General features: G+C 34.5%; 3 protein-coding genes, 1 non-coding gene and 2 pseudogenes across 16 annotated transcripts; 3 read left to right on the top strand and 3 right to left on the bottom strand.

Annotated features, from left to right (window-relative positions):
• The window catches only part of LOC146905330 (F-box/kelch-repeat protein At3g23880-like), a 1,364-nt pseudogene extending 1,159 nt beyond the window's left edge, over positions 1–205 (bottom strand).
• Positions 206–15,109: 14,904 nt separating this feature from the next.
• Positions 15,110–15,216, bottom strand: LOC146905329 (small nucleolar RNA R71). The gene has a single exon (XR_015020895.1). It is a non-coding gene; the product is annotated as a small nucleolar RNA R71 (small nucleolar RNA).
• A 16,867-nt stretch (positions 15,217–32,083) lies between these two features.
• ABCI11 (non-intrinsic ABC protein 14) lies at positions 32,084–43,663 on the top strand. Of its 8 annotated transcripts, none has more exons than XR_015017704.1 (11): positions 32,084–32,316; positions 32,876–32,955; positions 33,857–33,908; positions 34,022–34,155; positions 34,766–34,880; positions 34,989–35,075; positions 35,233–35,281; positions 36,320–36,404; positions 37,553–37,673; positions 40,085–40,868; positions 43,495–43,663. XR_015017704.1 is itself a non-coding variant. In XM_085723327.1 (10 exons), the coding sequence occupies exons 1-9, from the start codon at positions 32,161–32,163 to the stop codon at positions 37,629–37,631; spliced, it is 837 nt and encodes a 278-aa protein (XP_085579453.1). In that variant the 5' UTR covers positions 32,084–32,160; the 3' UTR covers positions 37,632–37,673; positions 43,495–43,663. The 8 variants fall into 8 exon arrangements, 6 of the variants coding, with proteins under 6 accessions (XP_085579453.1, XP_085579452.1, XP_085579451.1 ...); XR_015017703.1 differs by lacking the exon at positions 43,495–43,663 and adding an exon at positions 41,811–42,220 and having other exon boundaries at positions 39,990–40,868; XM_085723327.1 differs by lacking the exon at positions 40,085–40,868.
• On the bottom strand, positions 38,594–43,499 carry LOC146905328 (protein LAZY 1-like). Of its 6 annotated transcripts, none has more exons than XM_085723320.1 (5): positions 43,275–43,499; positions 41,629–41,695; positions 40,059–40,798; positions 39,155–39,362; positions 38,594–38,907 (listed from the first exon to the last, which is right to left on the bottom strand). In XM_085723320.1, exons 1-5 carry the CDS (start codon positions 43,290–43,292, stop codon positions 38,888–38,890), a joined length of 1,053 nt encoding a protein of 350 aa, XP_085579446.1. In that variant the 5' UTR covers positions 43,293–43,499; the 3' UTR covers positions 38,594–38,887. The 6 variants fall into 6 exon arrangements, with proteins under 6 accessions (XP_085579446.1, XP_085579445.1, XP_085579447.1 ...); XM_085723319.1 differs by lacking the exon at positions 43,275–43,499 and adding an exon at positions 42,281–42,460; XM_085723321.1 differs by lacking the exon at positions 43,275–43,499 and adding an exon at positions 41,775–41,907.
• A 5,053-nt stretch (positions 43,664–48,716) lies between the features above and the next one.
• LOC146905326 (uncharacterized) lies at positions 48,717–50,138 on the top strand. Its single transcript, XM_085728514.1, has one exon. The coding sequence runs from the start codon at positions 48,717–48,719 to the stop codon at positions 50,136–50,138; it is 1,422 nt and encodes a 473-aa protein (XP_085584640.1).
• Positions 50,139–57,997: 7,859 nt separating this feature from the next.
• On the top strand, positions 57,998–58,185 carry LOC146905325 (uncharacterized; annotated as a pseudogene).
• Positions 58,186–72,089: the final 13,904 nt, after the last annotated feature.

Genomic DNA, 72,089 nt, shown 5'->3' with positions numbered 1-72,089 from the left:
AGTCCCTGATGGAGACTGAGTTCTTCTTCTTTGGATTGCTTTCTTTTGCATGGTGTTGGGGGCGGTTGTTTGGATATGTTCTTGTTTATGGTTGGATATTTTTTTGGTTCTGAGTGCTTTTGATACTTGTAGTTGTTCTCTCGTTGTATATATCCACCAACGGAATCCTTAATTTTCAATCATATTGTTATGAAAATAAGTAAATAGAGATCTTTCAAAATAAAAAAAAAATAAATAGTGATAGTGATTTTTTTTTTTGGTCGAATTATAGAGATAGTGATAGAGAGAAGAGAGAATAGGGTTTCATTGATTTGTATCTCAATGTTACAAATGAACTCTATTTATAGGGAAATAGAGTAGTTAGTATGGCCCATTAACCCATTTGCTATTTCGACATCCATTGTTAATATTTATAACACATATCTTTATCTTGATTATTTTTTATTTTTCTTTTTTATTTGAAGGATACTATCTTGATTATTAATATTTATACGTTATTTATATTCTATATTCTCCGATTATAAAATTTAATAACTACTGAAATATACAATCTTATCTTATTTTAATTATCTAACGCGTAATCAAACTTATATTTTTTGTATTTTTTGTTTCAATTTTTTCCTACAATTTCTCTTTTTAAAAACCATCAATTAAAACAAAATAAAACAAATTCAGCCAATATAAACAAATTTGCCCTCAATCAAAACAAATTTTCCTATAATAAGTCACCTTACAAACAAATTTTCTTGTAACTCACTTTTCACTTCTAAATATCGAGTCAAAAACAATATTCAATATCAACCAGAATTTTTCCTCTAATTATTAAACTTGATTGACATGGCATTTTTTGATGATTTGACACCTCAATATTTTTTACTCTTTTGAGTCTTTTTCTAACAGAAAAATCTTTTCAGAGGGAGAGAAAACAACCGGTCAAAAAAAAATGAGATTATTTTATAACAAAAAAACCTTTTTTATTTAGTTTTTTAAGGAAAAAAAATCACATTTAAGAGTATTGAAATTGTTAAAGAAAACTAAACAAACCCTTATTCCTTAAAGGGAGTAAATTCCTTCTCAAACCCTAGTCGTCACACCTTTCGTCGTCTTCTTCTTCTTGTCATAGGGGTGATTTAGGGTCAATTTTGACCCAAAAATCACCCCTCCGAGATGTTTTTCCTTCTATCCTAATGGAATAAGTGCTTTCACATATTTTCTGTTTTCTTTCGTTTGTTTTTGTGATTTCGTCTCTGTTTGTTTTGATTTCCCGTCTTTGTTCGGTGTGTTTTTGATTTCCCATCTTAGTGTGGTGTTTATTTGATTCAGGTTGAAAGATTAGCTTTGAGCAAGTGCAGATCCGATCAATGACAATGACTTTGGCGTCGTCAACGTTGCAGATCCGGAGACATAAGTATTCTAGAGACTTGAATATAGTCATATTAGTCATATTTGTAGGCATAAGTACTTTGCCGTTTTATGCTATTAACATGGATGCTGTGAGTTTGTTCACAGATTCATCCTTTTTGTTTTTAGCGAATTTGGATTTGTATTGTATCGATGTATTCTAACAATTTGAATGAATGAATATCGTTTATTTTTGTCAAAAAAAAAGTATTGAAATTGTTTGTTACGACTTTTGAAAAAAAATCTTAAAACAACTTCAAATGAGAAGTTATTATCAGTAGTTTATCAAAAATTAGATTTTTTTAAAGGAGAGAGAAAATATGGGTCAAAATATTGAACTAATTTTATAACGGAAAAAATATTTTTTATATAGTTGCATCCAACCAAACTAAATTATTTTTTAAACAAAAAAAGGTATTTTTGTTACGGTAAACAAACATATAATAGATTCTGATTTTTATAAATTTACTAAAAAAAAATAATCTATAAATTATTCAATGTCAAAATCACTTTTATTTTAATCTATAAATTATTCAATGTCAAAATAATCTAATAAAAAATCATTTTTATTACGATAAACAAACATAAAATAGATTCACATTTTTTATAAAATCAATAAAAAAAATAATCAACTATATAAAACTGTAACAAATCACATGTATTTTAAACTGTAACAAATAGCTCTATGAGGCCTTTTATTCTAACTTTTTTAAGAAACAAAATCTCTTTTTTACCTCTAGTCACTTTTAAAAAAAAAATCGCTTTAAAAAGTATTGTATTCATTTGTTATAATTTTGAAAGAAAAAAAATCAGCATCTACTTTAAAGAGTAGATTATATAGGCCATGCAATTACTGATTAGATTATATAGTCCATGTAATCACTCAATTTCTAAGGGATTACGCGGGATAAGTGCAATGTAATAACCTATTAATATGCTGGTTATCTCACCCCAAAACTTGAACATTGCTCGTCCTCGAGTTATGTAGCTCAAGTATTCATCCAAAAGTTCCAAATCCCTAGCTCTTCATAGTTGTCATGCATTTGGTCTTTCTTGAGTAGGTTTAACCTCGGCTATAGTTACTCTAGTAAACTGTAGTCATCCCCCTAACAACATAACCTAGATTATAGGGTTGGGCAAAAACGAGTCGATCCGAATTAACCCGAGTAACCCGATACAATTTTAAGCATTCGGTTCGGGTTAATTCGGGTTACGGGTTGATCGGGTAGACATTGCGGGTTACAGTGGGTCTATTCGGTTCGGTTTGGTTCATGATTTTGAACCCGTCGGAACCCGTACTAACCCGAATAACCCGATTTAACATTATCAATATTATTCCTATTATTATTATTATTATTATTATTATATATAAGCTTCCAGACTTGGAAATTTCACTGGACCGGCCCATTTTTTAACCCAGCCCAAACCCATTTCAGTCATTCATCCATCCATCCATATATATATATATATATAGTCTTAACCCTAATTTCATCTTCTGCTTCAACTCTTCAGACCAAGAGCGCCGTTTCTCACTTCAGGTAAAAGTTGAAAATTTTGTATTTACCACTTCATCTTCTGGCTTCAACCCTAATTTCATCCATATATAGAGACTTAATCCATCCATATATATAGTATCTACCCATCTCACTTGGTTTCTATTCTCAATCTTGTTTAATCTAAAGCTCTCGCTAGATTCTCATTACATTTTTTTTTCCTTATGATTCAGGCAAATCTGAGGTTTGGAAGCTTTGTTCCTGATCTAGAAGGTAATAGTAATAGATTAATAGTAATTTATTGATTTTGTGGTTGTTTTTGTTTTATTTTTTCTTCTTAGAAGCTTCCCTTAGAATGTCGATTAAAAATTTTGTTTTTGTAATTTATTGATTTCTGTTCTTTCTTTGAATGTCGATTAAATTTTTTGTTCCTAATCCAAAATATAAGCTTCCCTTAGAAGCTTTTTTCTTTGTTCATAAAAGATTTGTTGGTTTTAAAAAGGTTAAGTTTTGATCTATTATGTTGGTTTTAAAAAGGGTTAAGTTTTATTACTAAGGCCACTTTCTTTCCCTGTTAAAACTTACAATTTCAATCTATGTATATTCACTAATTTTTGTTCTTTTTAGGTATTTGGTTGTTACAAGAACTAGGAGGTAAGAGTAGTCCCAAAGCAAGTAGATATGGAGCAAGTGAATGGTAATGGTGATGTTACCTTAAACTTTGTTGTTAGTGTTGGCAGTTTATATTTTTAAGGTGTATGATTTTTTAATGTATGTAGTTATAAAAATTAATTTGAAATTTCTACAATTTATAACAGTTAATCAACCTACTGAACCTGGTGTTCAACCTCCAACTGGTTCTAATGCTGCTCTTCCCCCCACTAATAAGAAGAAGAGGAAAAAAAGTGTTAATGGTAATAGAAAACGGTCAAGGGTTTGGGAGCACTTTAACCCAATTCCTGATAGTGTACCCGAGACTGCTGCATGTAAGTATTGTCTGTTATACCCTAATTTTGGACCTAAAAATACTTGTTCAAAATTTCCTTTCATCTTTAATACTTGTCTATTATTCTTGAACATTTGCCAATTCGTTATTATTTACACTGACATTTCACTCTGCTTCATCTCTCAATTTAGTTTTAAAAATCATTTCAACTGTGTATGTGTCCATGTTTTCTTGCATTTCAAGTCATTCAAAATATTCTTCTTTTCTTGCATTTCAAGTCATTTGAATTTGTCTCTGATCAATTGCATTTATCTCTGCATATTATTACAATGTTATTTGCAAAATTCATGAAAAAGGGCATTTTAGTCATTTCCTATGTTAAAATTTCTTTCAATCTTTGAAAATTGTTTGAGTCTTTTCAAATGAGTTGAGTAAGTCCTTATTTCAATTCCATGACAAAATCCATTTCAAAAATTGTAGTTGAAGTCATTTTGAGTCAGTTTAGCCCCTAGGGGCATTTTAGTCATTTCATATGTCAAGGCCCTATTTAATTTCTAAAAATTGTTTCTGAGTCTTTTCAATTGGCTTGCATAAACTTTTGCTTAAATTTCTTGTTAAAAAATCATTTTAAAATTGCATCTGAGTCATTTTGAGTCGTTTTGGTCCCCAGGGGCATTTTTGTCATTTCACACAAAATTTTGGCAGAGAGAGGTTACTTTAAAGTACCTCATTTAGGTAATTGGTTCGTTTTAGTCCATTTTGTTGTTTTTAATCGTTTCACTTTACGTTATTTTCCATTTATCAATTTTAATTCAATTTTATTTTAAAATTTTTACTTTAGTCCTAAAAACTTCTAAAAATTGCATTTTAGTCCTTCAACTTCTAACATTTGCATTTTAGTCCTTTTGTTATTTTTCTTTTTAGTCTTTTAATTTTTAATAATTGCAGTCCAGTCCTTGTATTTTTTCCTCTTTGCAGAAAGGGCCCACAGGTCAAAGCAGTTGGAGTTGGTCAAAGTTTGTTACATTTACAGTCCACGTGGCAGCTCATTATTGGTCCAACTATCACATGTGTCAACTATAAAGCCCAGTCATCACAGTCAAAGAAAGGGGATCCATTCATTTTCTGCCAACTCACACAAACACACTTCACTTTCTCTCTCTCCACAAAAACAGATCAAAGGCCACAAAATCTGAAGAACACGATGAAGAACTTCATCATCTTCAAACCCTAACCGAATCAAATCATCACAGGATCCTTCAATCCTCACCAAATCCAACATCACAGAACCATCACAATCATCAAAATTAGTTCAATTTCACAAGAAAACAAAAAATTCACAAAAATCACGTATAAACCCTAATTTTCCAGGATCAACAATTCAAGACGAATTCGTGAAATTCATCACGGTTCTCAGCAATCCATTGCTGGATTCTCAACACTGAACCGTTGCTTCGCAATTCCAGTGCGAATTCATCACCTACGGGGACGAATTCAAACACGATCACGAAGACTTGATCGTACGAAGAGAAGAAGAGAGAACGAAGTGAACCTTGAACCGGTGAAAAGAAACACGAAGAACATCAAGTGCTTCTCAGATTCAAAAGTTTTCTCTGGATCTTTAGTTCGCGTCTCCGAAACTTCAAAGAGGTAATTTCTCAAAACTCACTGTTATTTTCCCAGTTCTCAACCAATATGTGTAGTGTTCATCATCAAACCAGTGTAGATCGAACAAGATCCGAAGAAAACTTTTGAAAAAAACATTAAAACCGTAAGTTTCTTTTCTAGATCTACACCGATCCAAAGGTCCTTTTAGAAATCTAGTTTCAGAATCACATAGAGGAGAGAAAGAGCTTTAAGATGATGTAATTAGGTTTAGCATCGGAGTGGTTTGGAACTCCGACGCGGCGACGCCACCGTTGGCCACCACGTCGGAGAAAGGAAGAAGATGATCGGAGAAGATGAGTCTGTTGCAGACTCTCTCTCTCTCTAGGTTTCCATTAGAGAGAGAAATAGAGATTGAAAATGAACCAAAACCGGTTCAAGGCCTTATATAGGCCAATGAACCGGTTCAACCCATGCCTGCCCCACCAACCCGATCCAGTGGCCACCTGAGGCCCAACTGCCTTGCTTGCATGGCTTTCTGCTGTGCACACCCCCTTTTCTGCATATTCTTGGTAGTTGCTTGCTAGTTACACCCCCTGCCTGGCTCAAAACTATTGCAAAAATTCCATAAAATTTTTCAGATGTTCTTGTTTTTTTCCTTGACCTTTTTGTGTTATCTTTATGGGTTAAAATTTGAGGAAAATATATGTAGTATTTTTTTGTTATTTTGTTAAAATTTGTGAATTTCTTGTATTTTTGAGTCTAAAAATCCTTTAAAAATTCCTAAAAATTTTCTATATGTTCTTGATCATTTTCTTGATATTTTTGTGATGTTGCTATGTGCTAAATCTTGATTAAAAAATGTGTGGTATTTTCTTGTTAATTGTTTACTATTTTTGTTAAAAATTGTGAAGTTTTATATGTTCTTGTGTCTAAAAATTCTTTAAAAATTCTAAAAATTTTCATACACATTTCTTGATAGTTTTGTGGTGTTTTTGTGATGATTTTTGCATATTAAAATTTGGGAATAATAATGTGATGATTTTCTTGCTATTTTGTGAGGTTTTGTATTGAAAATTTGTGAAAATTTGCTTGATTATAGTTCCAATGTCTTGATAAATGTTTGAAACCTATACCATATGATTTTGTGAGGTTTTGGCTACTGTTTGTATGTGTTTCTTGCTGCATGTGAATATGTGTGATTAGTTTCTTGTTTTACAAGTCATGTGAATATGTGTTTGTGAAATTAGGTGCCAAATATGCCTAGAAATGTATCATGATCCTTGGTTTGGGTGGATTCTCATAATTCTCATATTGTTGATTATGATGAAAGTCTTTGAATGTTGTCATGGTATGAGAATTATAAATCACACATTTGACTTGTTATCATGATGATTTTTAGGCATATTTTGCTAAGAGTTTAATCACCTTTTTTGCAAGTTTTTACTACTTAGCTTAATGTTCCTTTTGCTTATAATTTTCATGCCATTATACCTTGCCCTACTAACCATTTCATTTCATGTTTCATATACCATGAGCATTCCACACTTCATCCCCTCCTTCATCTTATTTCTTGCACTTTAAATTTTATCAAGAGTTAGAATGTAACACTTAGGAATTTTGTATTTTACTTCATGCAATTTTAAATTCTTGCAAGACCATAGAATGTATCTAGGCCAATGATGTAAAGGACAATGGACTCTAATGATGTACACCGACACAAGCACCGACACATGCACACACATCACATAGATATTGCTAGATGTATGGCTAGGATATGCATGTTTAGATGTATGTTTAGGATTGAATGTTTTAGATGTATGTTTAGGATTTACATTTAGAAAAAATCAATTTTCCAAAAAAAACTTGAACAACATCACTCAAATCATTTTCACAATAAACCTTGGGATCCAAAATCCCATTGTATTTTCTCTTTTATTTTCTTAATCAAATTTTAATGAAAATTAATCATACTTGACTTTTTTTCCAAAAATAACTAATTCAACCTCACAATTTCACAATCTTATGCCCTTGAGGCCTCTCTCTCTCATTCTTCAAACTCCAATTTTCAAACTTAAAATCAACCAACAAAAACAAAAAATATTTTTGGAAGAGAACTACGGTGGATTTGATCCCTTAAACGGGTACGTAGGCAAGGAATCAAAATTCCTTCCATTCAAATAAAATAAAAATTCAAACGCTTTCTTCTGCCTCCAATTCTTCACTTAGTAAACTCTTAGGTGTAAATATCATTTTTCAAATAGCATTTAAAAATAAAGCGCGTGCGTAGAAAGTAAAGATGGTTCCTATAGGATACTATAGTCGTTATGGGTGCCTAACACCTTCCCGTAGCGAAAACAACTCCCGGACCTCGATTCTCAAGGGTTTTGCTTATTTTTTCCCTTCCCAAGAAAAAATGAGATATCAAAGGTTAAAAAGGTTCAAACTTAATCAATGTTTGACACCCGAAAACCAAGATAAAACATTGTCATCAAATTTACATGTGTAACTCTGTGACCCATGGCATAACTAACCTAAAAAAAGTTGCGAAAAAATAAAAAATTAGAAAGATAAAAAATCTAACTTAAAAATAAAGGACAAAAATAATCTAAGTATATACAAAATAAATTAATTGAATCGTCTTGTTGAAATATTGATGACTAAGTCAAATCTTCTCCACATGGATTGTTGTTTCAACTGGGCAACTAGTTAAACTTATAAAGTCAGTAAATAAAAGCAATAAAATGGGGGAAGTTTGCAAGTTTGATTAGATTGCACAAATTAGTTCAGTCGATTGAGGAAAATTTAAGGGTTTTTAGTGGCGATTAAGATTATTTGAATCCCATCTATTTTCTGGTTGGATTAATGCAAGAAATTATCCCTTATGAAATCAAGGTTCTTTTAAGTGGTTAGTTCCATGAGATCTAACATCCCTCCATATGTGAAGTAGCTCTTCTATCACCCTAAAGGTCATACATGCAATACAGGATATAGGGTTATCAAGCCTATAGAGATCAGTCAGATAGTTAATTATAGTGGGGAGTTACTCTCTCATAGGTAATTGAAACATAACCATAGTAGAGATTTCTAAATTGTCATCTAAAGGAAACATTTTTACTTACGAGTCTTAAAATTTCATCACACACACTTACTTGTACCTAGAAGATTAAATTGATAGGCATAACTCAATCTTACTAAGGGGAAATAATAAAGTTCATATGCAATGTTTCAAAATTATACCACCTCTGCAACTTATTACTATGTTTAATCACATTCATAAGTATGTCACACTCCTTAAGATTTGTGAAAGAATTAGGCATTTTACATATAAAAATTAAACATATCTCAACACTGAATTAATTCGATCCAACAAAGAAATATAGTTTCATCTTAGAACCTTAATAAATAGGTGTTTGGTTATGCATGGTAACTAAAGACAAATTTCAAAAGAAATAATACATATTCTAAGAACAAAGGTTGAGGAGAGACTCCTCGGTTGATGCTCCTAGAGTTTGCTTTCCTCTTAAACCTCCAAGTTTTGAATGACAATTCGTGAATGAAATCTCTTGTATTTATAGGTGTTATCAGTTGGGTTTAGGTTGAAAAACTGAACTTTTTCCCCAAACTTGCATGGAAAATATAGCATTTACCGATTTTTCCCTAGAACCGCATGTGCCCCCACACTAGAAGGCCCGTGCCCCACGCGTAAAATAGAGATTGTGTTCTTTGTTTTGCACACCCGAGGCGCATGGGGGCACACTGTGGGAATCTGGCTTCAGCTCCCAATGTGTTTTTGCCTTTTTTTATTTGTCTTTTCGAGTACTTTCTTCTTACGAATTAGGCTTGGGAAAGAATTCCTGTAATATCCCGCCTGTCAGTATCGGTATATTACCCGTTGATCTTGCCAGAGGAATTAAATTCATGGAAAGTAAGTTAAGGGATAATATTTTATGAGATGTCAGCTTTATACGGAAAAGTATCAGTGTCAGATTTAATACGTTTAAGGCAAGGGCAATTTGGTAATTGCATGTGAAATAGATATTTATGTGGGTTTGGTCCCAAAATATCTTATTATCCCTATCCTTTTCTCTCTCTAAGTTGGGAAGCAACTCTCTCTTCCTTCTCTCTACTCTCCATCGCCCTTCTCTCTTCTTCACCACCAATCTTCCCAAGTTTTTCCCTTCTCTTCCATGATGAGATTTCACCTTACACTCTCATGTTATCACAAGTTTGTGCAAGCTAGCTTTAGGTTGAATCACTTCTTTTCTCTCATGAAGTTCATCCCATCTTTCCTTCTTGAAAGAAGAATTCTTTCAAGATTGTTTATGAGTGAACCAACAAGGATTGTTAACAACTTAGCAAGCAAGAACAATTATGGCTTTGGTTTTGAAGCTTTGAGGTTATTTTGGAGTTAGGGTTTGAAGAGGTGATTTGAGGGTGATGTTTGAAGCATGGTCTTGGGCATGATAAGGTGTCTACATGAATAAGAGTTAAAGAGGGAAAAGATTTGAAGTTGGAATCAAGAATTAGGGTTTCAAGAAAAGCAAGAAGCAAGAGTTAGGGTTTGTTGGTTAGTAAGTTCAAAGATGGTTCGAGTGATGATTTCTTCATGGATATGGAACAAGGTATCTTAGTTTGCAAGAAAGGATAACAAGATGGTATGTTTTGATCAAAGGATTGCAAGTGGGACAAAAGCTAGAGTTTTGGCTTGTTGAGCTTGGAAATTGGAGCTGTCACAAGACCTTGATTAGGTGAGTTCCATAGATAGTTTTCCCACCCTTGGGATCATGATTATATCTTGTAAGATTAATATGAAAACTATGAAAAGTCTAGGGTTATGTAAATTGATAGTTACCCCATTTGTGTGTCATGCTTGCTTGACTTGGGAATACTTGCTAAGTTCATGTTTTACAGGTTTCTAATGATCCTAAGGGTCATATTACACTTGGAGATGCTTGGTTTGAGGTTTTTAAGTCAAAAATATCAATTTTGAGGTTGCTGGACTGTCACAACTCGCCACGATGAGAAAATCGCTCGCTAGGCGAGCTAGAAGGCAGAACAGGGGGTCCTGCTTGGCCCCAACTCGCCATGGCGAGTAAGAGCTCGCCTCCCACACAAATCACTCGCCTAGGCGAGAAACATAGTGGGAAAACCCATTGTTTTGTTCGCCTCAGGTCGTTTCGGCGTTTCGCGGGCGGTTTTTCTTATGCATTCTTTTAATAAGATAAACCCCTCAATCTAAGATCCTAAATGTTAATACGATAAGCATGGTAAATGAGAGATAATACGATAATAATCGGGTAGCAAGATATTCCTTAAGCAAAGGGAAAGAATTAGAGTCTCGACATAGTTGTCGAGAACTAGCATGTTAGCAAGAATCCCTAGAATGATAAGACGCGAAGTGTAATCTCTTCGCACATGATCAAGAATGACATAGCAAGCATGATAAGTCATGGTTTGATTAGTTAATCTCCCCACCATGATTAAGAATGTACATGAACAAGTTTAACTTTCATGAACGACAAGACCATGACAAGTATAATGTAGGTGGCATGTCTCTTACTATCCACACTAGGGGGATACAAGGGGTTCTCATAATGAGAACGATTCAAGCCGTAAGGAACCCGCATGTCACCGAGTAAACAAGATGTAGGTGCTCGTGTCTCTTGTTATCCACATCAGGGGGATACGGGAGGTTCTCGACTCAAGGGGAACGGTTCAAGCCGTAAGGGACCCGCACGACACCGAGGGAGTCCGATGTACGTACATCGGTCATGTAAGGGATTGTTCTCGGGGTTACTCCACCCGGGGCTCTCCGTAAAATGAATCAAGATAATGATTGTTTGTTCAACGCTAACCTAATGAATGAACTTATGTACGACCGTGCATGTTATGAATATGTTTATGATTATGCAAGAATGATTCCATGCACGATTATGTTTAAGAACAAGAGCACTAGATGCTATAAGTCAAGTTCAAGTCATGTATAAAACAAGTAAAGAACATGATACTGATGACGATCTTAGGTTTCCCCTAATCGTCCGGTTTAGATTCGTGTCATGACATGTTATGCTCAGGCCTCGATACGTAGAGCATACTCTTGGCGATGCGGTCCTAGATTTTTCCCCTCGGCCTCCATGACACGTATAGAAGTGAAGCCTATAACAAGTAAGATGAGCCTATGACGGGTCTAGCATGCACTACCGTCTGGGAAGCATGACCACACACGTATAATCAACCGCCAGGTTGTATTGTAGACACGTGGTGACCGTAGGTTTTCCCTGAAGTTACCTATAGCCTAGGATTTAGGGGAACTCACTGAGACATTATGTCTCATCCCAATCCTTATTTGTTTCAGATATCAGGTTGGATGGCAAGCTAGTAGCCGGATGGATATTTTAGCAAGAGCCCGTTCGTACCCTCGGCATGGAGAATATGGATATCAAGGATGCATTTATCTTATTTTAGACAAGTTGTGTTGTATTGATAATGTACGAATGCGTCTTTATTGTATATATATTCATTCGAAGTTTTAATGTTGTAAATTTTTAATGTATCCAATACTAAAGATAGCGTTCATGCTAAACTTCCTAGGTACGTTTAGTATGGGCGTTACAATTCCACCAACTTGTAATGTCTTTAGAGGCCTCTAGAATCTTCATTCATATTTTTCATCTCTTTACGAGGTGTCTTTCTTTGTTGAATTACATGATTTTTCGATAAAAACACCTATGTACCAAAACAACAGGGGTACTAGTGAAACTGTTTTTTTTTTAAAGAAACCAACATTTTCACCAACATTTTCATTTGAGTAGAGATAGAGATAGAGAGGAATAAGGGTTTGAAGAGGAAGAACAAGAGAAAGGGGTTGGAGGCTAGAGCTAGAAGAGAAATTCATCATCTAGGAGCTAAATTGAGGTTTGGGTTAGAGATTCTTGGTGCTAGAGGTAAGAGGGTTAGAATTCAACCATAATTCATAACTTTTCCTTTTTACCCATTTTGTCAAATTGATGAATTGAATCTAATTGTTGTAAATTCGTGCATAATTGTTGTTGTTATGTTTGAGAACATGATTTATATGATAATTGTGAGTTAGTATGTGAATTAATATGTTGAAATGCATAATTGTGGGTACTTTGTGTTCTTGAGCAAATTTGATGAAAAATGAGGTTGTGGTGTTGAATTGTGCATGAATCTGTGTTCATTAGTTGTTATTGATGATTGTTGAGCTGTTAAAATTGAATTGGTGTAACTGGAATCGTTGTTTATGGATTGGTGAGAAGATTTGTGGTTGTGTTGATGTTTTGGAGAAAATTTCATGATTTTAATGAAATGAGCCAATTTGGTGTTTCTAATGCATGATTCATGTTTGTTTAGATGCATTATAACTATTAGAACCCATAAACACTTTCTGGAACTTGTTTTGGTGAATTGAGGGATTGAAAATTGGATTTTGGGATGAAAATGGGTTGGAACCCGAAACATGATTTTTGAAATTCTGGGTAGGACGCTTAAGCGTGCTCACCAGCGTGCTGTAAGCGTGCAGACTCAGACTTACGGCCTTCTTGGACGCTTAAGCGTGTGTTGGACGCTTAAGCGTGCTGGGTTCTGTACAGCCATTTTTAACTTTTCATTTGTGAACCTTGGGACCAATCTGGACATTTTCTAACACTTCTTTTCACCTCTATAAACACTGTTTGCATCTATAATCCTACTGGAGTAACATTTGAATCGTATCGGATTGATTTTGAGAAATTGAGCTTGAAACTTGAAAATGGTCAAGAACACAGACTTTCCGGAACTTGATTCTTTTCAAGGAAACCAAGTAGGATTATACTTGAATAATGTTCATATGATTTTTAATGATGATTACGACTGGTTCCATGGATTAATTACTTGTTTTGCCTTGAAAACTTAGAATTTTGGAAAAGTGGCAAAAGTGAGACGAACTTCGTGATTTTTGTGAATTCTTCATGTGTGGCCGATAAATGCTTTTGTAACCTCTACTGCACACATATGTGACTTGTGAGAATACATGACATAGGCAATTGAACTTGTTAAATTGGTTTTGGTTCATAACTTTTAATATTTTCAAAGTTGTGAAATGTGAGACGAACTTGATGGAAAATGATTTTTGAGAGCCAATGAATCCTTTATGGAAAGTGGTTATACCTTCTGTGAAGATGATTGGTGGTGTATATATGTGACAACTATATGTTGCTTGAATTATGGATGTTGTTGGTGATTGTATATATGTTAAGTGGTGGTCGATGAGTCATAATTTAGTCTATTTTAATGCATTATTTAGTACCGTTTTATTTAGATTTAGTTTTATGTTATTTTAGTTTTATTTCCTTTTTTGAATATTTACTTCAAATTGCATTTTATTTTATTTTAGGAACGAATATATGGTGGAAGGTGTCTTGAAGCAAAAGAAAGAGGACTGGAGCAGATTTGGAGCAAAAATACGAAAGATTCGGAGACAAAAATACTCTCCCAAAAGTCAGAAGCTTGGCACGGCCCGTGCCAATGTTGGCACGGCCCGTGCCACCTCCCAAGACTGCTTTTGCTGCTTTTGCTTGAAGGCCAAGTTATCCTCTTTTAGTTTTACCGGAATGCCCTTATAGTTGCTTAGATTTTAAGTCAATTGTAAAGCTATAAATAGAGTAGCTCTCCATCACAAATATTCATTTTTGTTCTTGGAAATAATATGTGATAATTGTTTCTTTGAATAAAAGTTCACTTTTATTTTATTGTTCTTTTATTTTATGTTCTTCTTCTTCTTCTTCTCTTCCATGTCTACGATGAACATGAGTGAGTCGACTTCTTCTTGTCTTGGGATTATTGGATAAGTCTAATGACATAATCCTAATCGAACCAAGCTTTAACCCTAATTTCATGTAATCGTAATTTCTAATTTAGATTCATCGTAATTTCTAATTTATTATTGTTATTTTCTTATAGATAAAAATCCAAACTTTATTTTCAAAACTCTCATCTAATCGTTATTTAAAGTTAATTAAATTCATAACTCCCTAGCGGAACAATACTCTCTTACTACTATTACTTCGATAGACCGTGCACTTGCGGTTTGGCCTATCAAGTTTTTGGCGCCGTTGCCGGGGAGTTATTGCAATTTGATTAATTTTTTTTAAGGATTAGACTGGAAAAAAAAATCTTTTCCTTTATTTTATTTTATTTTATTTTATTTTATTTTATTTTATTTTATTTTTTCTTTCTTTATTTCTTTCTTTTTCTATTTGTTCTTTTGCCTTTAACTTCTTGGGAAGATAATAACGATTTGGCTAAGGAACGCTCTCTCAAAGAGTATGCAATTCCATCTTCGAATGAGTCATACGATGCTATTGTGTACCCAACGGTTGAGGACAATTTTGAAATAGAACCTGCACTTGTTTACTTAGTGCAGCAAAATCAATTTTTCGGATCACCCACTGAGGATCCGAATTTTCGTATTTCAACCTTTTTAAGACTCAATGGAATCTTGAATGCAAACCAAGAGGTCGTACGGCTGCACTACTTTCCTCTTTCCTTAGGGGGTAGAGCTAGTGCTTGGTTTCATTCATTGGAAATTGGTTCTATCACTTCATGGCATCAAATGAGACAAGCTTTTCTTTCCCGATTCTTTCCTCATTCTAAAACTGTTCAATTAAGGAATCAAATCATACAATTCACTCAAAAAGATGGAGAATCTCTTTATGATGCTTGGGAGCATTTCAAAGAAATGCTTAGACTTTTTCCCCATCATGGTTTAGAGAAGTGGCTTATTATCCACACTTTTTATAATGGTCTTTCGTATACCACAAAAATTTATGTTGATTCAGCTGCAGGTGGAGCTTTGATGAATAAAACTTACACAGCAACATATGCTTTGATCGAGAACACGACACAAAACGACTATCAGTGGACAGGTGAGAGAGACATCACTGCTTCTTCACCCTCTAAAAAAGAGGCGTATGTATGAAATTTCTTCCCTTGATCATCTAGCTGCTAAGGTTGACACACTCACACAAAAATTTGATAAAATAAATACTAGTGTTGTCACACCTGCCCTTGTATCATCTCCCTGTGAAGTTTGTGGTGTATTTGGCCATATTGGCATTGATTGCCAACTAGGTAGTGTTGTTAGAAGTCCTGAGCAAGTAAACTATGCTCAATATAATCAAGGGTTTACAAACAACCAAAAAAAATTTCAAACCCCTCAAAATCTTTTTGGACAACAAACAACACCACCCAGTTATGCAAACAACCAAAGAGTCCCTCAAAAATCCAGCTTGGAACTTTTCTTAGAAAATTTTATTATAAATCAATCCAAGCAGCTCCAAGAGCTTAAAAATCAAACTGAATTTTTGAGTGACTCTCTTGTCAAACTTACATCTAAAGTGGACTCCATTTCTACTCACCAAAAATTGCTAGAAACTCAAATCTCTCAAGTAGCCCAACAAGCGGTTGCTTCCTCTCCTACCACCGGAATCTTTCCATGTCAAACTGAAACCAACCCCAAAGGCCAAATAAGTACTATTACTCTTAGGGATGGTAAGCAATTAGAAGACTCCGTTGTCGACACTAAGAACAATGAAGGAGAGATAGGGAGTGACGAACCTCAAGGTGAGAAAGCCATAGGAGAGAATGATAAGTCACTTGTTTCACCATCCCATGAGCATGAAATTCCATTAACACAAGGGTTTGATGAGTCCAAGTTAGATGAGCAGTTTAGAAATTTTATTGAAATACTTCCAAACAAATTGCCACCTAAACTTAAGAATCTAGGAAGCTTTTCCCTACCTTGTGTCATAGGATCTGAGACTTTAGAAAGAGCCATGTGTGATTTGGGAGAGAATGTTAGTTTGATGCCGTTGTCCCTTTCTGAAAGATTGGGTATAGGATAGACAAACCACTTTCTTACCGTCAAGCTAATGACTCTAAACAAGCGCTTCGTGGGAGGCAACCCACGCATTTAACTGCTTTTATTTTGTTTGTTTTTCTTTGTTTTAAGTTGTTTTGCAGGTAATTGTCCACGTATGATTCGAGAAAAACTGAAAATTTTGAAGCCCCCGTGACCAGAATGGTGGCACGGCCCGTGCTAAGGTTGGCACGGCCGTGCCAGACTTTACAACACAAAGGAAGGCCAAAACTCCAGAATGTTGGCATGGCCCGTGCCAAGGTTGGCACGGCCCGTGCCCGACCTCTAGCCTTCTATAACCTCAATTTTTCTCATCTTATTCCTTCATTCCCAAACACAAACATCTCTCTACCTTCAAACTTCTCTCTAAAACTTCCATAACCATCAACCTTCAAACCTTCATATCTCCAAACCTCACCAATTTACACAATTCTTTCACCAAATCAATTCCAAACTTCATTCTAAACACAACCCACCAATCAAAAACAACTTTCATCCACCCTAACCCAATTTCTTCACCAACCTTCATCATTAAACTCTTCATTAAACCCCATCCAAACCACTAAACAAACCTTTCCCACACAAAACCTAACCTTAACCCAAACCAAAACCAAGTCAACAAGGTCAATGACATCCAAGAGGAAAGGAAATTAAAGTGGTGCAAGAAGCAATCAACAACCAACAATCATGGAATCCAATTCAAGGATTCCAAGCAAAGGAATAGGTATAATTCTCTAATCTCTAGAACTATCTCTACTTGCAGGTACCTCGATGTTAATGGATAGACTAGAAATAGAGGAACATGTGATTAGACTGTTGAATAACACAACCCTGTGCTTAGGTACCTTCAGAGGGTTATGGCTTGCACCATTTGGGGTAGAACCGAGTTAGGGAACACTAGGACAGATGAGCTCTTCATGCTATGGGCTATGCTATATAACCACCCTGTGAATATTTGTTTCTACTTGCTTGATTATCTTTCCTATGTAGGTAATAGGTCTGACGGTAAGGGAGAGATAGTAGTAGGTGGTATCATAGTTGTCAAAGCGGAAACGCGGCGCGACGCGCCCACCTCAAAAATTGACGCGACGCGGTATGCGGGCGCGACGCGGGGGCTTTTACATGACGCGGACCCTAAAACTGAAAATTATATTATTAATAAAGGACTAAGAAATTATGGAAAAAATTATATTTGGTATTAGTATAAATGAAAAATTAAAGATTATTAATTGTTTTTAGTACTAAATACTATTATACTTAAATACTTTTAATGTTAAAATATCATATTGTTCAAAAAGAACTATTAAAATACCTTAAATAATATACTTAAATACCATAATGCTAAAAAAAATACTAAAATACCTTAAACAATGTACTTAAGAAACAAATTAATTGTATATACTTATTAATTTAAAAACTATATATCATACTATATTTATTTAAATACTATATATCACACTATATTTTTTTATAAAGAGAAAAATAATATATCATGCTTTCTTCAAGAAAAATAAAAAATAATATATCATGTCATAATTTAAAAACAATATACTATACTATGTATTATTTATTATTCCTTTTAAAAAAAGTACTACTTATTACTATTAATTTAGTAAAACAAATTATTATTATTATTATTATTATTATTATTATTATTATTATTATTATTATTATTATATGAGTGTGACTTTTTTAAAATCACATTGGCAATTAATTATAAATATTTATTGATAAATATTATGAAAAACATAACTGAATGCCTACAAAACTTTACCGCATATAATAATAATAACCTAAGGAAAAAGAGCAGTGTAAAAAAAATTAAAACTGAATGCAAAAGTAATACAGCTGTGTGTTACCCACTGTATTAGAAGGAAAAGTACAGCTGACAGTTGTATTCTACCACAAAACCAAAACACAACACAGATCTACGCAGATCTTCTTTCTCTTTCCTCTTCCTTCACTTTTCTCTTTCTCTTTCTCTTTCTCTTTCTCTTTCCTCCCTTCTCTTTCCTCTTCCTCGCGTCATCTCTCTCCTGCAGATCCAACCGGAAACAACCAAAACACAGCTGTTTTGTGCTCCGACCCGGAAAAGCGGGCGATTTGACCCACTACCGCTCCATGTAAAGCGGCCGCGAAACCCGCTTTTGATCCGCTTTTCCCTAACGCGCGACTCGGTCGCGCTCTAACGCGCTAAGTTGTTTTCGGTCGCGCCGCTCCGCGATTGCGTCGCGTTTGGCCGCTATTGACAACAGAGGGTGGTATGACTACATACACAGCTAGGCAATTTGGAGTGGGTGAAGATGAGGGGATAAAACCAATTAAGGGAAACAATAGGATTAACATAGAGACCCTCACCTCTATGAACTTCATAAAACATCAACCGCCCATGAAAAATTCACTCAAGCTCAATGTGCCTATTTTGATACTACTTCCTAACCCATCTCGAACTAGCATCGAGGTGGAAGCAAATTTGTTGTATGTTGATGATGACCAGGTACATGAGGAGCAGAATCTTGATGAAGGAGAGGGTGCACACTTGCACCATGAGGAAGAACACCATGACCAAGAAGCCGGTGAGCTAAATGACAATGAATGATGTGCATGGATGCAAACCGAGGTTGAGAGAATAAGAACCGAGCAACAAAGGCAAGGTGTTGAATTATCGGGGCTAAGAAATGATGTCCAAAAGGGCAACCGCATGACACAAATGCTCCGACGAATGATGCAACACCTTCATCTTCAAGGTCCTCCTTATGGACCTCAATGAACAATTGCGAGCTTTCCTCTTCCTCTTTTCCCTTCTCTCTTCTCTCTTCTCTCTTTCTCTAACTTTCTCTTCTACTCCTTCTTCTTCTCCTTTCCTTTTCTTTTAATTTTCTTTTCTTTTGAATCATTGAGGACAATGCTTCCCCTAAGTGTGTGTGTGTGTGTGAGGGGGGGGGGGGGGGGGGGGCTAATAAAGTGTCTAGAGTCGTAGTGTTTCCAAACTCCCTTGAACTTTATTCTTTTGTTTTGTTTTTATAGCGAAAGGCATGATTAGTAGCTTGTTTTTAATGTAAAATATGGCATAAATTTCTTTGTTTTGTCTCTTCTTTAAAGTTTGTTTCTTGTACATGAAAGTGGTTTCTTGTGTTTTTTGTGTTCTTGCTATACCCACATCTTGTTTTATTGTCAAAGATCTCCAATGAGAAAAGCACCCAGTTGCAATCTTTGAGCAAGTGTATGAGTAGGTATTTTAAGGAGCACGTTCTATCTTTAGTGTTAACTTAGACCCTTAAAAGTCTTTAGAGTAAACGTAGTATAAGTTTGTGTGGGAAAATAATCAATTGTGCTTTATTGTTATATTCTCTTAATTGTTAAAGTTAAATGGGGCGGGAGAATGGCACCAACATGTGGGGGAAAGGACAATCCCTATCTTCCTAATTGTGGTGGTGACTCCCTAATTTGAACTTAAGTTCCAAATCCCTCAAATGAGGAAAATAAATTCATCAATGCTAGGGGGAATGGAAAATTACATCCAAAAAGACTTCCTAAGCGGAGATGAAATAAAAATTTTGCAGCACTGCTTTGGGTGATTTTGAATCTAGGGGGAAAGGACAATTACATCCAAAAAGACTTCCTATGAGGATAGATAGCCCCTAAGCACCTGCAGCCCCTTTGTGCTTAAATTGTTAATTTAATTTAATTTTAACTAAATTCCCATCACTCTTATATGAAATGAAGAAAGGACTTTTCTCGGTTACTTTAGCATTAAGGATAGAACCTGTTCCTCATAAAATCTGTCTTATACAGGAGCAAGAAAAAGGTTGACTGCACACACACACACACACTTAAGACTTGATGTTGGGTTGAATACGTTCACGAGGAATGTTTGAAATTGTGATTAGTGTACTTGAAACAAAACCTTCAAAGAGACATGTTGTTTTCAATTGCATTGCCATAATTAATCTTTTTGTTGCTGCTATGGCCATTGCCTTTTGCTTGAGGACAAGCAAAGATTCAAGTGTGGGGGAGTTTGATGAGTCATAATTTAGTCTGTTTTAATGCATTATTTAGTACCGTTTTATTTAGATTTAGTTTTATTTTATTTTAGTTTTATTTCCTTTTTTGAATATTTTACTTCAAATTACATTTTATTTTATTTTAGGAATGAATATATGGTGGAAGGTGTCTTGGAGCAAAAGAAAGAGGACTGGAGCTGATTTGGAGCAAAAATACGAAAGATTCGGAGACAAAAATACTCTCCCCCAAAGTCAGAAGCTTGGCAAGGCCCGTGCCAATGTTGGCACGGCCGTGCCACCTCCCAGGACTCCTTTTGCTGCTTTTGCTTGAAGGCCAAGTTACCCTGTTTTAGTTTTACCGGAATGCCCTTATAGTTGCTTAGATTTTAAGTCAATTGTAAAGCTATAAATAGAGTAGCTCTCCATCACAAATATTCATCTTTTGTTCTTGGAAATAATATGTGACAATTGTTTCTTTGAATAAAAGTTCACTTTTGTTTTATTGTTCTTTTATGTTATGTTCTTCTTCTTCTTCTCTTCCATGTCTATAATGAACATGAGTGAGTAGACTTCTTCTTGTCTTGGGATTATTGGATAAGTCTAATGACATAATCCTAATCGAACCAAGCTTTAACCCTAATTTCATGTAACCGTAATTTCTAATTTAGATTCACCGTTTTAACATGAATTAACCATTATCAAACTATAGAAGCGAAAGTGGAGGGTTTGATAATTGTTAATCCATCATCCCAAATATCAATTCATAAAGCGAAAGCGGAGCTTTGATATTGGAACAAGTGAATCTAGACAATAATTGCAAAGGCAGCGAAATAGTCTTTGCAATTATTGAGACATGTGTAGTTTCAATCCTTATAAGCTTCTTCTAGTAATCAAGTCAGCGAAATAGGCTTGGTTACTAGGGGTAAACTCTCGCCGAACTTTTATCGGAAAGGTGAGGGGCTAAGGGAAACCGGTCTTTAGAAATTAAGGTGTAAACCATGAAATTAGAAGTTAAAGTCTCGACTAGTGAAGGATGCGTTATTATGATGAACCAATAATCCCAAGGCTCTTTTATTTTATTATTGTTATTTTCTTATACATAAAAATCCAAACTTTATTTTCAAAACTCTCATCTAATCGTTATTTAAAGTTAATTAAATTCATAACTCCCTAGCGGAACGATACTCTCTTAATACTATTACTTCGATAGACCGTGCACTTGCGGTTTGGCCTATCAGTGGTCAATTGTTGTTGAGTACATATATACAAGTATTGGTGATGTTGAGGTGATTTTTTTGTGTGAACATATGCATTGTAGTCGAGTCATATGTTCATGCATTCATGACTGATGGTGGTGGATTTTACATCCAATTGAGGTGATTATGATGTTTTTGTTGCATCGAAGGTGACGACCTTGAGGTGATATGGTACCACATGCATCTAGATAAGTCTAGAGCCATTGCATACATTGTTGGTGAATTGAAATGCATTTGAGTTGTACATGATGATTGAATTTGTTAATTGATAATTGACATGGTGGAAATGGTGATATGTGTATGATATACTTGTTGTTGTGAACTTGGAATGATATGAATGTTGTGATTACTTATGAGTATATGTATAATTTGTTATTCATCATTCTTGAATATATCTTTCATTTCCAATGTTCTTGTTAATCTTATATGGATTATGATGATGTAATGCTAACCCTTAGTGGTTTACCACGTACCTTTCCGTATGGACGGGTAGATGGAGTGCAGGATGCTTAGACTGTTTGCTTGATGTTGCAGAGGAGCGGAGTTCCTCTTTTCTTTATGTGCAAGTGTCTAGATTAGGGCTCTGATATAGGATAGTACTTGCATGTTGGATTTTGTGTTGACTATGTAGTTGTTGTTGAGACATTGATGTATCTGAGAGATGTTTTTATTGTCATGAGATTTGGAGATGTTATTCACATGATTATATATGTTCCGCTGCTATGTTTATGAGACTTGACAATTTATACATATATGTCTTGCTTTTCTTTGATGACGTAGCATCTATTTCTAGAATATATTTATATATTCGCGTGTTTTACCGCTTATTAGAAGAAGGGTGTTACACTAGGTACGTTTAGTATGGGTATTACATTTGGTATCAGAGCAGGTCGATTCAGACCGTGCCTTGGGTCATTAAGTTACAACAAAGGTAGTGGGACCATTGGGTTTCGGGTAAAAGTTCTAGTTGTTGTTGTTTGTTGAGCCTGATCAACTCAATTTAGCATTCAACGATTAGAACGGATGCCTGAGAGCTGAATAGGACCCAGGAGGAACGAAGTATGTGATGATGAAGCACTGGAGAGTGTGAACTCAGAAGTTTGATCGTGCCAAAAGGTGGCCGGTGAACTAATCAAGTAGAGGTGTGAATCCTCCGGGAATATAAGGTCATGTTAAGAAGGAACGTTCCGACAATGTCGGGTAAGATGTTAGTGATACTTCGTGTACCCGTGAGTGAAGAAGTTGGATATATATATATATATATATATATATATATATATATATATATATATATATATATATATATATATCTAAGCATGACCGAAAGTTTCTGTAAGAGTTGTTGTTGGAACGGGTTTATGATATTCTGGAATGTCAGAACAAGGCTACATGATAGTGAAAAGTCGACATATGTTGACGGAGTCAGCGGGCTCTCAGGAATAACATTATATGAATGAAGTTAAGGACATGTATGTTCGAAAAGTTGCGTAAGTGGCAACGTAAGGAGGTAAGCTATTCGTAGTGGTTGAAGTTTTGGACTTGTATGCTCAGAGTAGACAAGGACCTCGTGTAAGTGAAAGTTTCATGTTATAAGGATTAAGGCATTGATTTCTGACGTGCCAAAAATTGTATCAAAAAGGGTTGATGTTGTCGTGCATATGTTATAGAATATTTCATGATGCTAGGAAAGAATGATGTGTATTGGATACTTGAGAATAAAAATTTCATGTAAAAAATGTTTTCTGAAAAATAGAGTTGGAGAAGCTCACCAATAGCAAACTTGGGATGGAACTTTCCGTTTTTACAAAACCTATCAGTTCGTTTCTATGGTCTGCAATGACTATTGGGGAGATGACTTCACAATAATCTTTTATGTGACGAAAATCTTTTATAACATTAAGTAACGAATGCATATCATATCCTAAGATTTCCAAGGAAAAAGGCATGGGCAACCATCAATGAAATCGATACGGTTTAAGGTAGCTTTGAAAGTTAATGTGTCAAGAGTCAAGAAAGAGCTCAGATCAAGAGTTTGGAAGTTCCGGTATTGATATGGAAGTCATAGATGTGAAGGTAAGAAGTAAGAAGTTAAAGCGGTGCAAAGTTATGAGAAATCACAAGGTTCTAGGATTTTGTAAAATTTTGACGTATCTCTCGAACCTATGTTTTGCTTAATAGACTTGCTAAGACTCGATATGATGTTGATTTATAAAGTCTAAAGGATTTTAGAGAGATTTACGCATATGGGTGATTGAAGTTGACATTTTGAAAATTCACAAGAGATTTTCTAGGAACCGGTTTGCTACGACACTCGTAGAGCGGGCTAGACTTATTAAAGTCTAGGTTTGATGGCACGTATGTGTTATCAACTCGTTCTATGATTTTAAAGCAACGAACGGGGCCTAAACTCAATATATATATATATATATATATATATATATATATATATATATATATATATAGTAGAAAATCATCAACGTCAATGACCCGTGCACTAGTTTACAAAGTTTTCTTTAAAAGAAAAATCAACGAGCAAGCATTGGTATGATTAAGCAAAATATAGTATGCGAGAATGCAAAGGTACAAGGTTAGATGTTCAAGAAAGGTATGTTCAAGTGCTAGATAAGTTTGTCAAAGGAATTTGAGTTTGCTTGGAAACAAGTTTAAGTATGATATGCATACCTCAGCAGGTAAACCCAACCAGCAAGAACGTAAGGTTTATTCCCAAGTAAAGTATTATGAGCATACGATAAGTTAACATGAGTTTTGATCTTACAAGGCAGTGGTAAAGACAAGTGTAAGGTTGTGATGTTGGTTGCAACATGGAAGATCTTGAGAACAGTTCAAGAAGTTAGTATTCAAGTGGTAAGCAGGAATGTGTAGTCTAAATCGCTCTAACGGATTAGAGTAATGGTTTAAACCAACCGGTGGGAATCAGAGTAGAACCACGAAAGTTAATCGGTAATCAAGGAACATGGGATTTTGGTATGTATGGATCTTCGTGAAGAATGTACGGTTGGTAACACAAGTTTATCAAGAAGCATCATAAGACGAGCGAGGAGTCTTCGATGTGACAAGTAAGAATGGATGCTTATACAATCAGTGTAGGCTAAGGTAAAAGTATAGAGGATGTATCTCCACTTAGGTAAGATGTGAAAGGCTAGAGTCGCCATTTATGAATTTGTCAGGATGCATGAATAATGATATTGGGAAAACATGTAAGATTCAGAAGGTTTCCTTTCGTGACACAAGCAAAGATCCAAGCATCAAGATGATGACCGGTATTCGGAAAAGGTAGTAACGTTCCAGCAATAACTGGATAAGATGATTTGAAGATTTAAGATTAGTGTTCCTGAAGAAGAGGAACAAGTTAACGTCAAGAGGTCCAATGATTTTCTATGGTTATGATAAGTGGTAATGCGTATAAGTATATCGGTTAAGGAGGGAAGAATCCACTTACGAAGTTAAGCATGTTATCACGAAAGGAGATGCAACTCTTGAAATGAACTTCATACCTTTGTATGCAATACTTGTTGAGTGAAAACGATACTTGTTAAGATATGTTAAAGCATGATTTATAACTTTTAAAGTTAAGATTGGTATCAAGGAACTTGAGAACGATGCTTATTTTTAACATGAAACTTTTCATTGTCGAAACTGAGGAGGTACGTCGCAAGCAAGTAAGTTCACATAAGACGAGCTGTGAAACCTTTTTCAAAATATAACGACTCGTCTTGTGGTTATGTAGTACCATTACAGACTCAATTTTGAAATGATAATTTTTTTAGCCAAGTGTTTATTCGTTCCAAGAACCCGTATACCAATGTTTAAGAAATTCCTTTAAACAAGATGCTAGAACACGTATCGTTATCATTTAACAAGAAGTGGCACTTGAAAGTATGCACACGTTATGGAAACAACAATGTCCGTATGATATCAATATCATACGGGATACACGGATTCGTGGTTAAGAGTGCTCAATGCAAGTGCAATTGGACTTAGTAGAAAGTTTCAAGAGTAAGTGAACCTCAACACAGGTTACTAGATTGTTAGATGAATCGGCATTGCTGATTTTACATCTTCATGACAAAATTCGGGTGCAATGAGATCTCAATGAGACCGGAAGATTTTCTAAGGCTCTGAAAAGAGGTAAGAGATTCGTGGAATCGTCTATATGAGTAATGAAAGTAAGAGGCATGTGTCTCAAGGTACAGTAAGATTATGTATTCATGATAAGATGTATGTATGAAAGATGTTTTAATGTTGCAAGTAAGCACTGCAGCGCAAACCTAATTTCCGGTCGGATTCCAGTTAAAAGGCAAATCCTGAGTGTTCAAGTTTAAGATAAACTACTTTTATGAATGGTTTATGTTAAGCGGGTAAGATACGAGTCCGAGACAATAAGTCTATGTGTAGCAAGGAAAGTTCCAAATCATGATATACTAAGATAACTCTAAATTTTGAGTGATATTAAGATCAGGAAGGCTATGTTCAGTTGCATGTGGGTTAAGAAACAAGATGAGAAAATTAAACGATGAACTTCTTGATAATGTACGATTAAAATATGTATGGCTTAAACCAAAGATGGTAAGTTTTTGTCATGATGTTTGGTAGGCGATCTCTAAATTTCGAGGACGAAATTTCTTTAAGGGGGGTAGAATGTAATATCTCGCCTGTCAGTATCGGTATATTACCCGTTGATCGTGCCAGAGGAATTAAATTCATGGAAAGTAAGTTAAGGGATAATATTTTATGAGATGTCAGCTTTATACGGAAAAGTATCAGTGTCGGATTTAACACGTTTAAGGCAAGGGTAATTTGGTAATTACATGTGAAATAGATATTTATGTGGGTTTGGTCCCAAAATATCTTATTATCCCTATCCTTTTCTCTCTCTAAATTGGGAAGCAACTCTCTCTTCCTTCTCTCTACTCTCCATCGCCCTTCTCTCTTCTTCACCACCAATCTTCCCAAGTTTTTCCCTTCTCTTCCATGATGAGATTTCACCTTACCCTCTCATGTTATCACAAGTTTGTGCAAGCCAGCTTTAGGTTGAATCTCTTCTTTTCTCTCATGAAGTTCATCCCATCTTTCCTTCTTGAAAGAAGAATTCTTCCAAGATTGTTTATGAGTGAACCAACAAGGATTGTTAACAACTTAGCAAGCAAGAACAATTATGACTTTGGTTTTGAAGCTTTGAGGTTATTTTGGAGTTAGGGTTTGAAGAGGTGATTTGAGGGTGATGTTTGAAGCATGGTCTTGGGCATGATAAGGTGTCTACATGAATAAGAGTTAAAGAGGGAAAAGATTTGAAGTTGGAATCAAGAATTAGGGTTTCAAGAAAAGCAAGAAGCAAAAGTTAGGGTTTGTTGGTTAGTAAGTTCAAAGATGGTTCAAGTGATGATTTCTTCATGGATATGGAACAAGGTATCTTAGTTTGCAAGAAAGGATAACAAGATGGTATGTTTTGATCAAAGGATTGCAAGTGGGACAAAAGCTAGAGTTTTGGCTTGTTGAGCTTGGAACTTGGAGCTGTCACAAGAACTTGATTAGGTGAGTTCCATAGATAGTTTTCCCACCCTTGGGATCATGATTATATCTTGTAAGATTAATATGAAAACTATGAAAAGTCTAGGGTTATGTAAATTGATAGTTACCCCATTTGTGTGCCATGCTTGCTTGACTTGGGAATACTTGCTAAGTTCATGTTTTACAGGTTTCTAATGATCCTGAGGGTCATATTACACTTGGAGATGCTTGGTTTGAGGTTTTTAAGTCAAAAATATCAATTTTGAGGTTGCTGGACTGTCACAACTCGCCACGATGAGCAAATAGATCGCTAGGCAAGCTAGAAGGCAGAACAGGGGGTCCTGCTCGGCCCCAACTCGCCATGGCGAGTAAGAGCTTGCCTCCCACACAAATCACTCGCCTAGGCGAGCAACATAGTGGGAAAACCCATTGTTTTGTTCGCCTCAGGTCGTTTCGGCGTTTCGAGGGTGGTTTTTCTGGTGCATTCTTTTAATAAGATAAACCCCTCAATCCAAGATCCTAAATATTAATCTTTGAAAGAAAACTTCCTTATAAATTAAGCAAGTATTTGGCAAGTATAGTAAAGCATGGTAAATGAGAGATAATACGATAAGAATCGGGTAGCAAGATATTCCTTAAGCAAAGGGAAAGAATTAGAGTCTCGACGTAGTTGTCGAGAACTAGCATGTTAGCAAGAATCCCTAGAATGATAAGACGCGAAGTGTAATCTCTTCGCACATGATCAAGAATGGCATAGCAGGCATGATAAGTCGTGGTTTGATTAGTTAATCTCCCCACCATGATTAAGAATGTACATGAACAAGTTTAACTTTCATGAACGACAAGACCATGACAAGTATAATGTAGGTGGCATGTCTCTTGCTATCCACACCAGGGGGATACAAGGGGTTCTCATAATGAGAACGATTCAAGCCGTAAGGGACCCGCATGTCACCGAGTAAACAAGACGTAGGTGCTCGTGTCTCTTGTTATCCACATTAGGGGGATACGGGAGGTTCTCGACTCAAGGGGAACGGTTCAAGCCGTAAGGGACCCGCACGACACCGAGGGAGTCCGATGTACGTACATCAGTCATGTAAGGGATTGTTCTCGGGGTTACTCCACCCGGGGCTCTCCGTAAAATGAATCAAGATAATGATTGTTTGTTCAACGCTAACTTAATGAATGAACTTATGTACGACCATGCATGTTATGAATATGTTTATGATTATGTAAGAATGATTCCATGCACGATTATGTTTAAGAACAAGAGCACTAGATGCTATAAGTCAAGTTCAAGTCATGTATAGAACAAGTAAAGAACATGATACTGATGACGATCTTAGGTTTCCCCTAATCGTCCGGTTTAGATTCGTGTCATGACATGTTATGCTCAGGCCTCGATACGTAGAGCGTACTCTTGGCGATGCGGTCCTAGATTTTTCCCCTCGGCCGCCATGACACGTATAGAAGTGAAGCCTATAACAAGTAAGATGAGCCTATGACGGGTCTAGCATGCACTACCGTCTGGGAAGCATGACCACACACGTATAATCAACCGCCAGGTTGTATTGTAGACACGTGGTGACCGTAGGTTTTCCCTGAAGTTACCTATAGCCTAGGATTTAGGGGAACTCACTGAGACATTATGTCTCATCCCAATCCTTATTTGTTTCAGATATCAGGTTGGATGGCAAGCTAGTAGCCGGATGGATATTTTAGCAAGAGCTCGTTCGTACCCTCAGCATGGAGAATATGGATATCAAGGATGCATTTATCTTATTTTAGACAAGTTGTGTTGTATTGATAATGTACGAACGCTTCTTTATTGTATATATATTCATTCGAAGTTTTTATGTTGTAATTTTTTAATGTATCCAATACTAAAGATAGCGTTCATGCTAAACTTCCTAGGTACGTTTAGTATGGGTGTTACAATTCCACCAACTTGTAATGTCTTCAGAGGCCTCTAGAATCTTCATTCATATTTTTCATCTCTTTACGAGGTGTCTTTCTTTGCTGAATTACATGATTTTTTCGATAAAAACACCTATGTACCAAAACAACATGGGTACTAGTGAAACTGTTTTTTTTTTTTTTTTTAAAGAAACCAAATTTTGGCTCTTGATTTTTTATTTAATTTTTTGTGTAGACCAATTTTTATGGTTTATCTAAATTTTTCATTCTTTTTCTTTTCTTTTTGATGACCATGTTTTACTAGTACATCACCCAAAACTTAAAATGTTGTTAATTGCAAAAAGCAACCCCAAACTTAGTTTCAAATCCTACCAAGTTATAAAAAAATTCTATCTAACTCCAAAGATGTAAAATATATGACATTATAGGTTCAAAATTTGTGACATGATTTTCTACTTAGTAACAATAAAGAAATATTACATGGGGTTCAAAGGAGTTTAGCAAAGGATAATAATAATAATAATAATAATAATAATAATAATAATAATAATAATAATAATAATAATAATAAACTCTAATAATAATAATAATAAGGGTTCCCTAAAAAAATAAGGGTGGATTGAAAAGGCTCAAGATAACGGAGCACAAGTCCTGGCAAAAAATATTCAAACATGGGAACAACATATAAAAAGAATTATAATAGAAAAGTGTAATATATTTAACTGAAAGTCTCACTGGTTATGTTATATGGTAAAAAGATGGTGATTATGCACTAGTTAACACACCTGGGGCGCTTGGCAACACACCCAAGGCGTGCTAGTGTCGTCCTTTGGCGTGTTTTCGTCTATTTCTTGGTCTTTTTGAGTGTTTTCTTTCTTAAAACTTGTAATAGATTTTGTCCAATTTGTAATGTCTTCATAGATCTTTTGATTCATCATCCATTTTCTTCTCAATTCCTCATGAGGTACTTTGCTTTGCCGATTTGCTGATTTTGCATTCAATTACATCAAAAACACTTAAGAACTGCTTGGTTCAGGAAAATTAGAATTACATGACTCAACATGAAAATATTACAAAATGCCACGAAAATAATAGGAAATTGTTTTAAAACTCCTCTAAATTGGGTCAAAACTTAACTAAAATGACTGAAAAATATGCTAAAAATAACGTAAGATTGGGATGCCATCACAACTTGAAACTTAAATTGTTATTTGTCCTTAGTAACAAAGAAAAATAAATTTTAAACTTTGCATATTTTTAAAGGAAAACATACCATTTCGAATAAGTTGCTCATATCAATTTCTTGTCTCATTTATAGGCTTGACTAACTTACCACTTTCATGCAAACATGGCAAAAGATAGTTCATACTCTCAGCCACACTTTTTTTCAAGATACACATATGTATCTCCTAAAGTCAGTAGAGCTGGTCTCGAGATTTTCCCACTCCAGTTGTCGCATGAATGTACCTTGCTATAAATTTGAAACAATTCTAAACAGACATTCAAGATCATAGTATATACTCACTTTGAGGTCTTTTAGGATTGCAATGTGACTTAGGTTTATGTGGGATTAATTTGGGAAAACATGCTAATAAAACAACTTGGAGTTATATTTTCAACCTAGTGATCCCTACTAAACATTGAAGTATTACAAACTTTCCTTCCATATACCAAAACAAGTTGGGTCTAATTAGTAGAACTTTTTATCTTTTTCTTTTTCTATTTTTTTAAGAGATCAAAATTATTTGATGTTTTTAGCTCTTGATTTTTTCCTTTTTTATCTATATTGTTTTTTGTGTAGACCCATATTTTGATATGATTTACCTACATTTTTTTCATTGATTTTATTTTGATAAATAATTTCTACTAGTACCCCAACTCAAACTTAAAATGTTGATAATTTTAAAGAGCAACCCTAAACTTAGTTTCAAATCATACCAAGTTATTAAAATTATTCTATCTAACTCGAAGAGAAATCAAATAATCCCTCCGTCTCTAAATAGTAGTCGTTTTAGGTTTGTGCACGATTATTAAGGAAATGATTAATTGTGTTGATTTTGATGGTAAAATTAGTACTCCCTCCGTCTCACAATTATTGTCTCTTTACCATTTTTTCTTTTTCTCAAAATAATTGTCACTTTATAATACCAATGCACTATTTATTACTTTTTTCCACTATTATACCCTTATTTATTGAATTTCATCCAACTTAACTACTCCACTAACTACAATTAATAAGGGTGTTTTAGTAAATGTTACTAATTTTACCATTGAAATCAACACAATTAATCATTTCCTTAATAACCGTGCACAAACCTTAAACGACTAATATTGTGAGACGGAGGGAGTATCATTTACTAAAACACCTTATTAATTGTAGTTAGTGGTGTAATTATGTTGGATAAAATTCAATAAATAAGGGTATAATAAAGGAAAAAAATAATAAATGCTGCATTGATATTCTAAAGTGACAATTATTTTGAGAAAAAGAAAAAATGGTAAAGAGACGGAGGGAGTAGATGACATTTTAGACATTAAATTATTAAAATTATTCTATATATATAACTTCATTAAAAATGCTTATGGACCATTTAACAATGAGGTTGTAGGTTCACAAGTGTTTATAGCATTATACGTGATTACTAACACACAATTTTTTTCTTATTGTGTTTGAATTCAATTCTAATTTTACAAATAAATATTTCATAAATAGTATTATAAATCCACCGAACAATCATTTTTTTTTTTTAGAGAAAAAATCAATTTTGTTTCAAATCAAGATTGCAAATAATAGAAATATGAACTTTAATTTTAAAAACGATGAAAACATTAAACGTTTATATAAACACTTTTTGATCGAATTTGATGATATTTATAATAAAGATGCAAATATTTTATGATTTAAAAATTCAATTTGTAAAAAAAAAAAAAAAAACTTAATTGATTGAGATTAATATGTTAATCAAAATTCAACATTTGATTTATTAATCGGTTATGATTTCAAAGCAACTGTCAAATTTCTAAACTCTCCCCAACAATTGGCCCCTCTCTCCTAACACCTCCACAACCGAACCACCACCGTCTATCTATGCCTATGCTAATGGCTACCTCTATTAATCCACCAATCACCTTTCACTTCCTCAAACCACCACTTTCTTCTTTTCCCTCACTTTCTCGCTCTCCTCAATCGTATTGTAGCTTCTTCAACTCCTCAACCACTCGCTGCAGTTACTCTTCTCTAGAAGTATGTGTTTTCTCTTCTCCAATAACCGTTTCAAGTTTTCGTTGATTTTGATATCTGAAATGCATATTTTACACATTTTTTATGGATTTAGTACAGATTTTGTGATTCTTAGTGGATTAACAGTTTCAAGTATTAGTTGAATTTTTGAAACGCAATTTTTACTCATTTTTTATGGATTTAGTAGCGATTTTGAGTTTCTTTGTTCAGTTACAGTTTCATGAATTCGTGGAATTTGAATTTGATTTTTATTATACGGAATGCAATTGGAGGAATGAAAGTATGTAGTAGTGAAATTGTGATTATAGAGTTGAATTTGAGTTGAATGTATGTAGTAATGTATGTAATATGAATTTGATTTATATTTGCATAATTAGGGATTATAGAGTTGAAATTGAAGGAATGTGTGTGAAATTGTGATTATATTGTTGAATTTGAGTAGAATGTATGTAGTATAAATTTGATTTAGTAGTATATTTGCATGATTAGGGATTATAGAGTTGAAAATTGAAATTGGAGGAATGTGTATGTAGTAATGAAATTGTCATGTTTTTTGATTTAGGTTAGAGATGTTAGCTATCAACCACCAGGGACTGAGCTTAAGCTTCTCAATTCAGTTAATTTTTCACTTCCAGAGAAAAGGTATTATTTATTCGTGTTTAATTAAATTCAATTATGTATCATTAATTTTTAGGGATTTTTAGGTATTTATTACTTATGACCTATGTATGACATCAACACTACCACATGTGTTTACATCGAATTACGTCATTTTTTCAAATTATTATCGGCATTAACGTGTCCGGTATCCGTACTTCAGAGCTTGTAAGTAATAACTATTGTTTGAAAAACTGAACTGAACGGTTAAACAGTGAAGTTTATTCATTTGAGCGGTTAAATCGCAGTTTTGGGTGTTTGGACATAATTCAATTAGATACTTGAAATGATTTAAGAAAATGGAATGATTGAAATCAAATGTGTAGGAGTCGGATAACAGCTCGATAACGATACAAGACATGATGACTGACACACTGAGACGCCTTCACTCTTAAGTGCCAGTTCTATTAGCTTGTTTTTGTCCAAATTTCATCAAATTGAATTATGAATCAATTTGGGACATTTTGGTATTTGTTACTTCAGATTTGTTTTATTTGATTATTTGACCGGTTTGATCGCAGTTTTGTCCTGGTTTAAAATAGTTGAATCATGACTCTGAGGTCTCAACTCTTGCCGATTTGGTTTTTAAAATATTTCTTAGAACGGATCCTCAATATGAATTTTCCTACAAATTTTTGTATGCCAATTTATCCTCATTTCTTTAAATATTTCGAGGGTAGTCGAAGTTACTGTTAAGGGGATTGGGAGAATCTTAATGTTTGTTACTTCCAGTTGTATCTCCTTGTTGTCTCTCTTAAAATCAATTTAACTACTATCCTTTCGAATCCGGTTAACACATATACATGCTCGATGTTTTACATTTTTGGTAAAAGACAAAGGATTTTGTATACGTGTAGTAGCTCATATCTGGTTAACACATACACAGTTTGGGTCTAATTTTCGGACAGAGCGGAAGTGGAAAAACAACTCTCTTGCAGGTCATCCATCTTTTTTACTTTTTAGTGATTCTTCTTTAATTAACATTCCTGTTGTTTACATGTTTGGTTAATTATTGTCACTCCTACCTATGGTCTCTTTTCGTTTTAAATAGCTTCTTGCAGGAATAAACAAACCAACATCTGGATCTATTCACATCCAAAAATACGGCGATGATGGGAGTCCAAGTCAATCTTCTGAACCCTTGGTGCCGGAAAGGGTCGGTATTGTCTTCCAGTTTCCAGAGAGGTATGAATATAAACTAATCATATATAGTAAGAGATTTTTTTACAATGTAACTTGTATTTTTGTTTTAATCTTATGTTGCAAATATTGAGCTATAATGTTATATGCATCACTACGTTCTTTCAATTTCGCTGTTGGAACCCCTATAAATTTATTGTTACTCAACGAAGAATAGACATAGAAAAGGTCACAAGGGACCAACGTTTCAGGCTTACCACCTTCTATAATCAATTGTTCTTTTAATGCTGAGAATGTATTGCATCATTGTCTGACATGAAATTTTAGTAAGAGCATTATACAGATTATTTGTTTCTGACACTTGCAACACAATACTTTTGTAGGATTAGAGATAAGTTTTTCATCGGTCATTAGTTTCAGTGTTTTACTTGAATCTGAAGGATAATTCTGTTGATCTTAACGTTCAAATATTCTTGGAAATCTACCCTAAACACTTTTTACAGGTTTCATGATACTAAATTGAATCTTTTTTTATCCATTTGTCAGAGTGGTGTATTGTTTGATTTCCTAACTGTTTCCATTAGCCTTTTGCAATTATTTTCTGAATTGTTTCATTTTTATCTCTAAATCTCTACACATTGGTGTTGCAACCTAGGTATTTTGTTGCTGATACTGTACTTGATGAAGTCACTTTTGGGTGGCCAAGACAAAAGGGTAATGATCAATTAAGGGAGAATCTTGCTCTAGGGCTCCAGAGGGCTATTCACTGGGTAGTTATACCTTTTGACATCACACACACACACACACACACACACACACACACACACAATCTGTTCTTATGTTTCATATATAATTCCATTTGTTTTTCATAACTATAGGTTGGATTAAGTGGGATATCATTGGATAAGAATCCTCACTCTCTCAGTGGCGGTTACAAACGTCGCCTTGCCTTGGCAATACAATTAGTAAGTTTATTTTTTATAAAGAAAATTATAAACAAAATGCAGCCATACCCGCTTGGTTTTGCTTCATGTTTTCACCTGATTGGCTCCTGTCAGATGTTTTAGTTGTCAGTCAACCAAGCGACAATTGGATTAATTTTTATTTTTTTAAAATTTTCAGGTGCAAATCCCCGATTTATTAATATTGGATGAGCCTCTTGCCGGACTTGGTAAACAACTGCAACCTGTGCTTTTAATTTAATTCTGCATTACTACGAGTCATTGAACTAAATTAACCTCTGGATTTCTTCCCTTTAAAATGTATTCAACTTGTTCTAACTAAAATCAAGCTTTTATTAATTATCTCCACTTTTTATCTAACACCCATAACATCAACTGTATGTCATTAGAAAATTTCCAAGCATTTGAAAGACCCTGCTTCTCTTTCATTTTATATTCTAACTATCATGTTCAATTACGTTTACATATTCCTTCCCCACATTTGGATTGTTATATAATTACTGTTTCTGCTCAGGTTATCAATAGCATTTTTATCTTGGTACCATGTTGCAAAGCATATTTGCCTCACTTATTGTGCCCTCAGTTGTGCTAATTTTCGCTGAAATTTCCTGATGTTTTAGGCCTCACTTGTGAACAAGTATAAATATGCTTTGCAAACAGTGATTACTCTGCTGTTCACTCCTATCTGTGTATATTTCTTTTATGTTTTTTTTGTTTATTTTGTGAGTTTGTGGTGTGTATTGAGTCTTTAGATTTCTCAATGTTCACCTTTCCTATCCTATGAAATCATGGCATCATCCACATAAACACGATGTACAACTCCAGAAAGCACCTCGGTATAATCTGCAATACGATGCCCATTCAGCTGTAATAGTTTAGGCATCAATCGCTCTACCTTTTGGGATTGATGACTACTATTCTTCTACAAATTTCCTTGAGGACTCTGCCTTGTTTATCCTTTTGCTTTGGCTTTATTATTTTACAAAAGAGGTCTAAGAGACATAATGTGAGGGAAGGCTACAATAGAGTAGAGTCAAAGTGGAAACAGTGGAATTGATGATAACATCAAGTATTTCCAAGAGGGACTTGGAGCCAGTTGATCTAAGGCTAATGACAATGTTAATAGTTATTTTAATTTGAAGAATGTGAATATAATTTCATTTAGGAAATACCTTTTTTTTTTTTTTAAATAAAGTACAGTGTATTCTTTTTAAAGCTGTATCTAATACCACTTTCCCTCTGGCCAGATTGGAAAGCACGTGCAGATGTTGTGAAGCTTTTAAAGCATCTAAAAAAAGAATTAACGGTGCTTGTTGTCAGCCATGACTTGAGGTTGTTTCAATTTTCTCTAGTAATTTTAGATCATATAATTTTTAATCATATCATTGTTCAATTTTTATTATATACTTCCTTTATCACCAAGACCAAATAAAATTCTAGCATAGTGGCATTAAATGTTTTACACCCATTTATATAGGCAACATATGAATTTCTAGTAAATATAGAAATGATATTAAAGTAATTTTTGCAATTTATACACCTTAAAATTTGTGATTTTTCCTTATCATTAGGACAAAAAAAAAAAAAACACCAAATCTTTTTTTATAAATGACATCGAAGGGAGTATTATATTTGTTTGAGTGTTTCTTTTGCTTTAATTTTTTATCCATTCACTTCAATTAGAAATTCTTCTAACTTTAATTGTCACAAAGAAATTGAATTAATTTCATTTAAATAATTATGTTACAAAGAAATTGAATTAATTTTATTTAAATAATTATTTTGATATATTAATGGATAACTACTGTAGAATTTATATGGTTTTTGATAGTAACCCTTTGTTAGTGGTTTACTTAGGCTAATCAGGCAGATAGTTGAGTCCGTTAGAAAATATAAATAAATCAGACATTTTGCCTATAAATAGGAAAAGGAGTTGTGATATAGAGGGAAGCAATTGGTGGGATAGAGTTGTCTTCAATATCTTGGGGTTTGTTCATTCACACGATAGAAGCATTATGGCCTCATATGATCCATGCAGCTGACTCCACCAAGTGGAAAATGACATGGCTGTTGTTATGTACGATTAGTTCTACATCAAACATGCTTTCCAATCAGCTCCACCAAGTGGAAAATGACATGGCTGTTGTTATGTATGATTAGTTCTACATCAAACATGCTTTCCAATCAGCAATTCATTCAACAATTTGGCATTGATTGTAAGAAAACTGTAACTATTAAATTGATATGAACTCAAAACAGCTAAGGGTTTTTGGTGGCGGTATAGGCTTTTTACATGTGTTGTAGCTAGGAGATCGTAAGATTAATCCTTATACATTGATTCTAACTTTGAAGCAGAACATGTTCTCCCATTACTCAATTCCTCTTTTAATTGTAAAAGAAATTTTGGTTTCTCTTTTTATATATTGTAGTACTTTGTGAATCGCTACTTTTCCTTATGGAGCTTCGTATGTGCATTTCAGAGAGTTTGCAAGTCTAGTTGATCATTCATGGAGGATGGAAATGGGTGGCAATCTTAGACAGGAGTTTCTACCATTATAATTTATATTTATTGCCTTGATAATCAAGATAGAATGCTTCAAGGTTTGAACCTTAGTCTTCAATTGCATGATGTATTTTCAACAGTATCTTAGATAATTTATACAATAATTTTTTGAAAATAAAAAGGAATGTAACCCTGCGTTAGCAATTGTTAACAGATACAATGCACTCTTTAGCCTAGGCTTGGACATTTGGTCCTTGGACTGGACTAGAGGCTTCTATGACCAAGTGGTTAAGAGTTCAATCCTTCCCACTCTTGTTTGACCTAGTCGTTAGGAGTTCAATCTTTGCCACTCCCATTCACTCATAACTAAATTGCAATTTCAGAATACCCTGGTGGGCATGGGCCAATGCTTTACCCACACTTCAGGCCAAAGTGAAGCGGGTAATTTTAGAGATATAGTTAAATATATTGTGATAGGCAGTAACCTCCAAGTAGGAGAGTCTGTGTGAGAAGGGATAAAGAAGCAAAAGATCACGGCCTCTAAATTAGTTGGAACTGGGTAACTAAGTGGATTGACTATTACTAACTAAGTAGCAAAAGACATTCTCCTTTGAGTTTGTTCCAGGCAGATTCAAGACCAATGGTTAACTGACCGAACATTTCAGCCCTGACCACAACTGGACGAATCATGTCCATTCTTCTGACAGTTGCACTCTTCGACTGAACAAAACCCATATCTCTACTGTCATTGCTTAACAACTGAATACCTTTACTATTTTAGCTGTCATTACTTATTACCTATACCGCCCTCTTATCAGAGGGTAATTTACATGCCCTCTTAAACCCTAGTCAGGAGAGATTTTTACTGATGACCTGATAACGAATCCTGGGATTTCCTTTGGATGGTCACTAAGGCACGTATTTTGTTGTGAGCTATTTTTCACATTCATCTTAAAAGTTATAATATACATTAAGCTCTCAAGTTTGACTAGAGTGCCTGTATTTACCTCACACGTGATGAAAGAATGACTCTTAAGAATTCACATGAAACTAGTAAAATAACCAAAAGTACATATATAACGGGTTTATTTGGAACTAGATTTAAAGTTCACATGAAAGTAGCTTCCAAATAAGTTTGACTGCAGAGTTCTTACATATTTGGAAGCTTTCATGAAACTCAACAGGTTTACTGAATGCATTATCCATTTACACTCAAAAGTACATGCATATCACAATCACACTATGAAATACTATTCTTGAGAAGTCTCTTATAGAGTCTCAATTTATTAACACTTTCACACAGCATAAGTTGCTACAGCTCCAGCACCAAATCTGCAATACCAACAATTGTAAATTAGTTAAAATACATAAATATATTTCAGTTATAATGCAATGCAAATAATATGATGCTCCATAGTATATTAGTTTGCATTGAAATCGAAAAACCTGCTGGGGATTTAGTTTGAAATTTGTCGTATACTACATATTAATATACGAAAACATAGAATGACACTGATGGAATATATTTATCAAATTTTTGTGCTTGAATAATTAGATTCTAGAGATATATAGTACTTACACTCGGCATCTGTTTTGATCCAGTGCTCATTGTTCCCAGTCGAACCACTGCAACATAAGTCATCTTGCGGTGGATTCCAGTTGATCTCACAGTGTTCATCAAAGCACTCACGAGGAAGATTTTTAATCTTACCTTTGGGGGATTTAGCAACACTTTTTGCATATATGGTGTCTTCAGGATAGACTTTTCTGTTAAACTTGCGTAGAACCTGCATACCCAGATGAATAACCGAATAACTTATTATGATTGTTTCGTGTGTTCAAGATGAAATATTGAAATTGTGGTTTGATTTTGAGAGCTAAACCTATTCAAAACGATGGGTGTCTTTGCACACCTAATGATATTTGGCACATTAACTTTTTAACATAGTTACATTTTATGGAAAGCCATACTAGAATCCCTTCATTTAATGGTCTGTAAGGATGCTTTACAATTTTTAAATGTTAATATGGTGATTTTCTTTTATTCTCCTCTATCTGAAGTGTTTTACTTTATTCTTGATGATAACAAGCTCCCATTAAATTCATGTCTGTCTTATTGATAATTCTTACATTTCCGTATTACTTTTTTCGTTATATTTGATAGGGAAATGTCAGTGATTAATATGTCAGCAGTAGGGATCAAATGCTGGACCTCCTTTAGCATTCTAACTCATACCACTGTGGGGGGGGGGGGGTTGACATATGTATACTCCCTCTAAATTGTCAATTGCATTAACATGGTGAAAAGAGCGAGAGAATGAGTCCTAGTTTTTTATGATAATTTTAAAAAATAATACAAATTGAATGTTACTAGCTAAATTAACCAACCTTCTTTCTTGTGAATTATTTAACAGGGTCTTACATGAAGGAAGGGACAGAGTATTGTTAAATAAGTAATAGAAAATTTAGTAATAGTGACCAACCTTACTGAGTTTTTTATTGGTTGTAGTGGAATCAGCAATATTCTCGGAGGTGTTGCAGCTTTTTGAGGAAATGTGGACCATTTTCAACATCTTTTTCATAATATGCATCGGTGACTTTTGTGCGTGCTTGATTTGTGTGTCTTTTACTCCTGTCTCTATACAGTCTTCATTTGCTGTCTTTGTCCTTTGAAATAGCTCAGCAAGTGATGCCCTCTCTTTCCTCACTTGTACTTTTTCTGGTATTTCGAACGACGACCCCAATAAATATCCTTGCAGTGGACATGCATCCTTGTTTCCACAATCTTCATCTTTCGATCCATCTGTTTGCTTTCCGCTAATTGCGATGTTGCTAAGACTAAGACGGCTGTTTCTTCCTGATGATTTATTGAAACTTTCTTCTTCAGTCTCAAGAAATTTCTCAAGCTCGTAACTTATGAGCTTCAGTTCATTCTCTGTCACGTCTGCATCTTTCATAGGTATGTTTTCTGAAGGCGTGGCAAATGTTGGCGTTGCTGGCTCATTGATAACTGCCTCTGCACCAAGTGTTCCAATTGTCAGAAAGCCTTCAAAGAGCTCGGAGACGACTCCAGATGTTTCTTGTGATTTATCTTCTTCAGTGCACCAAGATGTTTGACTTTGCTGATGGTGTGACTTTAAGAAACAGAGTTGGTTAATGGAACTGAAACTTTGCTTTGTCTGAGAGTATTGGCTGTCAAGTGTAAGACAAGCGCAAGGATTTCCTGAAATTGGAGTTCCAAAAGAAATTACCAAGTTGTGGAAATTATATGAAGATAGACATCACATGACCTGGTAAAACATATTTATTTCTTGCTTCTGCTATCCTTGAATCTTAGAAATAGTAATACAGAACGTGGAAGAAAACAACAAGGATTATTATTTGATAGTGAAATGTGAATTAGTGGTCTTGAGAATGATATAAGTTCAATGGTTCATCTGTATTACTGTTAAAGATTTTAATCAACATGAAATGGGATGCGGATGGTTCAAGAACAATAGTTGTCCTCAATCCTTATCTATTTGGAAAGTATGATATGCAAAACACTTTAATTTACTCTAGCTAGAGATGTGGAACATCGAGGGTTTTTAGTTAGATTCTTGGTCATGGTCATAGATAACGGTGCATTCGTGCAACTCAGAGAAACCAATGTAATACATATTTTGGTATGTTGATGGACAGTGACCAGTCATCAGTGTGACAATTTAATTGTTTCATGGTGTATTTGATGATTCTCCCTCCATTCCATATCCTTGGTAGTTTAAGTTTTTTGCACACATAGAAATAAATCATTTTAGTTATATCTCAAGTGTACAATTAGAAAATAACGATTAATATCTTGAGTTTCGAAAACACCCATTGTTTTGAAACTCAAATAAAATGATAAAACTACCAACGATTTTGAATGGAGGGAGTAGCTATTAGCTTTCACCAAATGCATTAGAGAACATTTGCAATGCAAACCTCCCTTTCCACTTTTACTTTCATCCATGAAGAAAACAATAGAAAAATTTAAGCAAATGAGAGTTAAGAACAGTAAAAACAGCTGAATACCAAGCTTGACATCCTTGAATGTATCATTATCATTCTGCCGCAGTTTTCGATGAACCCATTGAAACAACTGCAATAAGTATAGACATGAGTTAAGATTAAAGTCTGGAAGAATTTTTTCATTCTAAATTGGTTGAGATTAGACATACCTTCATTTTGACTCTTTTCTTAATTTGTTAACCTAGGTTTCTCACACTTATAAATAAGAATGGAAAAAGGTCTCCAGGATTTGGTGGTTATGATTGATAAAGTGAAAAGGCACAATGAGTTGGAAGTTGGTATATGCAAGGGTCTAAGATAGATGTCTGTATGGAGAAAAACAATTAGATAGATACAACAATGTGGTTGGCCATTCTATTCAAAATCTAATCATGGGGGTAAATTGAGTTTGTTATGTGTGCCAACTAGTTTCTTTTTGTCTATATTTTTGTCTCTGTATGAACTTTAATGGAGTTAGATAACACACGTAAGTAAATCCATAACCTTTGATCCAAGGCAGGTTAAAGTGCATTCAGATGATAAAGCTCTGAGTTTTGTAAGATAAAGATGTTGTAAATTTCAATTTCTAAAACATTTTCACTGCTGAGCAGATAAATATACATCTATTGGATGTTTTTTGACCAGCCATCAATTGAATGTTAACCTACAAATTTACCTGATAACATAATATATTATTACTCATTAGAGATCTTAGAAGCAACTATGAAATCCATTAACTTGACATACGGCATGATTTTGGTGACATTGTATTTTTGAATCTGTTTATTAATTCAGATACTCCAATTCAACTTTGTGCCTGTTGTATACTACTGTACTTTGTGCCTGTTGTTTACCATATTTCTATTTGTATTTTCTGCAAATGATAACTTTTTCCATGTGCGGCTCGTAAATTCAGAAGTCCCAAGGTTTCCACTTTCAAATTGTCCAGACAGTATTGTGTAAACCATGGCACTTAAGACGCATTGAATGTTTTTTTTTTGGTTACAATGTTAAGTTCGAACTACAGTGGTAAATTCATACTTTGTAGGGCTGGGTTTGATCTACAGCGGCTTCTAGTTTACCTCTTTGTAAATTTTCTTTTTTAGATTTCAACTCTGTAATTTGAAGATTTTTTGGTTTTGAAATTATAATTGAAGATATTTTATATATTGAAATTATTAAGAAAATATTGTCACGATGGATATGCCTGAAAGTTTTCTGCAAACATATTAATGTAATAAATTATACTAGCAACTCAGTATCTTATCAGGACAATCTTTAATTGATTGAAAATCATAGGTATCACACAAAATTTACTTGGGGTCTACATGTTTTAGTAGGATTCGCTTGAATTTCAGCCAGTTAAAAAGCTCGTTGAAAAAAAAAAAAAGTGTTCAAGAATGTGTTGATCGCACTCTTTTAATCTAATTTTATATATGATTGTATATGTTCACTATAAATGTGTGCACGCGCGGGCGTGCACGCATGTCCATTCTCACCAATGAGTTTTTGGGTAAAAAAGAGTTTTAATATGAGAGGTGTGGTGGTAAGGTGGTCAAGTGAAGAACCAAACCTTCAACATCAAGATACTAAAATCAAACCTTAATTTTGTATTGTTATAAACTCTGTCTGTGATTCGTGTAGTAATAATTAGCTAAAACTCTTCCTACCTCGGAAGTACTTGCCATGTGCCAGTTGGGACTGAGATTATAGAAGGGATGTTAAGCTTTCACCCGACACTTATGAGTGGTCCTCTTGCACCTTTCGAAATCATTGAGAAGTTCTCTTATTGATTGTACAATTATTCAAGCTTTGAGGATATTTTCCAACCATTTTATTTTTGTAATTATGCCCTCTGGACAACCTTAATTGCCGTAGTTCAATTTGCAGAGATAATATCTTTTGCTGTTCCTGAAAGATCCACACAGTGCCAAGAAAGCGATGAGTTGTTTGATTGGAGCAGGAGAAAAGCAGTTGTAAACATTATTTACTAAGCTTATCTCATTTGTAAAACATACTTCTGTATCATGTACAAAGTTAGGCTAGTATCACACCCCAACACATTCTCTAACACACACTTTCTAATGGATTTTGCTCTTTTCACTTCAAAAATTGCATCCTCACACCCCGAAAATACCAAAATATCCCCAGTTAACTGCCGCTTGCTACCAAAACTTTTTTCAGTGGCGCCGGCAATTAAGTGTTGTTCGCTAAATTGTTGCTGGTTTATTTAGCGAACGACATTTAACTGCCGCTAATGATATTTTGATATTTTTGGAGTGTGAGGCAGCGATTTTTGAAGTGAGATGAGCAAAATCCCTTTCTAACTGGTTGAAATTTAAATGATCCTACAAAATTCATGCGAGAAGAGTGTGTTGATAACACTCTCCATTATTATAGTGAACATATATGGATGTTCATGCGAGAAGAGTGTGTTGATAACACTCTCGATTATTATAGTGAACATATATGGATGTTCTTAACTCTGGATTTTACTATGTCACAATAATTTAAGGAACTTTTAACAACTTTTCACGCGATCAGTGTAACTCTTTTAGAACTTAAAATAGGTTGCCACAAGTTACCCTACATCTAATGTTGTATGTAGAGAAATTAGTATTTTTAAATTTATAGGAACATGTTCTTGTACAACAACAGTTTATACATGTTGCATCTTCTTTGACCTCCCTTCAACAGTGATACTTGTTAAAAATAGGTTCTTACATTGAAAATGTTCATTTTAGTACTTTCTTTGGTTGAATAATTAGTGGAACCGAACAAATAATTGTTGATGCCTATTAGTTTCTGTATAACCATCAAGGAATGCTTATTTATACACATTAAGCTTTTGTTCCTCCATAGATGGCACTTGCAATTGAATGTTAACTCTTTATATTAAGCAAACTTATAGTTGATTAGCTTGTTGAACTAAGAGTCAGAACACTGTTGATTCTAGCTGGACCAGTCCTTGTAGTCAATTTTGTAATCAAACCAATAAATTTGAGGAAAACAGTGCAAAAGACTATTCCCCGTTGCAATCAACCATGAACTGAATTATTATGAGTTGATTTCGATTCCAACTAAATTCGGATTGGTTAATGAAAAGTTGCAGTGCCAGTCGTACTCATGTAAATGAACCGCATGTGTTTGTCATATGCTAACTTGCTTCTCAGAAATAGTCATTGAGATTTTTATTTAGCTTTTGATGCTTGATATTTTTTTCTTACTTAAATTGGTTAAAAGTAGGATATTTTCTACTACCTCCGCCCTAATTATAAGACCCTTTTGAAATTTTTTTTTGTCCCTTTTTATAAGACCTCTTTGCTATTTCCAACTACATTAATTATCTCTTTACATACATGCCCCTATTTATTATACATATTTTTCTTCCCTCAGCAATAAATACTCCCTCCGGTCCTTTTTACAAGAAACAATTGTCTTTTTAGATACATTAGATAAATTATATATTTGGTTTAGATTCTAGTTTAGATGCATAAATTATTCAATGTATCTAAAAAGTAAATTGTTTCTTGTAAATAGGACAGGAGGGAGTAACATGTTGAAAACATAAACCAACTCTCTCTCTTAAAGGATAAAATTGTAAAAACAATAGTAATAACAAACATATTTAATACAAATATCCACTATCTTAATTCCCGTTATTTTTTCAAAAGGGCCCTATAATTAGGGACGGATGTAATATTATATACTCCCTCCGTCCCAAATTATAAGAAGAAAAAAATCACACTTATTAAGAAAACTAAAACATAAGAATTTGGAGTATAGTTTTTTGTGTTTTCTTTGAAAAAAGTTTTATAGGAAGATGTAAAAACAATTTTCATTGGCTATTGGTTATGGAAAAAGTGAAAGAGAGAGAAAATTGAATGTGATTTGCATTTAATTTTATGAGAATAAACAAAAGTTTTTCTTGAAAAAGAGATTTTTTAAAAAAACATGATTAAATAGGATAAAAGTTTGTCTTTTTTTGCTTATATTTTGGGACAAAGAAAATGAGTTTTTTTTGCTTATATTATACTCCCTCCATTCCTTTTTATTTGATGTTTTAGCTCTTAAGTTTTATTTCAAAATATTTGATGTTTTAGAATTGTTGGTATTGTTTGTCCAATTTTACCCTTGTCACAATTAATTACGTTATGACTTTTAATTTATCACAATTGTCAAAAACCGTTCACTTTTTCAATTGTATACTCCCACCATTATTTTTTGGATGAAAAAATTGTATACTCCCACGTTCATTTTTTGGAAGTGTAAGTAATAAATGTATTGAAATTAGAATTGTATACTCCCACCGTTCATTTAAGAAGATTTGGAATTTTGAGAAGAAAAAAGCAAGGAGTAATCATGGCAGCCAAAAAATAAAATAAGGGTATTGTAGTCCAAATCTACAACTATTTTCATTCTTTAATGATTCCTTAATACGTGTGTAATCAGCTAAAACATCAAATAAAAAGGAATGGAGGGAGTAAGACGGAGGGAGTATTATCTACAATCTACTTGATATGTGGAATAAACGAAACCAACAATGTTGAGAATCGAATTTAAGGGACAATAGCCAACACCCCTACCCTAACACACTGTTTAGACAGAGGAAATTTTCCCTAGTTATAGCTTGATGGACTCAATAATTGTAGAGGGATAGACAGGTACCTACGTGTTTGAGACAAACCCCACCAATGAGGTCAGTATTTGTGTCATGACATCCTCATTTGAAGCTAGAAGCCTGATAGATCTAAAGCATAAAAGTTTAATACTTTTAGAGGATTTACTATATCAATGTTTAGTTAGGACAATGCCAAGTCATAGCCATTAAAAATGTGCTAACCAAAACAAACAGAAAGGTTTAATAGTTATGGGCCACTTTGGGGTCAGTGAATGGTACAGGTGAGATCCTTATCAACTCCATACGGTGACCATGTGAATTCCATGGGACTTTTTGGTTAGGCTTGTTAAATCAGTTTTGATCTCATTTAAATTGGATTTAAGTTCCACGTCAGGTAGCTTAACTATTGAAGTTGAATTGAAGTTCTATATTGGCAAAATTTCTAGCTGGTAGGTGTATATACGTGTCTGAACAATCTTATTTTATGAGCATTTGTTAGGGTGAGTATACAAGATTTTCACACTAAGTATGTGTTTTATTGTACAACATCAATCATAACCAATTCTCATTTTGCTAGGTAAAGCTAAATACACGGATTAAACATCATAGTGTTCTATCTTAAATAATTCCTTTAATCAAATTATTGGTGGTGGAAACCGAGTGTTGGAATGAGTATTTTTCAGATGTTTATTTGGGCTCAGCTGTGAGAAGAGAAAGTGAGGCATTGTTATAGGTTTTGGCTGGTTTTTCTTAGGGTTTTTGGTGCGAGCAGCAGACGATAGGTGGTTGGAACTAGTTTATGTGGTCATTCACGATGGGGTTTGGGGTTTTGGGTCAACTATGGTTTCTGCAGTTGCGTGAGCCTTTGGCGTTATTTTGGTGATGTCTTTGGGTTCAATGGTTAGATTTTTATTGGTTTATGTGGTAGTCATCGGTTGGGTGGTATCATTATTGGTGCTTTGATGTACGAGGTGTATTAGCTTTCTTTTGTGTATTATGCCTATATACGACTGATGACTGGTCATCTTACGTTATTCTTAGCATGTTTTTCAGTCATTTTTAATAGGTTTTACCAGCAAAATAGAAGAGTATTAGATCCATTGCCTATGATTTCAGGACATTTGTATTTTTTTCTATACTAGAAGTCAATGTCCTTAGTAGAAGGAAGTGTCATAGAAGCTGGGGAGTCATCACCACAAACTCTGTGAAAGACATTAGACGCAAAAGCTTACTAGGATACTTGGATTAGAGGGACCCAAAATCCACGTAAGCTTTTGTCTTATTCTGTGAGATGTCTTTATCACAGCATCTGGTAGAGCAGCTATTTTGTTTTTGTTGGATATTTGTATGTTGACTTCACTTTTGCCTAAAACAAATATTCAAATGTAATGTTGGAGACGATGTTCCAACATTCTAGCAAGGCTCAGCGTGCCCTGAACCTGTGCCTTGATTTACGCACGCGTTTTCTTTTTAAGGAATCCACGCCTTTATTTCTTGTTGGTCAAGCCGCATGTTTTTATGTTCAGAATCATAACTTTTATTATTTCCTGAAGAAGTGCTATCTACTTAGGAAAGTATGAATGTGTACGAAGATGTTCCTAATAATGTGCCTACATATTAGGACTTTCCTTATTTGGTTCTGATGGAAGTGAAACGGATCACCGTTTGTTCTGAAGCCCAACAAGTTGTTCTGACCCGTATTGCTTCAGTATATATAGAAGACTACAAGACCATTTTGTGGATCGAAGTCGTTATTACAAGATTAGATCATTTTTAGGGTTTTGAGTCTATTGTTTGTGAGCCTTTCGTGTATCACCTTGAGGCATGTTTAGGACTGTGTTTTGAGTTGGACTGTGTTCACTCCTCTGAAACTTTTAAGCAAAGAGGTAGGTAGTTTGTGTACTGCACCAAAGCTGTGAAGCACATTGTTAGTTGCTTTGTTTTGAAGGTAACTTCATTTGATTGTGTCTGTAAACTGAGAATCACAGGGGCTGTGATCATTTGTAAGGGAGTGAGATGGGATCTCAGATCTAGGAGTTCCTAGGTTGAAGTCAATACGGGTAGGTCCTAGGTCTAGAGTTGTAAACAAGGAGTTTACTGATAACTTAGAATAAGGACTACATTAGTGGATTTCCTTCCTGGCTTGGTAGCCCCCAGAGTAGGTGACGTTGCACCGAACTGGGTTAACAACTTCACTGTGCCATTTACTTTCTTGTCTTTTATTTTGTTGTTTTATTTATGTCCACTGCTAGCACGATGTTCTAAACATCCCAGTTAACATCTGTTATCTGTTTCTGGTGTTTAAACATCACATAGAACATTTTGTTGCTATTGCTGCTAGAATTTCAATTGGCATCAGAGCAGACACCCTGGCTGTTTTTTAGGGTGAGATCCAGAGGAGATATTTTTTGGCAGTATGGACAATGAAGGAGGGTTTGTGAACAGACCACCTCTGCTGGATGGAACCAATTATGATTATTAGACATCACGTATGAGTGCTTTCCTTAAATCTATTGACAGCAAGACTTGGAAGTCTGTTCTGAAAGGCTGGGAGCATCCAGTTGCTCTTGATAAAGATGGGAACAAAACTGTTGTGTTAAAACCTGAAGAAGAATGGACTACAGCTGAAGATGAGCTGTCTCTAGAAAAATCCAAAGCTTTGAATGCTCTTTTCAATGGGGTGGACAAAAATATGTTCAGGCTGATCAAGAAATGTACAGTGGCCATGGAAGCATGGGAAATCCTCAGAACCGCTCATGAAGGCACATCCAAAGTGAAAAGCTCAAGGATTCAACATTTGAGGAAGATACTCAGATCTCTTCCTAAAAGGTTTGATATGAAAGTCACAACAATTGAGGAAGCACAAGACATCTCCAACATGCAGGTTGATGAGCTTATAGGTTCTCTTCAGAATTTTGAGTTGGTTGTGGACAACAAAACTGAGAAGAAAAGCAAAGGGATTGCTTTTGCAGCAAATACCACTGATGAGGAGACACATGGAGATATTGTGGATGATGAAAATCTGTCGGATAATCTTGTGTTACTTGGAAGACAGTTCAACAGGATTTTGAAACAGGTAAACAGGAGACCCAAAAATAATGGTCAGAACATCAGATTCAACATTGAGAGGCAACAAAGCACTGCAAAGAATGACATAACTGATGAAAAGAATAATCAATACAAGGGTGTTCAGTGTCATGAATGTGAAGGGTATGGACACATTAGAACTGAATGTGCCACATTCCTCCAAAAGCAAAAGAAAGGGATGATTGTGTCTTGGCCTGATGATGAAGAACCTGATGGAGACAGGGATAGTGAATCTGCTAAACATGTCTCTGCTATGACTGGAAGAATTATCTCAGAGTCTGATAATGAAAATCTGCACCATGAGAAGTTGACTGGTTCATACAACAACCATGATGTTAACAATATTGACACATGCAAACATCTGGAAGAACAGAGAGAAACCATCAATCATCTTCAGGAGGAGAGAATTGGTCATCTTGCAAAAAATTTTGAGCTGAAAAATGAGGTAATTTTACTGAACTCTCAACTTGAGCATGTTCTAAAGCAAGTAAGAATGATGACCACTGGAACTGATATTCTGGATAAGATGTTAGGAGATCAAATTAAAGGAAAACCTAATGGTATTGGATTTAGTCATGAACACTTAAGACAAGAACATCAAAATAGTAGTTATGCTCAGGCTTTAGATTATTATCACAAGGATAAAAAGAAAAAACCTGTTAGGAAAATAAAGTTTGTAGCATCAACTAGGGCAAGTGATACTGCAATAAAAGAAAAAATGTTGCAACATTCTAAACATTGCTTAAGGCAGCATCTGTGGAGACTGTCAGATAGGCAAACAAACTCGAATGTCTCATCCAAGGTTGGAACATCAAGGAACCTCTAAGATTCTTAAACTATTACACATGGATTTAATGGGACCTATGCAAGTGTCTGGCATTGGAGCCAAGAAATATGTCCTGGTTGTTGTTGATGACTTTTCTAGGTTCACCTGGGTAAACTTCATTAGAGAGAAATCAGATACCTTTGAGGCTTTTAAGGATCTTTGCATTCAATTTCAAAGAGAGAAGGACAGAGACATTGTAAGGATCAGAAGTGATTATGGAATAGAGTTTGAAAATTCCAAGTTTGATGATTTATGTACTTCTGAAGTGATTAAGTATGAATTCTCATCACCTATAACACCTCAACAAAATGGTGTTGTGGAAAGAAAGAACAGAACATTGCAAGAATTAGCTAGAGTTATGCTTCATGCTAAGCACTTACCTTATCATTTCTGGGCTGAAGCTATGAATACTGCTTGTCATGTTCACAACAGGGTCACCTTGAGAACTGGTACCACAACAACTCTGTATGAACTGCGGAAAGGAAAAAAGCCAACTATGAAGTATTTCCATGTCTTCGGTAGCAAATGTTACATCTTAGTGGACAGAGATTACAGGAGGAAAATAGATCCAAAAAGTGATGAGGGGATCTTTTTGGGGTATTCTACTGACAACAGGGCCTATAGAGTATACAATTCCAGAACCCAAGTTGTGATGGAGTCCATTAATGTGATTATAGATGATTTGGCACAAGACAAACTCCTTGAAGTGGTACCAGGTGTTGAAGCATACGCTGAAACATCTGCACAAGAAAAGCAGATACCGAAGAATGTTGTGGAATCTGAATCTGATTCAGGTGTAGCTGAACAAGAAAATGTTGAAACAAGTAATGGGCCATTAACCAGAGTTCAGAAAAATCATCCTCAAGATCTCATCATTGGTGATCTTGATCAAGGAATCAGGACCAGAAGATCTAATGAGATTGTCTCTAATTCCTGCTTGGTATCCAAGTTTGAACCTAAAAATGTGAAAGAAGCTCTTACTGATGAGTTCTGGATTGAAGCCATGCAAGAAGAGCTTAATCAGTTCAAAAGAAGAGAGGTGTGGGATTTAGTACCTAGACCAGATGGATTAAATGTTATTGGAACAAAATGGATTTACAAGAACAAGTCAGATGAGAATGGTACTGTTACCAGAAACAAAGCCAGACATGTTGCTCAGGGGTACACTCAAGTAGAAGGCTTAGACTTTGATGAGAATTTTGCACATGTTGCCAGATTAGAATATATAAGGTTACTTTTGGGAGTGGCATGTATTCTGAAGTTCAAGCTGTTTCAGATGGATGTGAAAAGTGCGTTCCTAAATGGTTACTTACATGAAGAGGTCTTTGTAGAACAACCTAAAGGGTTTGTTGATCCTAGCTTTCCTGATCATGTGTATAAATTGAAGAAAGCACTGTATGGCTTGAAACAAGCTCCCAGGGCATGGTATGAGAGACTTACAGAATTCTTGATCAATTAAGGGTACAGAAAAGGAGGAACAGACAAGACATTGTTTGTTAAGGAAGAGAAAGGGAGACTTATGATAGCACAAATCTATGTTGATGACATTGTGTTTGGTGGAATGTCGAATCAGATGGTCCAACATTTTGTTCATCAAATGCAATCCGAATTTGAGATGAGTCTTGTGGGAGAATTGACCTACTTTCTTGGGTTACAAGTCAAACAGATGGAGGACACTATATTTATCTCTCAAAGCAAGTATGCTAAGAACATTGTCAAAAAGTTTGGCCTGGATAATGCTAGTCATAAGAGAACACCAGCAGCTACTCACTTGAAATTGTCAAAAGATGAAAATGGTGTTGCAATTGATCAAAGCGGGTACAAGAGTATGATTGGGAGTCTGCTATATCTTACTGGTAGCAGACCTGATATAACCTTTACTGTAGGAGTGTGTGCCAGATATCAAGCAGAACCTAAAATGAGTCATCCAACTCAAGTAAAAAGAATTTTGAAGTACATCAATGGAACTAGTGACTATGAAATTCTGTACTCTCACAGTCAAAATTCCAAATTATTTGGATATTGTGATGCTGACTGGGCAGGTAGTGCAGATGACAGAAAAAGTACTTCTGGAGGTTGCTTCTTTCTTGGGAATAATCTTGTTTCTTGGTTCAGCAAGAAACAAAATTCTGTGTCTCTATCAACAACAAAGGCAGAATATATTGCCGTTGGAAGTAGTTGTTCTCAACTTGTTTGGATGAAGCAAATGCTAGAAGAGTATGATGTTAAACAAGGAGTTCTAACATTATACTGTGACAACCTGAGTGCTATCAACATCTCAAAGAACCCTATACAACATAGCAGGACTAAGCATATTGACACACGTCATCACTTTATCAGGGATCTTGTTGAAGAGAAGGTAGTAACTCTTGAGCATGTGACTACTGAAGAACAATTGGCTGACATTTTTACAAAGGCTTTGTATCTGCTTGAGAAGTTAAGGAGCAAGCTAGGTATCTGTTTGCATGAGGACTTATAACAATTAATGAATCAAGACTCTGATATTGTTGCCTCTTCCTACTGTTCTGAGAATTTAACATTTGATGCTTTGTGTTTTTGGCACATTTTGTGGCTAAAAAGGGGGAGTAAAAGAAGATGCCTTTGTGTGCTTGAGGATAATGTGTCAGGTGATGTTGGAACACATCTCTTTTTTCTTGAAGTATTGTCTCCTGATTTGTTGGATGTATTTATGCGTTCTTGCCTGTTTTTATAATGAGCCAGTAGATGTTACAACATGTTTTTGAAGTCTTCTGTTTAGTACGCATGTATTCAGGAGGAGTGCTTGTGTTAGTAATCACTCTATGGTTGCATCTTTGAGGGGGAGTGATTCTATGAGGTGTGCTGCAGTTGCTAGTTTTATGGAAGTTCATTTTTCCTATTAGTTGGATGTTTGAATGAATGTTAGGACATTCTAAGTAGCTATTGCATGTTTTTTGGGAATTTATTTTTCCCTTCTGTTTCTTTGAGTAGCCTGTTGTGAGAGTTGACTGTCTTTTATGGGAATTTATTTTTCCCTTCTGTTTTCGCTGCTGCAAGTCTCTGATTTTCTATTATGATACCTCTTTTCTTATCTTCATAATTCCATGTGATGAATTTCTGTGAAAATACTGGAAGCAGAGTCTGAGATGTGTGATATACATCTTCCAAGTTTTGAAGATTATGATGTGACTGAAGATTTATATTTTTGGTATCTGTTAGTAATCTGAGTATGTACCTTTCTTCATGGTTGAATGTTTGTGTTGATTGAAGATTAGGTTGTGTGTTATCTCTCAGCTTTGATTGGAATGGCCTCATTTTTTTTTTTAGCCAAAAATTTGCCAAAGGGGGAGATTGTTGGATATTTGTATGTTGACTTCACTTTTGTCTAAAACAAATATTCAAATGTAATGTTGGAGACGATGTTCCAACATTCTAGCAAGGCTCAGTGTGCCCTGTACCTGTGCCTTGATTTATGCACGCGTTTTATTTTTAAGGAATCCACACCTTTATTTCTTGTTGGTCAAGCCGCGTGTTTTTATGTTCAGAATCAGAACTTTTATTATTTCCTGAAGGAGTACTATCTACTTAGGAAAGTATGGATGTGTACGAAGATGTTCCTAATAATGTGCCTACATATTAGGACTTTCCTTATTTGGTTCTGATGGAAGTGAAACGGATCACAGTTTGTTCTGAAGCCCAACAAGTTGTTCTGACCCGTATTGCTTCAGTATATATAGAAGACTACAAGACCATTTTGTGGATCGAAGCCGTGATTACAAGAATAGATCATTTTTAGGGTTTTAAGTCTATTGTTTGCGAGCCTTTCGTGTATCACCTTGATGCATGTTTAGGACTGTGTTTTGAGTTGTACTATGTTCACTCCTTTGAAGCTTTTAAGCAAAGAGGTAGGTAGTTTGTGTACTGCACCAAAGCTGTGCAGCACGGTGTTAGTTGTTTTGTTTTGAAGGTAACTTCATTTGATTGTGTCTGTAAACTAAGAGAGATGAGATCTCAGATCTAGGAGTTCCTAGGTTGAAGTCAATACGGGTAGTTCCTAGGTCTAGAGTTGTAAGCAAGGAGTTTACTAATAACTTAGAATAAGGACTACACTAGTGGATTTCCTTTCTGGCTTGGTAGCCCCCAGAGTAGGTGACGTTGCACCGAACTAGGTTAATAACTTCACTGTGCCATTTACTTTCTTGTCTTTTATTTTGTTGTTTTATTTATGTTTACTTCTAGCACGATGTTCTAGACATCCCAGTTAACATCTGTTATCTGTGTCTGGTGTTGAAACATCACATAGAACATTCTGTTGCTAGTGCTGCCGAAATTTCTGTCTTCTTCCGTCTACGTGTACAATCAGACAAAGGACATCAGGAACGAAAAAAGCAATGGATAATTCTCCTTTTAGCAAAGGAAATTAAAATTACTTTCCAACGGAATTATTCATATCAGGAAAAGGGCCAACACTCATGATCTAAGTTTCTCAATGACTCTATTTGCGCTGACATTCTTCTCGAACTTCTCTCAAATCCCCGCCTATAAAAGGAGTTGTAGACCTAAAGAAGAAGAGGAAGTAACAAGACTCTATTATTTTTCTGTTCATTTGTTCAGTATACACTCACTAGTTATAAAGAGTGTAAGAACAAATTAACTTGTTGCAGTTGGGGTAAACATTTTACAAAGTCTCTCGCCTACGTCATTAAGAATACAAGTCTCTTGGTGAAACCTTAAGCACCTAGGAAGTCTCAGTCAATAGTGATTGAGCAGGGTAAAGTCTTAAGCAGTCGTGCTTAAGCAAGGGAAGTCTCTTACAGGTGTGCTTGAGCAAAGAAGTCTTTGGGTAGATTCCTATAGCATAGAAGCCTCTTGATGTGTGCTTGAGCATTGATAAGTCTCTTGGTGTGTCCTTGAGAAAAATGTAATCAAGATTGGTTATAGTGAAATCCCTTGGAAGTGCAAAGGGACTGGACTACTCCAATGTTATAAGAGGAACCCGTATAAATTGCTTTGTGTCTTTATTCTCTCTTTGACTCTTTATATTTTAACAACGCGTTCTTTATTTCTGCTGCATTTAGACTCTAAGTCTGAATCTGCAACATTAGATTCTGTCTAGATTTGTATTTAATCCTTAGTAGAAGGAAACGAAGAAAAGACTCACACAATACAACCCCTCCTTCTTATGTGTTTTTCTCACCTTCAAAATTTTCCCAGTAACTCTATTCTCCTCGCACCTTGGTAAGGTAGACACTGATAGGGTTTCCCGTTTGTAGAACTACAAAGAGGGAGAGTGTGATATGTACTCCTAAGATTCATAGATGGGAAAACCTTTAGGAACACTAATACCATACCTTTGGAAATTTAGGAACGCCAACTTAAGTATATGTTTCAATTACCCATGAGGGAGTAAGACCCCGCACGTAAGGATCACCGTGTGACTAGTAGGTGCAACTCAACAGGCGGAGGGATAAACCAAAATTAACCGAGAGAGTAAGACCCTACACGTAAGGATCACCGTGCGACCAACAGATGCAACTTGACAAACCGATTAGGTTATCACGTCTCGACAGACTCATCACTTAGATAGTCTACTTAGAATAACTGAACGCGACTTGACTATTAATGAATTCCAACAAATGAATAAGGGGGATTTGAAGAATCCTAACCGTTGCTAACATTTATGCAACCAAAATAGGTAACTTGCTTTTTTGCATATAGATAAAAATTGCAAATCTCTTAACCCTAAACTCATTTATATTTTATTGTTAAAAACTAAGTAACGCAAATTGTTTGGACAAAACGACAATCCCTGTGGATACGATACTCTACTTACCACTTTATTACTTGGTAAACGATTTGGTACACTAACCTAATTCGACCATCATATATCCAATAAAATTTTGTAGAGCTTATACATCTATTTTTTATAGGCATATAACTGTGTATTGCATACATTTGATCTATTTATGTATATTTTTGTTGCTAATAGGGTTTCTTTCTAATTTGGAATAAGATGAGAATGAAAACAGTAACAAATTAAGTGGATAATACTTAAAAGTATATGTACTCGTTAGAATTGAAATAAGAGATTAATAACATGAGTTTTATAAATTATTGAAAATCCCAATTTACAAAAAATTATGGTATTGAAATTTTAAAGGAACAAAAAAATTATTAATATAATGTAGTATATATAATTATACATTTATGTGCCGGCCTGGGAGGCCTAGTAGGCTTTTCTATAAGCCTTAGACTGTTCCATTTAAATTATTGAGGTTTTTAAAAAGCTTGAGCCTAACCAATATAATAAACGAGTTAGACCCACTCGGAATTTAAGTAGGCCAAGCCATAAGCCCCTGACAGGCGGCCTGGCCTACTCCAACCCCTACCAAGAAGCCACGTCAGCTTTGTCTTCTTTTGAAGCTGTCTATATCAGACTAAAATAGTACAACTTGTCTTCTTCTGATCACATGCAGATACAAACAAAGAATCTCAAGGACAAAAGGAATGAACGAATAATTCTAGTTTTAGGAAAGGAATTTCAAATGTCCCATCAACGACATTATCCATATCAAGTATTCCAACGTTCTTGATCAAAGCTTATCAAAGACTCAAATTATGCGCTGGCACATTCTTATGTCTCTATTTTCCTTGCCTATATAAGGAACTGAAGACTTGAAGAATAAAAACAAGACTCTGCAATCTTAAATATTCCCTTACTCTGTCAAATTTAAAAATGCATAGAACACTTAAGAATTTCTTACTAAGTTCATATCTTATAAATTCTAAGTCTTAAGAGTTTTGTTCGGTTTTATAATAGCTTACACCTCTGATTGTATATCAATTGTAAAAACACTCTTTTATTTGTAAACTCTTATAAGTCTCTTTTAGTTTTGATTGAGCATTTGGAAGTCTCTTGCTTGTGTGCTTTAGCATAGGATGTCTCTTGGTTGTGTCCTTGAGCAATTGTAATCAGTTGCGATTATAGTGAAAATCTCGTGGAAGTTCAAGCGGATTGGACTACTCTTGGATCGTTTGAGGAACTAGTATAATTGTTTTGCTTCTGCTTTCCCCCTCCCCCCTCTCTCTCTCTCTATCTCTCTCTCTCTCTCTCTCTCTCTCTCTCTCTCTCTCTCTCTCTCTCTCTATATATATATATATTTGTGTTTGATTTTATCCGTTGCACCCAGACACTGAACAAATTCAGACTATAGCTTGTGAAACAATTTGAAAAAGTTAAAAAAAGCCAACACAATTCAACCCCCTTCTTGTGTTTTTCTCACCTTCGTAGCTTTCTCTGCAATTCGGCCTTGCAAATTAAGAGGGTCCCTGAAGATGAGTTATAACCCTAAATTCATACTAAGATTCAATTATTTTAGAAACCAAGCAATTCACTACTGCCTTGTTTAATTAGAGGCGAGGGTTGTTAATCCTAATATTGCTCCATCTAGGATGTGGTATTGAAACATATATATACGAATTAAATCAGACTTTAGATTATAAACTAGATAAAAACTTTATTAAAAGAATCCAACAAATAAGAAGGGGTTCATCGTGAAGCCCCAATCAAAGAGGTTTAGTTGCATAGGGAAACCGGCATCATTACAAAATAATAGAAAAACATACCCTAGAGATAACAAGAGGAGGATGTAGATCCTCTTCCTTAAAGCTCTTGATGGTTGACCCTTGCCTTGCAACCGCTAGTTTTCTGAATGAGTTAAAGTGTATGCAACAATCTCTATTTATAGTTCAAGGTTTCTTTAAGAGAGTGAAAATAGGGTTTTTCTACCAAAAGCGACTTACCAATCAGCACTCCCTGGTCTAGTCCATGCGCGGGGCGCATGGGGAAGTAGCTAAAGCTCGTCCATGCACAGGGGCACATGGCCTCATGCGCAGAGGAGCATGAGGCAGCCTCTCAGGTGTGATTTCAGCTATTTTTACTCGTCCTTCCGTCTTGTGATGCTTTGGAATTTCAAATAATTTTTCTTCACTTTTTATTATATTCAAAAAGATTCTAAAAATCATTGTCTTCAATCTTCATATCGTTGATCCTTCACATGATGTCTAGATTTGTTGATTTGCATGATTTCTCACTACAAAACGCTAAAAACACCTAAGGAAATGCATGATTTAGGATAAAAGTAAATTACAACGACTCGAGTGAAAAAAATACAAAACATTCCTCAAACTAGTGACAAATTTTCTAATTGACTTATAATTTGCCTTCAAATGCAAGAAAATATACTAAAAACATAGCTAAAAATATCATAAGTTTCTCCATCATCACCCCACATGCATCATTCTTATTTAGTGACTATTATGAAAAGGAAAAAAATATACTACAAAACAAGTGAGAGTGCTTACATCGTTATAAAAGAAATTGATGAACTTATATTTAATTATGATTTATTTTTTCAGTATTAATTTCAATTATTAGATGGACTATAGAGACTTGACATGTAGGCAGGATGCCATCTTAAAAAGAGGTTTTGAACAAAGGGTGACACTGTTACATGGACGTGCCACATCGGCAGAATGCAACATAATCACGTAAAAATCAATTCATTTTATAAAATAAAATAGAAGCCATAATAAAGAAGATCCAATGTATTACAATTGATTCTTTACTTTTTTATTCATCAATTAATGTGTTACCTTTTCGTCTATACTTTTTATTCATTAATTTATTATTTCCCTTTTGTTTACTGCTAAATTTAATGGTTGTCGTATAATCAATATTTTATGTGGTTACTTCTCACTGATTGCAATTGCCACCAAATTAACCATTGTTGGAGGGCATGTATGTGTTTCAATTGTTGTTTAATGATGTAATTTTTACGAAAATAGATGAATGGTTCATTTTCCATGTTTTGGTGGATCTATAAACTCAAAGTTCCCATTTTGAAATTGCAAGATAAAAGGAAAGCTAGTATCAATTTTGATTATCAAAATAGATGAATTGTTCATTTTTCATATCTTTGTGGATCAATAAACTCAATACTTTGATGCTAGAAGTTGCACTTATCTCATACCAACATAATATTTTTTTTTCGTAGTGGCCAAAGTTTGAACCCCGGACCTTGCATATATTATGCATTGTCCATACCAACTAAGCTAAGCTCACGAGGACACATACCAACATAATATAATTTTGGGTTTCTTCTCTCTATTATGAAAGAATATATAAGAAATAAATAATAATAATAATAATAATAATAATAATGAAAGTTTGGTGAATAAAAATGAAGTGTAATTATTTGAAAAATTGGGTATATCTTATATGAGTTAAAGGGTCAAATATGATTCAACAATATACTTTAGAGACATTTAATATTTTTTTTCTAATTTTAAAGACAAGTTTCTTCCAACAACATATTTATTAAAAACTATTCAATTGATGTAAACATAAATAGAGGGGTTTTAGTATATAATGTGATCAAACCATTTTATATTTGTTACATAAAAAGGTGAAAATAAATGGCTGAAACTCTCAAAATTGTTTATATTGTGATCCTCTTGGTTTGCCTATGTCTTGTTGTTGTTGACGGCATATCGATTTATGGTTATGTCATGTCCTCATTCTCATTTTTTGTTGATTTTATATATAATCTTTTATCCTTTTTTGTAATATTTTTTTTTTATCTTTGTCTAACATTACAGTGCGATGTGCAAGTGTTAACGACTGTTATACAACATTTAAGTTTGCTCCTCAAGGAAGTATGAGGTGTGTTAAAGGTTATTGTAGACACCTCAAAGATTTTAAGGTAATGCAATTTCTCTATTGCGTATAAATCTTTCACTTTACTTGCTCACACTAATGGTGTTACTCTTATAATTTCTCTTACATATTTATATATTTTTATGAACTTTCAATTTCTTTGATAGCCTTAAATGTATGTTAAATATTTTTCAAATACACACACACATACATACATATATACATACATACATACATACATATATATATACATACATATATATATATATATATATATATATACACACACACACACCCATATGATATATCTAGTGAGAATGTCTATCTTATATGAGAATATGAGAACAAATCTCAAACCATTATATTAAAATAGAGGGTTGAGATTAAAACCCCAATTTAATTAATAAACATGTCTCCCTGTAGTCGATTTGTATTCCATTCAAAACCTATTCTGCATAACTGATGGAAGCCAAACCCAAGTTCACCTCCGATAATGGCGCTGCCTTCATCCTCTATGATCGTCACCTTCTTGGTGCAGATGGATCCACAACATCTTACGTAGGTTAAAGTAAAAGAAATAATAGCAACCCAAATAGGTCAAAAGACACATTACAGCCCTAAAGGTCAAATAATTACAAATCTAAGTCTGAATCAAGAAAACTAGTGCGCCCCAATGCACAAATTAGCGAACCTGTCGCGTACGGGCATGAAACCAAATTGAAATAAAAAGAGGTTTATGACCGTTTACCAGCATTGAACCAAGATCTTGAGAGGGACAAGTGAACCCGAATGCCAATTTGGAAAACATGTTAACTCACCGACAACCCATTGCAACAAACAAACAACAAGTATTCATGGATATTTCTAGCCTAACAATCCTTTGTCAAACTTTCGTAAAACAATGACTTGAACAACAACGACGATGGTCTGAATCACCGTCGTTGCGAATCTAGAACCAAACCTGAATAAACAATTAGAACCCAACAAACAAAAAACACTCTCGCCAAAGATCTGACTGTTCAAACCCCAAATATCACCAAACATTCGCTAACCAAGAAAACCTCCTCAAAGTTAAGGAGGTTCGCATATGTTATTGATCGGCGATAAAATGATCCGCAAAACATTACGACAAGTTAGCCACAAACTAAATACAACAACAAATCAGATCATCGATGTTAATTAACAAGCTCATTGTCGTCGTCTAGAAACCAGTTCTGATAAAAACCCATATGAATTTCTTGACAGACTTTGATTTAAATTGAACAACCAACATTTTATCCATCAGATGATGCACAAAATAAGAGTTTAAAACTAAAATGAGTACGAATAAAATAAAAAACCTATTTCATTCAGTGCTCGTTTAGACTGAGCCCAAATGGGGTTTGATGGTGGTGTTGCCGCAAGGGTTGGGTAGACATTGCCATCAACAGAGGCTACGTTGTGAAAGAGAGATTTGGATTTGGGCTGAAAGGTGGTGGTTGAGAATCCAGTGAGAAGTCATAGCTATTATTTTAATTATGGTCTAAAATGCTAGTATTTTTGTATGAGTATTTTGAGAATATTGTTTTAATTTGAGTGGGGGAATAAAATAAGTAATTATTTGTGTTTATGTTATTGGTCCATGTTTCTTGAAAATAAGGGAGGACAGAAAAATAATATAGGTGTGGGTGTGTTTGTATGTGTTTGAATGAGTTTTTGGCACATGTGTCGAGTGAGAGAGAAAAAAAAAACTAATCTACTAGAGAGAGAGAACAACAATAAGGGAATATAAAGAAAATGAAGATGCCACAAGAGACATATTTTAGATGGAAGCCATGCAGGAAAATGTATTGAAATTATATTTGGTGCCAGTCAATTGTGTAAAAAAACAAATGTTGCCATTTTCTCGTCCTATAATGGGAAAATAAATTTTTGCTGCGAGACAAGGATTAGCATGTGAAAACGCATAAAAAACAGGTATGGGTTGAAAATGATTTCAAATTCATAGTATAAAATAAGTGTGAAGAATGGGAAAAACAATATTTTCAACAATTTCATCGTGGATCGCTACAAATGGTCATAGTCCTTTGAGTGAAAATGGTCTAATGTGAAAATCTGGAAATGTAGGCTTAAAATATGAGTTAGAAACTTTATTAAGGTCTTGATTGATTTAAATTATTTTAAATGGTTTTTCATTAATGCAATTGTGAAAATTTGTGTTTTACTCTTGAATTGTCGTAATAGTTTGATTTGATTATTTGATAATTTATACATGTGACATGCTTGTAAGTGATGAGGGATATGATATTATGAGGTACTAATACATGAGTAATGATTTTGTTGTTATCAACTTGATATATATATATATATATATATATATATATATATGTATATATATATATGGGGCTTGCTAGGATACACCCACTAGTTTTTATTAAGGCGTGTTTTAACAAAGATATAACTAAAAAGTTGATATATATGGTTACCTCATAGATATTGGAATAGTGATAGTTCCAAATCATGCTGTAAATGGTGCTCTTAAGTTAATGAGGGGAGGGATTAGATGTTTGGGGTCTTGAAGTGGAGATTATTTTCTCAAAATATAGGTATGAACCTTTGTAGAATATAATGAAACCAAATTATAAGAATTAGAGTTTAAGTATATAGGTACTTAATGTTGATTTGTGATTGTTTCATTTAGACATTGTTAATTGAAATATCTTTATATATCGACGATTCTTGATTATTTGTGTGGTGAATGATATGATATTTGCTTGTTATTTTGTGCGTTTTTTAATTTAATTTCTACTATTAAATGTTTTCTAAACATGCCCCTTTGTTTTTTGTATTTTCCTTCCTTGACTCTATGTTTTAAATTTCAGCTTCTATAGATTGTATTTATTGTCTTGGAATGAAGCAGATGCCTTCTCTGAAGACTCTATTTTATGTCGTTTATTATTTTGAGATGTGGTCACCTCTGATAGGTGACATCAAGTTCGGATAAAAGGATCATATTTGAACTTTATACTTCTAATAAAATTTGTACTCTTTTTGGTTTTTAAATGTTATGCTTTGAACCAAAGTTTATTTATAATTAATTTCTCTAAGTCTTGATTAAGAATTATGTATATTTGATTTGTTACATTATTTACCTTATGAAAATAATTTTTAAACTCGTATTTGTGCCACCATGAAGTATTTTAATCAACGATAAACTTTAAATATCTAGTTTGTAGTATCACAAATCCAATCATACATCCTCAATAACTTATCTCTCGGATTATTCCCATATTTGTGATGCATCCTGAACAACATGCTAACAATGACACTGGCCAATGCGTACAATCGTCATCTTACTAGTCATGTCGAATTGATGTTATAAGTAGATCAAAGTACAATTTTTTTCGGGAACAATAACCTACCCTTACATCGTATAAACATGTGCACAATAATGATAATAATATGATTCTTTCTATTGGACTGGACTAGCAATAAACTTTTTGTGCCCATTAACAACATCACATAATATTATATGAATATCTCCGCTAGTAACCTCTTTGAGTCATGACAATTCAATCCACACTAAGTACCAAGTAGATAAGGCATTTTAGACATAGAAAGTACATAAACCATATTATAACAGATCATTTATATTTGCTACAATAGCAAACATATAAAAAAAAATAGGCTTAAACACACTTTTGATCCCCTATTTTAATATAATCAGAATTTTGATCCCCTTATTTTTAAAACCACTATTTTAGCCTCCCTATTTTACATTTAGTGGTTTTTGTAATCCCTCATCAATTTTGATGATTTGTCACTGCCATTAATGATGCCACAATGACGTGGCAGTGTGTTGGCTAATTCAGTTTCCATGTCATTACTAGGCATTTCCATGTCATTTACTATTAATTGAATTACATAATAAAAATCTAATTAAATTACAAAATTAAAAAATTAATGTTACGAAAGGTAAAATTCATATAAAGAAGAACAAAAATATGTGAATGGAAATTATTCTCAATAAATTGAAAAGTGGAAATACAATTCTGATTTATAGAGAAAGATGGAGCGTGCAAATACTAATTGTTGTTCCTATCAAATCCCTAGAATATCTCCCTAATAATGTAAAAATAAAAACAATAGTAACAAAATCTTCCAGCTGTTAATTCTGAACAGATTGACTATCTTTGCTATCAGTAAGAGTTCTTCTATCGGTATTATCCGTTTGATCCAATTCTTTATTTATGGCTGAGATTTGTTTGTTCAACATCCTCCCACAAGCTGAAGCATGGTATATGTTGAGCATGGCAAGCTTGGAAATAAAACTGTGAAACTTTGGAGGTGCAAGTGCCTTTGTAAGGAAATCAGCTAGCTGTTCTGAAGATGAGATAGGTATGAGTTTTAAGATTCCCTTTTGAACCTTTTCACGCACAAGGTGACAATCTATTTCTAGGTGTTTTGTCCTCTCATGGAAAACCGGATTAGATGCTATATGAAGAGCACTCTGGTTGTCACAGTAGATAACCGGAAGCTTACTGCAATTAACCTTCAAATCTGCAAGTAAATAGAGCAACCATTGCAGCTCACATGTTGTAGAAGAGAGAGCCCTATATTCTGCTTCAGAAGAGGATCTGGAAATTGTTTGTCGCTTCATTGCTCTCTATGAAATCAATGACTTTCCTAGAAAGAAACAATAACCAGATACTGAGTGCCTTGTGTCTAGACATCCTGCCCAATCAACATCAGAATATCCAAGTACTTGTAGTTCTGATTGCCTATCAAAGAAGATACCTTGACCTGGATTGTTTTTGAGGTACCTTATGACTCTACAAGCTGCATGATAGTGTGTCACAGTAGGTGAGTGAAGGAACTGACTTAATTGTTGTGTTGCAAATGTAATATCAGGGCATGTGGTATTTAGATACAAAAGCTTTCCAATTAGTCTTCTATAAGATGAAATATCTTCATAAGGCTTTCCTAAGTTATTATGCAACTTAATTGAAGTATCAAGTGGTGTGGAAGCAGGCTTTGCACCAAGTAGTCCTGAATCTCTCAATAAATCCAGACAATATTTCCTTTGTGATATGATGATACCTGACTTAGAATGTGCTACTTCTAATCCAAGAAAGTACTTCAACTGTCCTAAGTTCTTGATGCAAAAATTAATGTCCAGAATAGCTTTAATTCTAGTAAATTCAGTGAGAGATGTACCTGCGAGTATGACATCATCAACATAAATCAAGAGCACTGTGAATTCATTATCTTTGTGAAGAGTGAATGATGAATAATCAGCAGTTGATTGTTGATATCCTTCTTGAATCAATAGTGCTGTCAATTTTTCATACCACTTCCTATTTTCTTGCTTTAAACCATACAAGCTTTTCATCAATTTACAAAGTTGATTTGGTTTTGTGCACGTGACACCTTCTGGAATTGCAACCAATCTGGCCTTGTACCTTTCAATGGATCCATCAGACTTTTGTTTTATTTTATATACCCATTTACTGCCTATGGGCTTCATATTCTGAGGCAAATCAACAATACTCCACGTGCCATTTCTTTCAAGGGCTTCTAATTCATCTTTCATAGCAAGTACCCAACATTCAGACTTACTAGCTTCTTGATAGGTTTGAGGCTCAATGCAGTGTGTGTAAGACATACTAAATGCGTTGTGTGAAGGAGACAAGTGTTCGAGTGAATGAAAAGAATTTAGAGGATAAAGATTACCTGAGTTGACTGGTTCTGCTGTACTGACAAATAGATTGTCACAAACGTAGTCTGCCAAATGTGGTGGAGTTTTTCTTTCTCTAATAGGTCTGTTTTGAGAAAAGGGTGGTATATATATAGGTGCAGACGTGTCAGAGTTATTTTGAGATGTGAGTGGTGTATGCACAACAGTTTCAGAATTTTGAGGTGAATTATTGATGTTTTGTGGTTCAACTTGTGATGTACGATCAATGTTAATGGTGATAGGATGTGAAGCGGCCTAAAAAATTCGAGGGCTGCTCGAAAGACAATGAAGTCGCCACCAATGTTTATTAAAATAGGGAAAATGTCGGAAAAACCCTTTAAAAACAAAAAACAAATTCTAGGTTCGGGAGTCGATTATGCGTAGGGAAGGTATTAACACCCTACAATATCCGTTAAAAGAAACGGTTACCTCTAATTAATTGTGCAAAATATTGTTAACTTAAAATATTAATTTCTCCTTATTATTAAATGCAAATAAAAATTGAAATGAAAATGCAATTTTGAAATATAGAGGAAAAAAAAGGTTTTTTATTATTGTGCTTGACAAGAGTTTGATCTTGCTCCTACATATCTCCTGGTGCGATGGAGAATTCAAAGCTACGTAGTTCTGGGGTAGAAAGTGTTTGTGTGTTGATTGATTTTATTTATGGTTTGGTCGCGCGCTTGGGCAAAAAAGTTTGCTTTTTTAAAAAAGACGGACTCGCACCTGGGCGATGGTATCCGTTTTGAGAGAAAAAATTAACCGCACATGGGCGTGAAAAGATAAAGCTTGGTGGGTTGAGATTGATTTTAAATGGAGGACGAATATCCGACCAAAAGCGAAGTGTCTACCTCGTTTCCGAATATTCGGGGAAGCGTCAGGTGTCTACCCAATTTATCCTTTTTCACTCGCATAAAAAAATGTTTTATTATTTTTGTTTTATTAAGAATTTAATCGAAAGATGAATACTTTGAACTTGATCGGGATGGAGATCCCGCGTTCCGCATTCGGGGAAGCGTCGGGTGTCTACCCAAGTTTTCCCTTTTTCGATCGATTAAACTCGTAATGTTTTTAAATGTTTTTTTTTGCGCAATGACCAAATCAAAAGAGGATTCGACGTAGTCACCGATTTTGAAATCTAAATAGTGATCGAATCAAAAGTGGATTTGACGCAATCGTTACTTTTAGATTTTTTATTATAGATTTTTTACTAAATATTTATTAAAATAATGCAAAGATCAAAAGATGAAACAAAATGAGACTTATATAAAATAAAATAAAAAAGCTGTTAAACATGGGTCTCAATAGTGAAATATTAGATTAGCTTTTCAAATTACCAAGTCTAATTTTAAAATATGAGAACCAGCCCAACTGAATCTATGATATATGTGATAATAACAAGCAATAAATCATAAAATTAGCAAACAAAAACAAGAAAACCAGGAGTTTCTTCACATTTCACAGCTGCACGTATAATGATAGTACAGAAGGAACAAACCGCTGAATGGTCAAGGGAGAGAACAGCTGAGAAAAAGAAGAAAATAACAACCGCGATCCGGAACTGAAGAATAAAAGAGGGCTGTTGACGGTGATTTCGTCCGAGCCTTCACCATGAGCGACGGTGACGGGAGGTTTCCTCCTCTTTTACGGTTTCTTTCATTTTTTATTGCTCTTGTTATTATTATTGTTTATTATCACTCATTAGTAGTTTATCATCACATATTTCATTCACCATGGGTAAAGAAACATTAGCACTAGACAAAACAATCAGCACAAAAAGATAGATACAGGAATAAGAATTTACCTCTTGAAGACCAAATAGCCAAGAACGAGAACTCTCTATTCTTTACTTTGATTATCACTCACTCTGTTTTAGTTTCAAACTCTATTTTTTTTGTTTTGAAACCAATTTTTTTTCTCTCAACACTCTCTGTTAGTGAAGATTGTCTGGAATTGCTGAAGTTTATCCTCTATTTATAGAGGGATTTGGAGCTCTAAGCATTAAATGTTTGGTTCCTAATTGTCAAGTTTGGATGCACCGTATATGACTTTGGCTTTCACATTTGCCATCCATTTCAATTGTTCCTGACATCTTTTGAACTTAACCACCGCAAGCTATGCCTATAGGGATCGGGAAGAAGAGTTTTTCAATGTATTTACCTAGTGTAGCACTGTATGCAGAGATGAAAGGTTGAAGGGCTTCACTGTGTGCTCTATTTTGCCTACTTTTCATTATTTTATGTTTTTTTGTATTTTATATTTTTTTGTATTTTTATTTATTGATGTAAAAAAAGAGTAAATGGATTGAACACATTTGTACTTAATTAATGAATCTATGAATGAAACCGTTTAGCTTATCTTTTTTTATTTTATTTTTTTATGAGAAAATTAACAAAGAGAAAAAAAAAAGCTAAAATCTATTGTCATTTATTTCTATTTTTTTTGAAAAGGCCGGACAAAATTGGGGTACTACTGGATGGTAATTCCATGCAACAGTTTGTGAGTTTTGTTTGTAAGGAAGAATATGTTCATGGTGGCTAATATTTCTAGACACTAAAATCTCTTTGTTATTAATGTCAAGCAGTACTGCACCTTTTACTCCAGCTTTATAGCCTAAAAAAATACATTTTCTTGCTCTAGGAGTAAGTTTAGTCCTATGTGACAATAAAGTGGAAGCAAAAACTAAAGATCCAAAAACTTTTAAAGTATGCAAGTTAGGCAATGTGCCTTTTAATATAGCCTAAAAAAATACATTTTCTTGCTCTAGGAGTAAGTTTAGTCCTATGTGACAATAAAGTGGAAGCAAAAACTAAAGATCCAAAAACTTTTAAAGTATGCAAGTCAGACAATGTGCCTTTTAACAAAAAAATATGGAGACTGATTTTGAAGTACAAGACTAGGTACTCTATTTATAATGAACACAACATGAGAAACAACATATGACCATAAATTTTTTGGTAAATTTAATTGAATTAATAATGCTCTTCCTACATTCAAAATATGTTGATGTTTTCTCTCTACCCTTCCATTTTGTTGGGGAGATTCCACACAACTAGTTTGATGCAAAATTCCTTTTGATTGATAGAAAGAGGGCATAATAAACTCAGGGCCATTGTCTGTTCTCACTATTTTAACATATGATGATTATGTTGTACTTCAATTTCTTTGATGAAATTTATTACATTTTGTCTGGCTTCACCTTTATGTTTCATTAAAATGATCTAAGTATATCTACTATAATCATCAACAACAGTCAAAAAAATCAAAATATCAAAATGTATCAAATCATAAGGCTTTAAAGCTTTATTAGAACTATGAGAAGTAGATTTTCCGTGCTTGGCAAAGTGACAGATGTCACATACTGCTTTATGATCACTAATAACAAAAGGAAATTGAGATTGCAAATTCAACATCCTAGAATTGGACAAATGTCCTAACCTAAAATGCCATAATGCATTATCTGGTAAACTAACATAATTTATGGAATTGATGGTTTGAGTAGACAGTCTTGAGTCAGAAACTGCTTCTTTATTTGGCAAGACTAGATAGTATAATCCATCCATCATTTCAGCTGAACCAATCATCCTCAAGGCTTTCTGTTCCTGTATGAGACATTTTTGGTCAGTGAATGACACTAAACAATTTGAATCAGAACACAAATTTGTAATAGAAATCAAATTTATATGAAAATTTGGAACATATAAAACATTTTTAATGGTGAGATCAGTTGAAAAATTTATTGTGCCTGCATATTTTGTGATAATTTGATGATCATTAGGTAATTTTATGGTCATTGGAGGGATTTCACTATAAGAGTGAAACCAGTGCAGTGAGGCACATATGTGATGACTAGCTCCTGAATCTATGATCCATGAGCCGAATGTGATGTTATTACAAAAAGAAGAATAAACAGAGACTGTACCATTCCTATCAGTTGATGGATGACCAACGGTTTGGGACGAGCAAACCTGGTTCAAATTAGCAGAAGCTGAAGGCTGAGCAATACTAGAATTCTAAATTAAAGCAATCAATTTAGTATACTGATCATGAGTCAGAGAAGGAGGCGTTCCTTTGTCTAGTGTTGCAGATGAATCATTACCAAACTCACTCCCTTCAAGGGCAGCACTGTTAACTTGAGAAGAATTGGTGCGTTGCAAATGAGGAGGGAGTCCATGCTTACGGTAACACGTGTCAACAATATGATTATTACGGTTGTAAAATGTGCAGACCCATGGTTCTAAACCATAGGACGAAGGACCAAACTTGTTTGATTTGGATGCAAATTTTCTAGCATCAGATGCATTAACCAGGACCTTAGATTCATCATATAAAGTAGGAGAACTCTGACGTTCATGTTGCAGAACCATTGAATTTTTTTTGTTCATAGTAGGTAATAGATCAAGAAGCAAAATCTGAGATTTAACTACAGTGAAATTATCATTTAATCTAGTAAGAAACCGAATTGCCTGTAAAAGATGATGATTGTTCCTAGCAGTATGCATCACATCACAAGAACAACGATTACGACAAGTGCAAACATAAATAGGCATGTAAATCTCTAATTCTTCCCAAAGAATTTTAAGTTCAGAGTAAAATTCAGTTACCGATCGTGAATCTTGCTTGAGAGCGTGGATTTCTTGTTGTAATTCAGATACATGAACCAAATCTCCTTGTCAAAACCGCTTCTTCAGATCAAGCAAAACATCAGCAGCGTTTTCCATGAAAACAATGGATTGACTAATGTATTCATTAACCGAATTCATGATCCAAGAAAGAATCAACATGTTGCAACGGTTTCAGGCACGAAATGAAGGATCAAAAGGATCTGCAGGCATAACAATCAAACCATCAAGAAAATCAAATTTCATCTTTGCACCAAGAGCTCTACGCATAGATCGAGCCCATGTATGATAATTGGAGCCGGAAAGCACTGGAGTAACCGTGACAGAAGAAGGACCGTCGCTGGGATGCACGAAGAAGGGATTGGTTTGATCCATGGAAGGATCAATTGGAGGAACAGGAGCCAGACGAGGCAGCGTGACAAAAGCAAAACCTAGATCGTTTACGCAGCGAATGATACCACGTTAAGAAAGGTAAAATTCATATAAAGAAGAACAGAAATATGTGAATGGAAATTATTCTCATTAAATTGAAAAGTGGAAATACAATTCTGATTCATAGAGAAAGACTCTCTTTGCTATTAGTAAGAGTTCTTCTATCGATATTATCCGTTTGATCCAATTCTTTATTTATGGCCGAGATTTGATTGTTCAACAATTAAAAGAATAAAGATTCAGATCCTCGCTTCAATATGGTACATGAACCCTAAAACTAAAATCCCTAATTTTCTTAAATCTACTTCTCTTCCTTTCTCATTTTCGATTCAGATCCTCTCTTCCTCGTTTGACAATTCGAAATTAAAATCAGAATTCGTTCATACTTCAAATTCAAAATTCAAAATTCGTTAAGAACCTCACTTCTTTGTTTTCGGTTTAGAAAATTGTTCATAACCTCCGATTTTCAAATTCCACGTCCAATGAACATATGCAATGAAATATGTTCTCAATTCCATTGGGTTGAAGGGTATGAGGAAAAAAATATTGGTTTCTTTCAAATGATACAAATTGAATATAAAATAAAACTTTCATTGTGGTTGTTTCTGTTATTAAAATTCTGACACGCTGTAAAGATGTTGAACACGACGTCAAGACTAGAGAGATGTCAAGAGAGATGTTCAGACATCGTGTCAACACAAATAACTAACAATAGCTTTTAATAATAAAGACAGAAGGTAAAAGGAACAAGTTGTTTGTGAACCCAGTTTGGTGCAACGTCACCTACATTTGGGGCTACCATGCCAGGAAGGAAATTCACTATAGCAGTATTAATTTGAAGCATGCATAAAAACTATCTCCAGTCTACTCGCTTCTCACTTAATAACTACCCATGCAATTTCTATGTAAGACTCTCCTAGATATGAGATCCCCTACTCACTTCCTCTTAATCACAATCCCAGTGATGGACTCAACAGTAAAGACAGTAATGGAGACACACTCCTTGACAAAAGAATCCACTCGTGCTTACAAGCTTATTAGCGAATCAAAGTTTAAAACTCAACTAAATAGTCCAGCTCTAATATCAAAGAGATACGGGAGTGGCTCACAAATAACAAGGACATACTAAAAAACCTAATTGACTCTTTTGTGAATTGTAGCTTCAGTGACAAAATAGGTCTTGAGTCTTCCTTTATATAGCCTGATTGCAGAATAGGCTTGATGCATAAATCGGGCTAGTCATCCAGCTGAATCACGATATCTCAACACAAATATTCTGAAGCAGATCTGATGTTTCCTTAAATGTTGCAACAACATACTTAAGAAACACGCTAAGTACAAATCGCATATCTCTGCTTCTAGAAACAACACACTTCTTGGTCAACTCTTCACGTGAAACAAATCTTCAGAGAATCTTCAAGAAACTCATGGTTAAAAACAAGCTCCAAGAAAGTGGAACAAGACACGCTATGATGTCGTACCAA

Source organism: Medicago sativa, chromosome 7, assembly GCF_051527215.1.
Source record: "Medicago sativa cultivar Bolivia chromosome 7, Bolivia_mono, whole genome shotgun sequence".
Lineage (NCBI taxonomy): Eukaryota > Viridiplantae > Streptophyta > Magnoliopsida > Fabales > Fabaceae > Medicago > Medicago sativa.
This window is presented reverse-complemented; position numbering and strand designations above follow the sequence as displayed.

Coding starts and splice junctions, on each gene's coding strand:
- ABCI11 (XM_085723323.1), top strand. CDS start 32,161: ATGCCTATGCTAATGGCTACCTCTATTAATCCACCAATCACCTTTCAC. Junction 34,156..34,765: donor GTCTTCCAGTTTCCAGAGAG/GTATGAATATAA, acceptor GTTGCAACCTAG/GTATTTTGTTGCTGATACTG. Junction 36,405..36,996: donor GTTGTCAGCCATGACTTGAG/GTTGTTTCAATT, acceptor GCCTATAAATAG/GAAAAGGAGTTGTGATATAG.
- LOC146905326 (XM_085728514.1), top strand. CDS start 48,717: ATGAGTGCTTTCCTTAAATCTATTGACAGCAAGACTTGGAAGTCTGTT.
- LOC146905328 (XM_085723316.1), bottom strand. CDS start 42,307: ATGAGTAATAATATATTATGTTATCAG. Junction 41,696..42,280: donor ATAATATATTATGTTATCAG/GTAAATTTGTAG, acceptor TACTTATTGCAG/TTGTTTCAATGGGTTCATCG. Junction 40,799..41,628: donor ATTCAAGGATGTCAAGCTTG/GTATTCAGCTGT, acceptor CTCCAATTTCAG/GAAATCCTTGCGCTTGTCTT.